Source organism: Erinaceus europaeus, unplaced genomic scaffold (assembly GCF_950295315.1).
Source record: "Erinaceus europaeus unplaced genomic scaffold, mEriEur2.1 scaffold_400, whole genome shotgun sequence".
Lineage (NCBI taxonomy): Eukaryota > Metazoa > Chordata > Mammalia > Eulipotyphla > Erinaceidae > Erinaceus > Erinaceus europaeus.
Window position 1 is genome coordinate 9,714 of NW_026647345.1, and position 69,105 is coordinate 78,818.

Consider the following 69,105-nt stretch of genomic DNA (forward strand, 5'->3'; position numbering starts at 1 on the left):
TGGGTTGGGGGCGGTCTCTTGAGCATGCTCTGTGCTGGCATTTCTGTTGCATCTCGAGCTGTAGGTGGCTTCATGACAGAGGACGGTCCCTGGAGTTTGGGGGTGTGGCTCAGGCTTCACAAGCTGCTCACCCACTGGGAGAAGCTTGCTCAGGGCAGGCCGGGCCCTCAGCCCAGTCAGCTTGGGTACAGACCCAGGGAGTGGCCTCCCCCCCCCCTCCCCGTCGCGGGTTCATGAGACCCAGGTCACCCAGAGAGTGGCAGGAGAGGGGACCTGGGACCACCTGCACAGCTGTTATGGGCCAGTCCGTATGTGGCCAAAACACATCTGTCCCTGCTTCATGGGTCAGTGGCCTCACAGCAACTGCCCCAGCATTTGGGGAAAGTCTCTTGGCATCTAAGCACAGCCCAGGGAGGGTTCAGCCGGTCCCGGGCTGGGGGTTTGAAGGGTGGCGGACAGCTTCAGGTCACCTTGCTCCCTCTGCTCTTCAGCCCTCTCCCTCCTCCTGGAAGGGTAGTCCCTGAGGCTTTGTGCCCAAGCAGACCTGCTACAGAGCTTCATGAGGGAGAGGCCAGCGCCCGGTGCCTCTGCCGGGTTCCAGAACATTCTGTCCCCTGTGCTGGGGGTGAGAGCAGGAGACTGCAGGAGGGTTGTGGGGTGCAGTTCTGGGAAGCAGATGTAGCCAAAGCCCCTGTCCAGAGATGCCGTGGGGTGCTGGGTGCCTTCCCCCAGCTTGTTCCCCGAGGGGGCACATGAGCTGGGAGCCATGGGGAGGGGGTGTCAGCACACAGAGCCCAGAGGTTCCTGCCTCAGAGAGACCCTTGCCTCTGGCCCCAGGGAGGCCCAGCTATTTTTAAATCTAGCTTGGGAAGCAGATTCCAAAATTTGCCTGGGTCTTCTCAGCAGGGGAGCCTCTCTGGTTCCCTAAATCCCCACCACCTCCCCCTATTGCTCATTTGCATTTTGTTTTGCATCAATTAGCATGCAAATGGTGGAGGGCCTTAGAGGGAGGGGTCTCTGTCCATCCTGGGTGCCAGTGGGAGCTCAGGGGGGTCCTCTGTGGGTCACCCTGTAGCTTCACCTTCTGGTGTTGGGGTCTAGGAGAGAGAAGGGGTCTGCAGGGAAGGTTAGGAGGGGCAGGAGTTGCAGGGGGCAGACAGACTCCCCCATGGTGAGGAGCCAGAGAGAGAGAGGGGAAGGAAACGGAGGCAGGGTGCAGCTGCAGTGGCCTTGGGTAGGTTCTCTGCAGGAAGCTGGGGTCTGTGTGGGGTGTCACCTAGAAGGACAGGTGGTAGAAGGTGACACGTGACAGCAGGATGTCAGTGTGTTTTTCCAGGACAAGCCACTATGAGACCAGGACATGGGGGTTCAGCAGCCCTGGGGCTGGGGGCCCCCCCATCAGATGCTGGGGACATATCCTGGTTCTAGCCCTGGGGGGTTGGGGTAAACTATTGAAGTCATCAGTGCCTCAGTTTCTCTTTCTGTAAAATGGAATAACTACCCCCTCCGTCCCCCCAGAGTTGTGGGCCAAAATCGAACAGGTCACCTGTCTAGGATTCCTAGAATAGTGACTGCAGACGGACAGACAGACAGACAGACAGAGGGACAGAGCCCTGCTAGGACTGGCTAGGACAGAGCCCCCGGGCGAGACACAGTGGGGAGACACAGAGCCTGGGGACGTGCGGTGTTCCCTGCACCCTGGCTCCCTGCCCGCTGTGGCAGCTGCTCAGACAGGGCTGAGGCCACCACACAGGGACGGGACAGGGAAGGGACACACGGACACCAAGTGTTGGGTGAGGAAAAAGCAGCTCTTCTTTCCTGGCTTGGCAGGAAGAGACCTCAGCACGGAAGGGTCTAGGACTCACTAGTGGCGTCTGTTCATGTCCTGGGTCCCCATCAGTCAGCTGGCAGGGGATGGGGACAGAATGCCACCGGCATGGGAGGGACCTCCACGGGTCACAGGGAAATGCAGAAACCCTGGCCCCTGGCCACCCGCCCCTCTCCCCCCAGCATCAGCCTTATCCCTGGAGGAGGGGCTGTGGCAGGTCAGATAGGCGGGCAGAAAGCTGGGCTACAGGCGTGAGGTCCTGAGTTTGATACCCAGCACTGCGTGTGCCAGAGTACTGCCCTGTTTCTCTCTCAAATCAATCTTTTCTTTTCTTTTTTTTAATTGGATAGAGACAGAAATCGAGGAGTGGGGGAAGACAGAAAGACAGACAGATAGCTGCATCCCTGCTTCCCTCTGTGAAGCTTCCCCCTTCAGATAGGGACCAGGGGTTTGAACACTGTCACATGTATGCTCAGCACGGTGGCCCCCATCAGTCTTTAAACTGAATAATAACCCCTCCCCTCCCTGCTCTTCTGTGGAGCCCCCCCCCTTGGATGTAGGCTCTCACCCGCCCGGACCCCCAGCTCTGCAGGCCCGACTCACCTCCCAGCCCCCCAATCCTCAGCACCTCTCTGTTGGCACAGCTGGGGTTCCAGGAGGACAGGGTTTGGGGAACCAGGCCCTGTGGTCTCTCCTGCCCTTCAGTGTCCTCAGCACCCAGCGTCTGGAGCCCGAGGGGAGGGGCTGGGATCCCCACTCCTGACTGGTCCCCGCCATTCAGAGTCGCTCACAGGGGCAAAGAAACCCCACACAGCCTGTCTCCGTGGCCCAGCCCGCCCCCTGTGTCCTCTGCCCCCACCTGTGTCTGGGGGTGCGGGGCAGGGCTTCATCTGGGGGCCTCCTCAGGTGAGCAAGGAGGTGAGGAGGCCCAGAACATTCCGAGATGGCTTCTTGCTTTGTTTGGGATGTCTTGGGCTCTGGGACCGGCAGGTATCTGGGGTGCGGTGGGGTGGCTGGGGGCAGGGGCACAGACACATTGTCTCTGGAGGCTGGGGACCCTGGGCCAGGTGGACAGAGGAGCCTGGCGTTGTGGCTCTGCCCCTCCCCCAGCTCCTGGAGAAGGGCCTGCCCTGGGCCCAGGAAGTGGCGGCCAGGATGGCACCGTGGCCAGCGCCTGCAGGAGGACTGGGAAAGTCCCTGTCCTCACCAGGCTCCCACTTCCTCCTCTGGAGAGTGTGCCTGAGATGGCACAGGGCCGCTCTGGGGAAGGTTCTAGAATTCCAGGTCCGCCATCAGCTGGGGCTCAACGGGCTGGAAGGGGCAAAGAGGAAGCAGCGTGAAGGTTCCAGCCCCCCTCCCCCACCCCGTGGGTTGTGTAAACTGGACAGAGGAGGGAGTGGCAGATGGGGGAGTCCCCGTGGGTGCCCCGGGGCTGTGGGGCTCACTGCCCTCATGCCCCTGAGCTCCGGCCCTGCCCGCCCCTCACCTCTGGACTGTAGGCCCATTTTCAGGAAAGCTCTCAGGGCTCAGGGGAGATGGACGGCATTTGGGCTCTCCCCTCTGCTGTGGCCTCACTGCCCCCCAGCCTCTTTCCGTCACACCCTCACTGCCTGCTCCAGCGCCCCCCACCCCAAGTCCTTCCCAGCCAGAGCCTTGTCATCTGTGAGTGTCCCCCAAGCTCTCCACAGCCAAAACTAGGGGACCAGGAGATGGCTCAGTAGACAGAGTCTGCAGCTTACCACGCGTGGGGCTCAGGGTTCAAGTCCACACACGGGGCAGCGTGGGTGGCGGAGCTATTTGTGGTGTTCTCCCTCCCCCGTCTAAGAATAGAGAGTGAGAAGGAAGCTCCTCCCAGTGTCCCCTGCAGGCAGTGCATGTGTGAGAGACAGAGCTCACCTTCTTGGTCTCTGGTGCCCTGTCTGCCACTCACAGGTGCCTGGCGATTAACTGACCTGCACTCCACCCCCGCCCTGCCCTGGGCTGACATTCACTGTCCCCAGAGGGGGTCCCACCCCCCACCCCAGGGACCAGCTGGGCCAGCAGTGGGCTCTTTACCCTCAGCCCCCAACACTGAAGAGGGTACCCGACGGGCCAGCCCCCTGCAGCACCAGGCTTGGCCACAAGGGGCGCCGCTGGGTGCTGTCACTGTCACTGCAGGGGGAGGGGGGACCCCCCACTATGGCGAGCACCTCCTCCTCTGTGTGAGCTGGGCATCTTTCTGGGAGCAGGGTGAACTGTGGAATCTGTCTCCCTGCCACCCTTCCTGGGGCGCCCCTGCCCCCGAAAGCCCCCCACCCACCAGCCTGGAGCAGAGGCATCTTTCAGGAGTGCGGGCTTCCAGTCCCCGCCCCTCACCCTCCAGCCAGCCTTACTCTCCCCCCTCCCCTTCCTCCCCAGAGCCGCTCTGCCTGGCACCCCCAGTTAATTGCCAGAGGAAGCATGTAGGACTTGTGTGTGGGAGGCCCTGGGTTCGATCCCCAGCACCAATAGCCCACCCCCACCCCCTCCTCAGGGAGGCCCACAGCCCTCCCTGTGCTCCCCAGCCCCTCCTCTGCACTGGAAGAGGCTCTTGACCCTGTCCCTCTGTCCATGGTGGCCATGTCTATCCCCTTCTGTGACAGGGAAGGGGCATACAGGGCCCAGGCCCTCCCTGCTCACAAGAGCTTCTGAAGAAGCCTCACCATGGTCCCTGTTGACTGTCCCCAGGTCCCTGCTGACTGTCCCCAGGCCCTGGTCGGTGGGATGGGAGCTTGTCATTGTCCTGCCATGAGCCCGGGGCAGGCTGGCCACACTCCCTCTGTGAGACTGGAGGCCTGGTTTTCTGAACGCCTGGAGAAAATTCCTGAAGTTTTGATGGTCTGTTGACCAGAAGCCAAGCTTTTCCTAGATCAGTGAGTTGGGGCACAGGGGGTGCCCTGTACTCTTACAGGGAGGGTCCGGGATTGGGGGTACCTGCTCTCACAGCAGTGGTGGCAGACGACTTGAGTGGGGGAGCTCTGAGTGGTCTAGAGGCTCTCAGGATAACTAAAGCCAACATCATGCCAACACCACCCCCCCCAAGTCCAAGCCCCACTGGGCTTCTCCCAGCCCTCCTGCCCTCCAGATGTAGTCAGCCTCACTCCTGGGAATGTCACCGGGAGCTGGGTCAGCCTCACTCCTGGGAATGTCACCGGGTGGTGGCTTGTGCTCTGCGTCCTGTCCAGATGGGGTCTTTCGGGGTGGGGGGGGCAGGGGGGCTGCTCTGGGCCTCCTGCCAGGCCCAGGTGAGACCTTCTCCTGGGCTGCTTCTGGCATTCCGCTGTGGAGTGATCTGTGCTGTAAACACACGCTTGGCTGCTCCCAGAACACGTGTTCCCAGTGGCAGCTTCTCCTCACAATCTCCCTGAAACAAGTGGCAGGGGTGGTGGCAGAGTGGTGGAGCACAGGACTTGTAGGCGTGAGGTCCCAAGTTCAAGCCCTGGCTCGCCTATGCCAGAGTGTTGACGGACATCAGTTAGAGAGCCCGGGCCTTCAGGACATGCCACTCAGTGCAGATAGGAGTGTGGCCCTCCGTGGCTCAGAGCTAGAACTCATTCTGCGTAAAGCCCAGGGGTCCTATCCTGTGCCCCCCACCCCGCCTCCGCAAGACAGAAAAGCTGACTAGGTGCCATCCATGACAGAGCCGTACACGCCGGCCTCGTGACTGTGAACAGAAGGTCTGAGAGGGCTTGTCTGGGTTCGAACTGCCCCATGGCTGCAGGGCCAGCCAGGACAGAATGGAGCCGTGTGACACGTGGGGTTGTGACGGCACTTCAGAGATGGAAGCCCACCCCCCTCCATCCCACCTCTTGCCAGGCCAGTCCCAGTCCCAGTCCCAGTCCCAGTGTTGACTGATTCCATGGAGAGACAACATAATGGTGATGCAAAAAGACTCTCATGTCTGCGTCTCCAAGGTCTCAGGTTCAATCCCCCAAATACCTTCAGCTAGCACTGAGCGGCACTCTGCTAAAATCAAAAACAGTATGTGTGCGTCCATGTATCAGTCTCTACATTTATGTGATGGCCTCCTCGTTTTGACTGGTTTCCTCAAACACGTGCGCCAGGCACCAGGAGACACCCTGTGCATCGGACTGGCTTCTGAACTGCTCTGAGCGTGGGGTTGCTTTTAAATGCCAATCACGGGGCCAGGGAGCTACCCCAGCAGGAGAGCACAGGACTTGCCTGCCTGGGGTCCTGGGTTCAGTCTCCAGTACCACACATGTCACAGGCAAGTAGGGCTCGGGTCTCTCACACAGGAAAGTAATCTTTAAAAAAAATAAACATTTCTGGGGCTGGGCAGTAGCGCAGCGGGTTAAGCGCACATGGTGCAAAGCGCAAGGACCGGCGTAAGATCCCAGTTCAAGCCCCCGGCTCCCCACCTGCAGGGGAGTCGTTTCACAAGCGATGAAGCAGGTCTGCAGGTGTCTGTCTCTCTCCCTGTCTTCCCCTCCTCTCGATTTCTCTCTGTCCTATCCAACAACAATGACAGCAATAACAACGATAAACAACAAGGGCAACAAAAGGGAAAAAATGGCCTCCAGGAGCAGTGGATTCATGTTGCAAGCACCGAGCTCCAGCAATAACCGTGGAGGCAAAAAACAAACAAACAAAACCAGCTCCAGGGCAGGAAATGAGAGTCCGTGGCCGTGTGACGGTGCCCTCCGCCCTCCACTGCTGACCCTGCTCTGCGCGCATTGTTCTGTATGTCCCAGCCCAGGGCGGGGCGGGATGGGGAGGGTGACATGCCAATGTTCTGCTGAGTGATTCGGGCAGTGAACAGTCTTGGCTACTCCCAGAGCGTGTGTGCTCCCGGTGTAGCTCTAGGCTGGAGCTGCTCAGTCTACTTTACCCCCTGCTCTGATGGAAGGAGACCACCCCCACCCTGCCCCAAATATCTCAGGACGGGGAGGCTGGTCCAACTCTGACTTTAACTCAGAGGTTAGAGCTTCTTCCCAGGCAGCCTCCAGCTCCCTGATTCCACCACGGCTCTGCACTAAGGCAGCATCCAACTAGAGCAGCCTCTGGACTGAGAGCAGATGTGGGGGTGAGGGCTTCCCAGTGTGGGCTTTGGGTGCCAGGGGGCTGCCTGGGTGGGCGCTGGGCATATGAGGCTGCCCAGAGTGGACACTGGGTGAGACTTCTGGGGTGGGCGCTGGGTGACTGGGGCTGCCTGGGGTGCTGGGTGACTGGGGCTCCCTGGGGTGGGCACTGGGTGACTGGGGCTCCCTGGGGTGGGCGCTGGGTGACTGGGGCTTCCTGGGGTGGGTGCTGGATGACTGGGGCTGCCCGGGATGGGTGCTGGGTAACTGGAGCTGCCTGGGATGGGTGCTGGGTGACTGGGGCTGCCTAGGGTGGATGCTGGGTGACTGGGGCTCCCTGGGGTGGATGCTGGGTGATTGGGGCCCCCTGGGGTGGGTGCTGGGGCTTTCAGGTTGTTCCTGGTGACATCACAGAGCCCACTGTGAGGTCTCCTGGGCACGGGGTCCCGACAGCATTCGGAGCCTCTCGGACGACACCTCTCTTTATTGGAGCCGCGTGAGGCGTGCCAGGCCGGGCGCGACCCCTCGGCCCTAGGACTCAGCTCCGACGGTCACTGCGGTCACCAGGCCCACTCCCGCAGCAGGTGCCGGGCCCCCGTCCTCCGGCCTCTTGAGGATGACCTCCATGCTGTGGCGTTGGGGCAGAGGGGGCAGGGGCTTCTCTGGCTCTGGCAGGGAGGCCGAGGTCCTGGCTGTGAGGCTGACCTTGATGGTCCGCAGGAAGGAGCTGACCCGGCTGAGCCGCTTGAAGGTGGAGCTGGAGCTGGAGGGGGACAGGCTTCTGCTGCTCTTGTGGGAGGGGCGGGAGTCCTTGCCGGTGGGCGCATGGCCCATGCCCTTGTGCGCCGGGCCCCGCCAACCGCCCCCCGCGCTGCCAAGGCCCCTGTCCCTCTTGTCCTCGCCCGAGGCCCTGCGGGGCCGGCCGCCGGGCACCTTGCGTGGGTTCTTGTCACTGCCCGCCTTGTGGCGGCTCTCGGGGGCCCTGCGGTGGTGGCGGGAGCCCCTGGGCCGTCTTTCCTTCTCCCTGCGCTCGCGCCGCTCCCTTCTGGCCTTGCGGCTGGCCCTCGCCGCCCAGGGCACCCTGGTCACCTCAGAGCTCTCCCTGGACTCGGGCAAGATGGAAATGAGGGTGTCCTCATCCGACCTTGAGGGCTCCTTGGCTGTCTTACCCCCAGCCCTGCGGGTAGCCCCTGCCCCAGCCTCGTCCACCACCTCGATGTCCTCAGGGCCCTGGTCAGCCAGCCCCACCAGGGCAGCTTCTGAGTGCTGGGAGCACGTGGCGGCCACCTGGGCGATGTCCGGGCCAGTCAGGCTGTCCCTCGGGGACCCCGCTTCTTCCCACAGCTTGTCTGTGCTCAGCCCCCAGGGGACGCTAGGGTGGGGGATGGCCAGGGCCACGTCCAAGGTGCCGGTCGCAGATTCTGCGTCAGAGGCGGCCTCCTGGGGCTCTGCAGGGGACCGGACGGAGTCTGGGGGGAAGGCCAGGTTCTCGCCCCCCGAGAAAGCAGCGGAGGTGGCCCCCCCCACCTCGGAGCCAGCGGCCAGGCTCCTGACGCTGACCCGGTCCTGATCGTCGGCCGGTGCGGGGCTGGTGCGCTCCTCCTGGCCCAGCAGTGGCAGGCACTCGGTGTCCCGGGCCGGCGTGGTGTAGGCGCCACTCAGGCTGTCCAGCGGCGGCCGCAGCAGGTGCACCAGCTTCTCCCAGTCCTGGAAGAGACCCTCGGCCTTGGCGTCGGGCGCCGGGCACAGCTGTAGGTAGCAGGAACGGCCGGTGGCGAACTTGAGCCGCAGCTGCTGCTTCTCGTGGTCGTGCACGGAGACGCGGACGAACTTGAGAGGCAGCAGGCGGGTGAGCTCCAGCGCCTTGGCCCGCCGGCCCCGGCCCCTGTCCCCCTCTCCCGCGGCCGGCCGGGCCAGCAGCATGACATCGGGCAGCGGCAGCAGGGGGCTGGTGCAGGCGACGCCCACCGTGACCATGCGCACGCGGTTGTGCACATCGATCACCTCCCCGCGCTTGGTGATCTGGATGAAGTCGCTCTCGAACACGGGCACGTGCCGGAACAGGTCGAACTCACCCCTGCGCAGCTGACGCTGCAGCTTGCCCGTGCCCGCCTGGAACAGCCCCATGCCCCGCGCTGGGGAGGAGGGCTGCGGAGCCTCACCGGCCATGGCAGGTGCCCCTCGGCCACGGAGCCCCTGGGCGGCAGGGCTGGGGTGCTGCTGCGGCCTTCCCGGTCCCCAGGCTGACCTTCCCACCAGCTGCGGACACGGGGTGCCCCGACTCTGCTCCCCAGAGGCTGTCAGCTGCAGTCCTGCCGAGAGGTCACCCCCTCTCCACCTACCCCACAGCCCTGCCTGGCCATCTCTATCCCCCCCACTAGCCTTTGTGACCTATGACTGTCACCCCTTTGTCCTGGCTCCCAGCCGCCCCCTGGGTTGGGCCGCCAGCCCCCAGCCCAGCCCCACCCTGCAGGGAGCACCCAAGTAAACATTTTCTTTGGATGCGAACAGGGTGTGAGCAGCTCTACCCACCCAGCCTCCTTGACCCCACTCAGGTGGTTTGACCTCTAGGTCAGCCTTCAGGGCGTGACATGAGGTGACTGGGCCAGCCCATGGGTGGCCAGATGTACTGGGGAGCCATGCAGTGTCTGTCACGTCAGGGGGGGTTGGGAGCACTGCCTTCCCCAGCTCCATTCTCCATGGGTTCATCACAGAGTCTGTTGAAAGAACTGCAAGAGGGGACCGGGCAGTGGTGCATCCAGTTAAATGCACGTATCACCATACGCAAGGACCCAGGTTCGAGCCCTCATTCCCCACCTGCAGGGGGGAACACTTCACAAGAGGTGAAGCAGGTCTGCAGGTGTCTGTCAGTCTGTCAGTCTGTCTCTCCTGTCTTCCCCTCACCTCTCAATTTCTGTCCTGTCCAACAACAGCAGCAGCAACGATGGGAAGCAAAGATGGCTGCTGGGAGCAGTGGCTTCATAGTGCAGGCACTAAGCCCCAGTGACAGCCCTGGAGGGGAGAAGAGAAGAGAAGAGAAGAGAAGAGAAGAGAAGAGAAGAGAAGAGAAGAGAAGAGAAGAGAAAAGGGAAAAGACAACAGATTTCAAGGGGTCTGGTGGTGGTACATCTGGTTAAGTGCACATGTTACAGTGCACAAGGACCTGGGTTCAAGCCCCTGGTCCCCACCTGCAGGGGAGTCGCTTCACAAGTGGTGACGCCGCAGGTCTGCAGGTGTTTTTCTCTCCCCGTCTTCCCCTCCTCTCTTGATTTCTCTCTGCCTTATCCAACAACAGCAATGGCAACAACAAGGGCAACAAAATGGGAAAAATGGCCTCCAGGAGCACTGGATTCATGGTGCAGGTACCGAGCTCCAGTGATAATCCTGGAGGCAAAAGGAGGGAAGGAAGGAAGGAAGGAAGGAAGGAAGGAAGGAAGGAAGGAAGGAAGGAAGGACTTCAGCTTTGGAAACATCCCTAGCTGGGCCTTGAGCCCTTGCCCTCTGTGAAATGAGGACAAGCCTGGCTTTGCAAGACAGCTCGAGGTGACACGTGAATGCTGCCTCTCGTCACAGGCTTCCGCCCTCTGGGCCCCTTCAGGTCACCCCCAGTGAAGCGCTTTATCTTGAACATCCTGAGGCTGCTGCAGGGTCTCTCACGGCAGGTCCCCGGGGAGACTTGTCAGCCAGATGCAGCAGGCAAAGAGCACGTGTGTGCGTGTGGAGGGGTGGTCGCAGGGCTTCCTCCAAGCCCCAGGAGCAGTGGGGATATTGATGGAGTAGGCAGCCGGGCAGCTCCGACCCAGTTCCAGAGCCTGTACCAGTGAGGGCAGAGCCCTTCCGAGCATCTCTCCGGAACAGGCGTGAGCCAGATCTCAGGGCCGAGGCAAAGGACAGTGGCAGGAGAGGGGTCGGTGGCTTTCACAACCCTGCCCGAGTGACGTCACCGCCACAGCTGAAACACAGACCCCACAGGCCAGGCGTGTGGCCCGAGAGGACGCCCGGCCGCCGGTCCCAGTTCAGGCCCCAGCCTCCCCCACGGCAGCTGTGGATGACGAGACGCACGGAACACTCGGCGGGCAACTCACATTCTCTTTTTTTATTAAAGTATCAAAACATAAACTTAGCTACAGACAACAGAACGACTCTGAGCACACCGGTTCAAAGGACTCACAGCTTCCCCACCAGGGCAGTGCCAGCCCGGCTTAACCCTTCTTCCTTTCTGACCCACTGTTGTCCCCAGCAGCTTAAAAAACTGGAGTTTGATAAAGGAGGGGAGTGTGAAAAGCAAGAGCCCCAGCATAGCAGCATGTGGTGGTGCCAGGGATGGAGCCCACGGCCTCAGGCTTGCAAGTCTCGTGCTCTGCCCACAGAAAACTCTCCTTGGCCTGCAAGGGATTCTCCCCCCCCCTCCTCTACCAAGATAAGGAAAACAGATGATGTCTTAGAGGAAACGGGGACTGAGGCCACCACCAGCTGCTGCTTACACACAAGGAACCGCCCTGGTGGGCAGAGCTGGGACGGCAGGGTCACAGGTGACAGGCTGCAGGGCCAAAGCTGGAACCTGAGGAGGGACCCATCCAGGGAAGGTGGGCACCTCTCTCTCTGAGCCTGTGAGCACCACAAGTGTCTGGGCAGAGAGCGAGTGGGCAGGGAGCCCCTGAGATTCCAGGAAACTCTGTGAACGCCTCTTTTTGCAGGATCGCAACTGTCCCATCTAAGACGGTCCCCTCTGCTGCCTGATAGTTCACACACTCATTCACCACGTGCAGTGCCTGTGGACAGTGTGACCTGTCAGCCACGTGACCACTCAGGAGTTCAGGGACAGGAAGTCAGGTGCCCGTGACTCAAGTTCAACAGCATTCTGGGCACATCCAGAGAAGCTGATGGGTTTTGTCCACGCACAGCAGCGAGTCCATGAGAAACGGAAGCCAGGCCACAGCAGGACTGGGATGGAAAGCCAGCTCCCTTCCCAGAGACCCCCAGAGATGGTGAACACCAGAAGCCAAAGGCGCCCTCCCCAGCAGCAGCGGTAGCAGTGGAGGGAGGGGATGGGCGGGTTTGAGAGGGTCGAGGGGTGGCTAGACCTTGCCCCTCCCTTCCAGGGATGGAAAAGAAAGACCAGCACCACACCAAGGCTCCTGCACCTACTTCCAATGTTTATTATCGGCAGGTTAGCAATGCTGGAATAAATAAGGCAAAGCCGACTGGGACTCAACACTCCGCGGCCATCACAGAGACATGGGAGCAGAACCAGCCGGCAGGGGCCTAGTGGCCGGCTGCCATGAAGACACCGTCAACCCCGGCAGCGCTATGTGATGCCTGGGCGCCCCCCAGACCCCCACTAGGTCCACTGCACGGCTCCCACCACAAGCAGAGGTGAAGGTCCTCAGGCTGCTCCCGGGCTGAGTAACAGAGAGGGACGTCCCCACCCTCGGGAAGCTCGATGTCCTTTCTGTGACATTTTCACGGAGCTGGGGTCAGAGGACCTGCTGGGGTCCCACAGATTTGCATTAACATCTGGGGCCCCAATCCGCTCTGGGGCAGGGGCGGTGCTGTCAGACGCCAGGCTGGGGAGCTCGCTCACTCTCAGAAACCAGATCTGAGCCAAGTCTCGCCAACGCGGATGCGTGAGGCCCGGGCCCGGAGCCCGGCACACGGTCCATTCCTGCACACGCCAGCTTGTGGGCTACAAAGCACACACCGGGCCACTGTCCTCACCCTCGTCCATTGTGGGGTGGCTCCATCCGCCCACCCTAGCTGCGGGGACTCCTTCAGAGAGAATGCAGCTGGCGGGCGGCCCCGGGCTTTGCTGAGTCCGACCGGAAAGGGGGCAGACACTGGCAAGACCAGGCCACAGAGGCCTGACCCAAAGTTTCTCTGGGTCATGGGGGAGGCCCTGCTGGGTGCTCCAGGTGCCCCACCACACACACACCTGGGTCCTTGGCTGCAGAAAGTCTCAGGCCTGGAGGACAGTCAGTGAGGACTCAGCTCTGCAGCGCCCCCTCCTTTACGTGCTGGATGAAGAGGTTCCGTTCGTCCTCAGGAGTCCGCCCGTGCTGGGCCCGCACAATGCAGGTGGGCCGGTGCAGGTTGAGCATGTAGATAAGGTGCTGCTTCTCGTTCTTGAGTTCCTCGATCTGGGCCTTCAGCTCGGCGTTCACGCTCTCCAGCTTCTCCGACTCCTGGGGACAAGCGACAGGGAGAGTGGCTGCTTTGTGGAGGCTGGGGTGGGGGGGTCTAGGGCGGGCTTGGGAGACGCTGCTTCTGGAGGCCCTGGGCCTTGTCCTGTTCGGGGTGTGTAGGGGACAGTCACTGAGGGGACTGAACCCCAGCTGCCCACCACACGGTCGGCCCCCCCGAACCTGGCCAGGGGTCCAGACTGGGGGAGGGGCCGGGAGGAAGTGTGGACTGACCAGGTGCAGGCATGTCACCCTACATGCCAGGGAAGGTGCTTTTTAATTTTTCTTTTCCATTTTATTCAATAATACAGAGAGAAATTGAGAGGGGAGGAGGATATCGAGTAGTCTGGGAGGTGGCACAGTGGATCATGGATTAGAATCTCAAGCATGAGGTCCTGAGTTCAGGCCCTGGCAGCACATGTACCAGTGTGATGTCTGGTTCTTTCTCTCCCCCTCTATCTTTCCCATAAATAAAACCTTTAAAAAAAAAAAGACAACAGGGAGTCGGGCTGTAGCGCAGCGGGTTAAGCGCAGGTGGCGCAAAGCACAAGGACCGGCATAAGGATCCCGGTTCGAATCCCAGCTCCCCACCTGCAGGGGAGTCGCTTCACAGGCGGTGAAGCAGGTCTGCAGGTGTCTATCTTTCTCTCCCCCTCTCTGTCTTCCCCTCCTCTCTCCATTTCTCTCTGTCCTATCCAACAACGATGACAACAATAATAACTACAACAATAAAACAACAAGGGCAACAAAAGGGAATAAATAAATAAAATAAATATTAAAAAAATTTTTTAAAAAAGACAACAAAAGGGAAAATGATAGCCTCCAGGAGCAGTGGATCCGTAGTGCAGGAACCAAGCCCCAGTGATAACCCTGGAGACAAAAAATAAAATAAAAAAATATATGCATATGTGGTCCGGGAGATGGCACAGTGGATAAAGTGCTTGACTCTCAAGCACGAGGTCCTGAGTTCAAGCCCCGGCAGCACATGTACCAAAGTGATGTCTGGTTCTTTCTCTCTCTCCTCCTATCTTTCTCATCAATCAATAAATAAAATCTTTTTAAAGTTATAAAAATATACATGCATTTAAAGAAAGACACCCGAAGCCCTGCTTCACCACTTATGAAGCATCCCCACTGCAGGTGGGGAACAGAGGCATGAACCTGGGTCCTTGTGCTTAGTATTATGTGCACTTAACCACGTGTGCCACCACTCTGCCCCCGTTGTTTTCTCTCTTAGCTTTATTTATTATTGGATAGAGACAGAAAACAGAGAGGAAGGGAGATGAGAGACACAGACACCTGCAGCCCTGCTTCACCACTTGTGAAGTTTTCCCCCTGCAAGTGGGGACCGGGAGCTTGAAAGTGGGTCCTTGCACACTGTAGCGTGTTGCTCAACCAGGTGCGCCACCACCTGGCCCCTAGAAAGCACTGGTTTGGAGCTACTGATTCCATGCCTGCTTCCCACCTCCCTGCCGCTGGCCATTGCTGCCACAGGTGACAACAGTCCACTTGGGAAAATGTGGGGGAGCAGCAGCCCCTAAACGCCCCTGCTGGCATGGGGTGGGCCCCACCTTCTGTAGGCACTCCGTCTTCTCCTTCTTCTTGTTCCGACACTTGGCCGCTGCGATCTTATTCCGTTCCCGGCGTCTCTTCCTCCTCTCATCTTCCTCAGGGGCGATCTGCAGGAGGCCAGGGGCACAGGCTTCATGAGGGGCAGGGGCCCGGCACAGACACGTGCCAGATACACAGGCTCGGGCAGAGCAGTTCTGAGGCTGAAGGAGCAAGACGCAGCCCGGGAGTGGTGCCCTGCAGAGAGCTGGCTTCTCGGGCTCGAGGTCCCAAGTATGAAACTGGGCATCGTGTGTGCCTGAGCGATCCTGCGTTCTCTCTTCCGCTGCCTTTTTAAACTTTTTATTGGATAGGACAGAGAAATTGATAGAGGAGGGGGGAGATAGAGAGGATGAGAAAAAGACAGAACCTGCAGGGAGTCGGGCGGTGGCGCAGCGGGTTAAGCGCAGGTGGCACAAAGCGCAAGGACCGGCGTAAGGATCCCGGTTCAAGCCCCCGGCTCCCCACCTGCAGGGGAGTCGCTTCACAGGCGGTGAAGCAGGTCTGCAGGTGTCTGTCTTTCTCCCCACCACTGCCTTCCCCTCCTCTCTCCATTTCTCTCTGTCCTATCCAACAATGATGACAACAACAATAACTACAACAATAAAAAACAAGGGCAACAAAAGGGAAAATAAATAAATATAAAAAAGACACCTACAGCCCTGCTTCACTGCTCATGAAGCTTCCCTCCTGCAGGTGGGGACCAGGGGCTTAAACCAGGGTCCTTGTGAGTGGTGCTGTGTGTGCTCTACAGGTGCACTACCTCCTGGTTCCTCTCCCCTCCCTATTTTTTTGTTATTTTTGAGAGATTTATTGATAGATAAATAACTAGACAGCCACACTGAAGCTTCCTTCAATGTGCTGGGGACAGGTTCTGATCTAAATCATGCACAACATAAATAAAGCAACACACTATCCAAGTGAGATATCTCTCTTTCTCAATTAACCAGAGAATAAAGCTTTAAAAACGTACTAGATAGGGGAAAGTCAGGCGGTAGCACAGCTGGTTAAGCGCAGGTGGTGCAAAGCACAAGGACCAGTGTAAGGATCCTGGTTCAAGCCCCCAGATCCCCACCTACAGGTGGTGAAGCAGGTCTGCAGGTGTCTGTCTTTCTCTCCCCCTCTCTGTCTTCCCCTCCTCTCTCCATTTCTCTCTGTCCTATCCAACAACGACATCAATAACAACAATAACCACAACAACGATAAAACAACAAGGGCAACAAAAGGGAAAAAAAGGCCTCCAGGAGCAGTGGGTTCGTGGTGCAGGCACTGAGCCCCAGCAATAACTCTGGAGGCAAAAAAAAAAATCTTTATTTCATATAAAATAGTTTCCCGTGAGAGAAAGAGAGAGGCCAGAACACCTCTCTGGTCCATGTAGCCCTGGGAGCCAAACAAGGAGTCAGTGCCGGTTCCTCTGGACCCGGCAATGCTCCCTTCCCTCCTTCCTCAGTTCTGGGCCCGGCCTCTCCACCTGCACCACAGCCTGGAGCACCTCCTTCCGGACTCAGGCGAGGCCACGTCCCGTCCCAGAGTAGCACTGGCAGCTCACGGCTTGCCGGCACCTGTGGGTGCTGAGCTATGAACAGCCGACAAGCAAACACCATTGAAAGCACCGCTGAAGGGGCTGGGTGGTGGCGCACCTGGTTGAGTGCACATGTTCCATGCTCAAGGACCAGGGTTCAATCCCCCAGTTCCCACCTGCAGGGGGGGAACTTCATGAACGGTGAAGAAGGGCTGCAGGTGTCTCTCTGTCTCTCTCCTTCTCTATCTTCCCCCTCCCTCTAGACTTGTCTCTGTGTCCATCCAATAAATAAATGAATAGAATATTTTTTTAAAAGGATAGAAAGCAGGGGGCTGGGGAGACAGCATAATGGTTATGCAAAAGCTTTTCAAGCCTGAGGCTCTGAGGTCCCAGGTTCAATCCCCAGTCCCACCATAAGCCATAACTGAGCATGATCTGGTGTCTCTGTCTCTCTCTCTGTATCTTTCCCTCTGTATCTACTCTGTCTCATTAAAATAAACAAAATAAAATACTTTTTAAAAAGAATAGAAAGCAGGACCAGGTGGTGATGCACCTGGTTAATGAACACATTACAGTGTGCAAGGACCCAGGTTCAAGCCCCCGGTCCCCACTTGCAGGGGAAAAACTTCACAAGTGGTGAAGCAGGTCTGCAGGTGTCTGTCTGTCTGTCTCCCTCCCAACCTCCCCCTCTCAATGTCTCTTTGTTTTATCAAACAAAGTTTAAAAAATAAAATAAGGGATCTGTATGGAATTATACCTGTTATCTTACAATCTTATTAATCATTATTAATTTTAAAAAGAGGAAAGAAACGAAAGCATGGCTGGAAAAACGCTCCTCTCCCTGAGCCAGGCTGGGGACCCTCAGAGGACAAATCCCCTGAGTGAGGCCTTGGTCCTCCCTCCGTGGCCTCTGCTCCCTGAGGAGATGTGGGCCTGGCAGAATCCGGCCCTGGACTTGGCCTTGAGGTCAGAGTCTAGCTGGGGTGTGGCAGCCTCAGCTGCTGATGGGCCTGCCGTCTGGCCCCCGTCCTCAGGTGACACTGTGGCCACCTCCGGTCTGGTTCTGGTCTTTAGGATGAAACACACTGAGCAAGAGGAGTGTGTCACGGAGGGGAAGGAAGGCCCTCAACTTCAGTTGGATCCCACTGGTGCTCCCTAGCCAGCCACTAGCATCCCTGGAGAGAGTCCCTGCTCTCCTGTCGGCTCTGGCCAGCCCCACGCCCACAGGCTCCCAGGCAGCCCCATCGACAGCCTGGCTGCTGGAAGGAGAGGTCACATGTGGGGCTTGGACCTGAACTCGCGCCCTCCACACCCGGGGGCCCTGCTCTGTCCCCGGCAGTCAGTGGGCAGAAAGAGACCACACTGGGTGGGCGTGCTGTGGCCTCTGTGTCTCGTCACGGGAAGAGGGAGCCCAGTAGCCCTTGGTGCTGTGCCCAGTACTCCTCTGATGGCCTTGGTTCTCCTGGGTAAACAGCCTCCTCTCAGCAGTCACTGAGCTATGCTGCCCCCTGCTACCCGCTCCCTGCTGCTCTTCACCTCACCACCCACACCCCCTCCCTCACCCCGCTCTTACCAGATGCCGCTCTGACTTCTTTTTTTTAATTTTTAAAAGATTTTTTAAAATATTTATTTATTCCCCTTTTTGTTAACCTTGTTTTTTATTGTTGCAGTTATTATTGTTGTTGTCATTGTTGGATAGGACAGAGAGAAATGGAGAGAGGAGGGAAAGACAGAGAGGGGGAGAGAAAGACAGACACCTGCAGACCTGCTTCACCGCCTGTGAAGCGACGCCCCTGCAGGTGGGGAGCCGGGGGCTTGAACTGGGATCCTTACGCCGGTCCTTGCACTTGGTGCCACGTGCACTTAACCTGCTGCGCCACCACCCCACTGCCACTTTCTGACTTCTTGCTTCAAACCGCAAGCCCCAGGAGCCAGTCCCCAGTACCACCAAAGGCCAGAGCTGAGCAGGGCTCTGGTAAAAGCAAACAGCAGCCCATCCTCTCCCGGGCAACTCTGCGCTGGGGGTTCTGGGCGGACCAGAAGCGGTCAGCATCAACGCTTTATTCCTTAGCCCAGCTGTACATGCCTGCGTGCTCTCCACACCCCTGCACACCCCCTGCACACCCCTGCAGCGGGAGCCAGGCTACCCAGCCCCAGGGTGGGGGGAGGGACCCACCTCATCCTTGGTGGCGGGCAGCCCCAGGGGCCTGCTGCTGACGGTCACCGAGTCCAGCATGGAGGGCAGGCGGTGGCACAAGTGCTTGTTCTGGATGGTGAGCCTCAGTTCTTCCTTGACAAAAGGTGTCAGGTTGGCAAAGTCCTCAAACACCAGGGACCCGGGAGGGGACAGGCAGGGGACAATGGCGGAGGCGCTGACTTCAGAGGCTGAGGCCTGGCCTGGGTGCTGAAGCATCATTTTGCTGAAAGACACAGAAAGCCACAGACTTCAGGGTCTGGGGGCGTCAGAGCCTCACCTACAGGGGAGAGCTCAAGTCCTGCCAGCAGCTCCTGCAGCCTCACAGCCCCAGGAGCAGGCTGCCCAGACTGTGTGCGTCAGACAGGCACCACTTCACCTCCCCGCAGGGGCTTGGCGAGGGGCTGGGGTTCGGTCACAGGGAACCCTGTAACCCTTGCAGTTTGGAACAGCAGCAGACCCCTGGGGGAAGAGCAGGGTTGAGGTAGGAGTTTGGAGCTCTGAGGAGTGGGGTTCAGCTCCGTGGGGAGCTTCGTTCTTGCTAAGTGGCGGAGCAGGTCTGCAGGACTCTCTGACTCTGACTCTCCCTTCCTCTCAACTTCTCTTTGTGTTATCCAATAAGAGTAAAAGAAAAAAAGAAAAATGGCTACCAGGTGGATTCATAGTGCTGACAGAGACCCAGCAATAACTAGTGGCAATAGAATGAATGAATGAATGAATGAATGAATGAATGAATGGGAAGAAGAGCAGTTGTTCCACGGTTACAATTCAAAACAGACCCCCCCACCCCATGCCCCGCGGTCACAGACAAAAGTCTCTACTGGCTCTGTTCAGAAATGCTGTGGACAGTCCTCTGATCTCAGCGGCAGGCTGTGTCTGCTCTGACCTCTCGCCTGCTGCTGTCACAGGTGCACAGAGAGGCAGTGCGCCTCAGCCCGGCCATTCTCCGGAAGGGGGGTGCCTGCGGCGGGGTTGGGGGGGTGGGAGCCCCGAGCTTCACTGTCCGCCTGGAGACCCGTGGTCCTTGGTCCAGCTCAGTCAGATGGGCCGGCCTCTGTCATCTCTGACACCCAGAGCCCTGCAGGCAGCGGGATCTGGAATTCAGTCTGACTCCAGAGCTCCTGCCCTTCATTCAGAGACATAGGGTGTTGTTCTACTTTGAGAAAAACAAGCCACAGCACCTAAGCTCACTTTTCTTGGGTGTGTGTGTGGGGGCGGGGGGGGGGCTCAGCAGAGAACCACAGGACTCCCAGGGGATCCAGCTGCAGGCCCACTCCCTGGGCCTCCCGCAGCACAGGAGCGAGGACAGGCAGAGTTGTGCAAGGAGGTCATGCACAAATAAGCCCAGGAAAACAGATCGGCCAGGAGGCCAAGGGAGGGCAGTGGGGGGCCTCCCAGGGACCTGCTCTGCGGGCTGGCGCACTGGGGGGTCCTGCTTGGTGGGTGCTGCACAGTCTCTTTGATCTCAAACAACTCAAACAAGGGAACGCCTTGCCCTCTGCCTCCCCAGAAGGTCTGGGACTCACGGAGGGAGGTCTGCTGACCGCCCACAGCAGCCCAGGAAAAGGCCTGTGCTCGGCTCCCTCCCCAGGCTGCGGGGATACTTCCGGTGGTGAGGGGTCCTGGGTGTCTGCGGGGGAAGCCAGCCTTCCAGTGCCCAGCCAGAAGGCTCCCCTGGCACTCCGGAGGCCCCCCTCCTCCAACTTCACTAAAACCCCAGCCCTGGGTCAGGGTTGAATCTGAGCTGCCTATGGGGGCTGGCCTTTGTCCACAGACAGAGACAGAATTCGCGGCAGGGGGGCTAGCTCTCCACCCAGACAGGCCAGTCCACCAGCTCTCCTCGCTGGGGGTGAGCTCCCTCCTCGGGACTGTGGAGTCAGCTGTCTGACGGAGGAATGTCCCTGGGACGGAATGTTTTTAGGAAAAGCAGGGAGAGCCTTCCAGAAGGGAAAGTCCCGTTTCCCTAGATTTGTGTCTGCCCTAAAGTTTCTTTCTTTTTTAAATTGGTTACTCTTTATGAGAGACGAACCCTGCCCTGCTCTGGAATGTGCCCTGCTGGGGACTGAACCTGGGACCTCAGTCATACTAGTCCTGTGCTTCCCTGAACTATCTCTGTTCATCAGAAAAAAAAATTATTTTTTCCCAGAGCACAGCTCTGGCTGAGGGTGTTGGGGGGGGGGGGGATTGAACCTAGCTGTCGTTCCTGGAGCCTCAGGAATGACAGCCTCTTTGCATAATTATATACTATCTCCCCCACTCTTCATCTAATTTTATTTTATTTTACTTGGTGAACATTCCTTTAAAGGTTGATTACGAACACACCTGAGAGAGCATCCCTCTGGCATATGTCCTGCACAGGACCAAACTCAGTCCAAAGCTCTAACCACTGTGTGTCTCCCTAGGTGCCTGAAGGCTTCTTCTGAGATGTTTAGTTAGTCCTTTCTACTTTGGGAGTCTGCAGGAAGGGTTCAGCCCAAATTCAGGCTGTGCTCCTACTGGTAAAACACAGTTAGAGCTCCAAAGGGTTTTTGTTGTTGCTGCTGTTTAAAGCAAAAGCAGGTTTGGGGGTTTTCTGGTCTGATGTTTTTTGACCAGAGCATTGCTCAGTCCTGGCTGTTGTTGCCAGGGATTCAATCGGGGGCCTCTGGCATGTCCTGTACTCTACCCTGCGTCTCACAGTCTCCCCAGTCTGCTTTCAGAACTGCCCCACTCCCTGCAGGAAGCCCCAGCTCCGCTCCCAGCCCATCTGTTATTAGATCCACCAGGAGTCAGGCCAGGCGGGGCGTCACCACGTTCAAGAAAGTGAAACTTTCCCGGCGTCTTTCTCTGACTGGAAGTGCAGCTCCCGGCTCTGGCCCGGGGGGAGTTTCGGCTCTGGCCCCGGGGGGAGTTCGGCTCTTCCCCCGAAGCTGCTCACCCCACCTCTGGGGGGCTGGGCTGGCCCTTCCTACCTTCCTACCTGGGTCGTGCTCCCACCCACCCAGCGGCCAAGGCTGGAGGCGGAGGGCTTGTAGACAGAGACCACCCCTCCGGGCTTCTCTCTACCCCCACCCCCACCCGGCACTCGGCTTCCAGCTCAGGCTGCCCAGTGTGTGAGGTGGGAGACTGGTGTGAGTGCAGCTGGCACCCACAGTGGGCAGAGAGCCTGGGGTCATGCAGCTTGGCCCTCGCTCTTCAGGAATGACGGAGACACTCGGCCAGCCACCCCGCTTGGTGCCAGGCTCTGACACTGACCCTGTCTATGCCTGCCCCGCCGTGGGTCAGCACCCATCCTGGGAGAGAAGCAGCGGCGCTCACAGCGCGCTCTCTCCCCCACACCCATGCAAATGTGCAAATCCATTTCTCCTTTGGCCGTTTCCGTGGTGCCCTGACCGTACTTCCTCCTCCTGCCCCGGTCCCCTGTCCCTGGCCGGTGCCCGGCCCTGAACAAGGGGTGACACCCTGGGCCTGGGTGTGGGAGCGGGTGGGCTCCAGACCTCACGGGCCACCAGCCCAGGGAGCTCGGGGAAGGCCACCCACTGCTCCTCTCAGGGAAGGGAGTGGGGGTGGGTGCGGCCGTCCTGGGGGGGGGGGCCTGACCACAGAGGAGGGGACGGGGCAGTAGGCAGGGAAGGGCAGCAGGGCAGGGTGGGCAGGGACAGGCGGGACCTGGCTGCCAGCAACGCCACAGGTGCCCAGGCTCCAGCGTGTCCAGTGGCACCCCTCTGGTGACAGCTGCACGCCCCACCTGCAACCTGGTCTCTGTCCAAGGGGGGAAGCTGGGGAGGGAGACCCCCAGCCCAGAAAGTCCCCTGGACCCCCGTCCAAGGCCCCCCACCCCACCCCCGCACGGACCTTAGTGGCCACCGAGGCTCTTCCCGGGGCGCCGGTCCGAGCGAGGCGAGGGAGCAGCTCCACGCCCGGTGCTCCCGGCGCCCCGAAGCCGCCCCCATTCATCCGTCCGGGACGCGGCTGGACTCCCGCACCTCGGGGTCGCGGCGCCTGCGGGGAGGGGGGCGGGGAGGCGAGTGCGAGCCGGGGCGCAGGGAGAGTGGCTGCGGGTGGGGGCGGGACCCGCTCACCTCGCGTCCGCTCTCGGGGCGGCCAGGGTCCGGGGGTCGGGGGTGGGGGTGTGCGCTGAGGTCCCGGGTCCGGGGGGACGCACTGGGGTCCGGGGGTCTGTAGTCTGGGGTCACTGGCCAAGGGTGCGCCGGTCCTGGGTCCGAGGGTCTGCAGTCCGGGGTCCCTGGCCGGGGAGTCCCTGGCTGGGGGTGCGCGCCGGGTCCCGGCTCCGAGGGTCTGCAGTCCGGGGTCGCTGGCCGGGGTGCTCCGGGTCCCGGCTCCGAGGGTCCCTGGCTGGGGGTGCGCGCCGGGTCCCGGGTCCGAGGGTCTGCAGTCCGGGGTCCCGGGTCCGAGGGTCTGCAGTCCGGGTCCCGGGTCCGAGGGTCTGCAGTCCGGGTCCCGGCTCCGAGGGTCTGCAGCCCGGGTCCCGGTCCGCGCGCGGGGAGCGGCACCCGCGACTGAGGCGGCGGCTTGCATCACCCCCTTTTATAGCCGGGCTGCGGGCTCGGGCCGGGCTGACGTCATGCTATTAATAGCCGCCCCGGGAACCGGCCCGACGGGGGTGATGCAAGCGGGCGGGCGGGCCGCCTCCCTCGCTCCTTATCGGGCTGCCCGGCCCGGCCCGCGCCCGCCGCCCGCCGCCCTGAGCGCCCCGCGCTGGCATCGCTCCCGGGAGGGGCGGGACCGGCCCTGAGCGCGTGGCCGCTGTGGAAGCTTCGGGAAGATGCCCCTCCCGGCCGCCCGCGCTTGGGGAGGGGTGGAGGGCCTGGGGGGAAGGGGACTTTGAGGTGGGGCCTGGGGCTTTGGGGGGCAGGGTCCTTGGAGTGGGACAGGGGGCGGGGGCTTTCAGGTGGGGGCGGTGGCCTTGGGGGGACGGGGAGGGGCTTTGAGGTGGGGGGCGGGGCCCTGGCGGGGCAGGGCCCTTGGGGGTGCGAAGGGCCTTGGGGTGGGGGGCGTATGGCTGGGGTGAGGCGGGGGCTTTAGGCTCCGGGGCGGGACGGGGAGGGCCTCAGGGTGGGGCCTGACTGCTCCGCTCGCCGGTGTCCCCGCAGCTGCCTCGCTGAGCCCCGGAGGGGGGTTGGGGACCCGGCGGCGGCGGCGGGGGGGGGGTGGGGTGGGGGGGGCAGCACCCTGGGGACCTCGGCCGGCTCCGGACCTTGAATCAGACGGGATGGGGGCGGGCACAGGAGGTGTTGGGGAGGTGAGAGCCGTAATAGGGGGGTCTGTGCCTCGTCCCTGGGGACCCCCACTTTCTCCTGGCCGAGCCCCTAGAGTCCAGGCGGTGGGAAGGAGGGGTCCCCACGGCCCGGGTAGGAGCCCAGGTGTCTTTATTTCCTTTATTTATTTTTATTTATTTTAAAGAGTGTGTGAGAGAGATCAGAGCCCTGCGCAGCTCTGGCTAACGGGGGTACTGGGGCTCGAACCTGGGACCTCCGCGCCTCAGGCAGGAGGGTCTTTGGCGCCAGGAGTCCAGGTTTCAGCCGAACCGGGTTTGCGCCTTAGAAACGTGTTTCTGGGCTCCGACCCGGGCCTCGGCGGCCTTCTCAGCTCCCGGGGAGGGAGGGAGGGTGAGGACCGAGGGTGTCCGCGGCGCTCGCTCCGAGCGGGAGGAGGGGCCTTGGGGTGCGGCTGGGGGCGGGCGAGGGGCGCTGGGCGGAAGGGACCCCCTGGCACACACACACCGCGGAGGCCCCGCAGCCTGGCACGGAGACCTTGGGAGCTACAGAAAAAGGGGGCCGGGCTGCCGGTTCCTCTCCTTGCTGCCCAGAACCTCCCCAGCCCCAAACATCGGACCCGGGGCCCTGCCCGGCTCCCCTCAGGCCACGGGGCGCAGTGTGTGCTGCCTCTCGCCCTGGTAATGGCCTCGGGGTGCCCTGCGTCCTGCGTGCTCGGCCCGCACCCCAATCCCCGCGTCCCGCGCCCTCGATCCGCGCCCGCATCCCAAGCTCCGTGTCCTGCGCCCCCGGACCCGCGCCCCAAACCCCGCGTCCTGCGCCCCCGCGCCCCCACCCCAAACCCCGCGTCCTGCGCCCTCGATCCGCGCCCGCACCCCAAGCTCCGTGTTCTGCGCCCCCGGACCCGCGCCCCAAACCCCGCGTCCTGCGCCCCCGCGCCCCCACCCCAAACCCCGCGTCCTGCGCCCTCGATCCGCGCCCGCACCCCAAGCTCCGTGTTCTGCGCCCCCGGACCCGCGCCCCAAACCCCGCGTCCTGCGCCCCCGCGCCCCCACCCCAAACCCCGCGTCCTGCGCCCTCGATCCGCGCCCGCATCCCAAGCTCCGTGTTCTGCGCCCCCGGACCCGCACCCCAAACCCCGCGCCCGGGACCCGCGCCCCAAACTCCGCGTCCTGCGCCCCCCGCGCCCTGCTTCGGCCATGCGCGGGTGAGCCCGGGGGTAGGTCGGGGGCGTCGGTGCGGACACGCGCTATTCGGGGCCTTTCCCTGCTCATCCGGATCATCTCCCCCGAGGAGGGACAGCAGCGGGACTCGCCCCCTCCCCGTCGGCGACCCGCCCAGATAACCTTTAACCTTAAACAAGGCGACCTCCGCGACCCCTGCTCAGAACTGCGGCGGAGCAAACTCCCTTGGGGGGAGGTCCCCACCCGGGACGCTTATCTCCGGGACCCTCAGTTCGGTTCTAGTAACCCTGGGTCCTGAGTCCCGGGGCCCACTGGGCAGACACCCAGACACCCCAGCCGCCAGGCCGGGTGCGACCTGAAACTGCAGAAGGCCATGAGGAGGGTTCACCCCCTACAGATAGGTCTCGCCTCCAAGGAGAACCAACCACCAGCGGAGGGCTCCCCACCTGGCCGCCTGGCCACCCCCGCCCCGCTGCGGGTTTGCAGGAGTGGGGGCCCCAGGCCTGTGCCTTGCGGGTGGGCGCTGTCCACCCGCGTCCCCTGTCCATCTGGCGCTTAGTTCTTGCCGCCAGGGTCCAGCCAGAACCTTCTAGCTGCAGAAATACGGCCTTCCGACCTAGGACACACAGCCAGCGGGCCTGCACCCCGGGAGCCCTTCCCCCGACTGCTGGGGGTCAGGGGCCAGGACGGCCGCAGGGTCCCCCCACCCGGCTCAAGCCTGGGCCTGTGCCGGGAAAACAGTTTGTAGGGGAAGGAGGGACAGCCCCCTCGTGGCACCCGCTCCAAACACCAAACTTTGCCGCCAGCCAAGCACAGAGGGAAAAACAAACAAAACAGAAATGTTAGAGGGATAAAGAGAGCCGCTCTCTCACAATCGCTTGTCTGCGGGGGCTGCTCTCCCACCCCCAAGCCTGTGTGCTCACCTAGTCCTACAAACACACCAGCCCTGGCTGAGCGGTCCCAGGGCTCAGCCCACCCTTTGCCTGGCAGGGAGGGCGTGGGGGAGGGTGTGCTTCCTCCCCTGTTTTTTCTTTCTTTTTCTTTTACACCTGAGCTATTCCCAGGGCTCTGTGCCCCGCACCCCCAGCAGAACAAAGGCACTGCTCCTAGTGGTCACGTTTCCTTTATGATTGTCGTCTCTATTTTATAGGACAGGACAGAGAGAAACTGAGAGTAGAGGGGGAGACAGAGAGATACCTGCAGACCTGCTTCGATGCTGGTGAAGCCTCCCCCCTGGGCCCCCGCAGGTGGGGGCGGGAGCTTGGACCTGGGTCCTTGCCCATGGCCATGTGTGCGCTCAGCCAGGGGAACCACCGAGCCTTCTGTTTTCTGGAGTGGGTGTGGGTGACAGGTGCTGTGCCCCTCTGGGGACCACCCACCCCACCTGCATCAGGCTCTGCACGTGACGGGGACCCTGGCTCAGCACTCAGCGCTGGGTCACCTTGGGTTGCCTTGGCTTTGACATTTCAGCCTTGGGTCTCAGTGTCCTGGGCTGGAAATGGCCGAGGTGGGGACGCTTCACATACTAGGCGGAGAGGCCCCCCCTCCAGAGGCGAACAGAGGTCCCTGGGCGGTGAGTTGTGAATGGGGAGGGAGGAGCCTGTGAAGTGATGATTACCAGGAACCACTTTCCTCACCTGAGAGCCCCTGTCCTGACATCCTGATGTCCTGACGTCCTGATGTCCTGATGGGATGGACGAGACACCCTCCACCCAGCATGGTGGCATCTCCCCAATGGGGGGGCCCTGGCTGGCCCTGCCTTTGGTATGCACCCCATTGCAAATGGGGGCCTGTGGGTGGGGGGCAGTCCTGGCTGAGCTCTGGGGGACTTGGACGGAGCCCCCACTGGGCCGTCCTGCAGGAGCCTCGCCCCTCCCCCCCAGCAGGGGCAGTGAGGGTGGCAGGACTTGTATGTCCCCTCAGCTCCCGGTCTCCCACGAGGAGAGAGGTGCCCACCAGGCTCTCACCATCACCTGCTATTCTCTTTGATGTGAGCATCCATCTGTCTGTCCATCAGTGCATCCACCCACCTCAGCTTTTCCATGAACCCGTCCGATGGGGGCACTGACTGTGGCTCCTTCCACACTTGGCACGGAGGGTGGCATGGGGACCCCCCTGTAGGTGGCCCCAGAGAAGGCTCCTGGAGTCAGGAGGTGATGCCCCTTGGAGCAGCTCAAGCCAGAAGGAGCCTCCAAGTCTCCATGTCCCTCCAGGCCAGTCCCGGGCATGACACTCTCCCCAGCAGGAGGCACATGGGTGCCCGTGCCCCGACGACGCCCTCAGTAGACAAGCGTGGGTGTGTGGGGTCCAAGCGTTAAGTGCTGGAGGGGCCGGGCAGCGGGCACACCTGGTAGAGCGTATACACTTGCCGTGCACAAGGACCTGAGTTCAAGCCCCCAGCCCCCACTTGCAGGGCTACAGGTGTCTCTCTGTGTGTCTTTCTCTACCTCTCTCTTTCCTTTCACTTTCTCTCCATCTCTATGAAAAATAAATCCATATAAATTTTTTAAATGTGAATCCTGGGAGTTTTTTCATTTTTAAAATTTTATTTATTTATAAAATAAAAAAATAGAAAATAATGGACAAAACCATCCGATAAGAGGGTTTGGGTGTTGGGCGGTGGCGCAGCGGGTTAAGCGCAGGTGGCACAAAGCACAAGGACCGGCATAAGGATCCCGGTTCGAGCCCCCGGCTCCCCACCTGCAGGGGAGTCGCTTCACAGGCGGTGAAGCAGGTGTGCAGGTGTCTGTCTTTCTCTCCCCCTCTCTGTCTTCCCCTCCTCTCTCCATTTCTCTCTGTCCTATCCAACAACCAGCGTCATCAATAACAACAATAATAGCTACAACATTAAAAAGACAACAAGGGCAACAAAAGGCAAAATAAATAAATAAAATTTAAAAAAAGAGGGGTTCCACTTCACACAGTTCCCACCACCAGAGCTCCATGTCCCATCCCCTCCATGGGAAGCTTCCCTGTTCTTTATCCCTCTGGGAACATGGACCCAGGGTCATTATGGGGAGCAGAAGGTGGGAGGTCTGGCTTCTGTAATTGCTTCTCCACTGGACATAGGCATTGACAGGTGGATCCACACCCCCAGCCTGTCTCTCTCTTTCCCTAGTGGAGATCCTGAGTAGTTTTAAGGCAAGAGAGACAGAGAGACCTATTATCAGATGCGTGTGGGTTCAGTGAAGGTTGTGCTCCTCGAACCCGGGGCCAGGGGGCTGCTCTCCTCTGCCAGTGAGTGTGAAAGACCAGGAAGGGCTGTTCTGAAGCCCTGTGGGATCCGATCCTGACTGAGCTGGTCCCTGGGTGCAGCTCATGCTCCCCTCCCAGGTTACACTTCCACTGTACAGAAGGGGAAACTGAGGCACAGAGGGCACACTCAGTGAGGGGGTGGGGTAGGCTGTCTTTCCCTGGACCTCCCGAGAAAATCTGGGGGACCCTCAGAGGGGGGGGTCAGGGCTCTCATTTTGGGGGGCATGAGCTCAGAGAGGACAAGCCACTCTCCCCAGAGGCCCCAGGCAGCACCCAACACCCAGTGAGCCCCTCTCTGCCCATCCACCACAATGGGGGGCAGCAAGGAAAAGCTGGCTGGGGAGAGCAACAGGTTGCATTTTAGGGCTGTGTTCTGGGGGGCTGGAGTGGGGCTGGTTGACAGTCACTTCCCGCCTGGCTGGGGGGGGGGGGTGTCCCAAACTCCAGCTTCTGAGGCTGGCTGTCAGGCACATGGAGACAGACCCCCAGAGAAAGTTCTGTCTCTGACACTGACTGAGCACTGCCTCATCCATCGGGGGTCTAACCCCAGCGCCACAGGCTGTGCCACGGTGCCAGGGGGAACTCCCGTGCTCTGTGGTCTCCCCCTCTCTCTGTCTGAAGTCAACAGAAGGGAAAGGCTGCTTTGGGAGCACGGAGACCAGGTGTCTCACATGGGGGGGGGCAAGGGGAAGAAGAGGGGGAGGAAGAGAGGGAGGGGGAAGTTGAGGAGAAGATGGAGGAGGAGGAGGAGGAGGAGGGAGCCAGCAAATGGAAGCCCAGCATGGCAGCACTAACTGTTCACTGAGCGCCTGCTTGGTGCCAGGAAGGTGCTGGGCACTTGTCTGTGAGGTGTGTGCATAGCCAGAGCTTTGCAGACCAGGAAGCCCAGGCTGGGAATGTCTGAGGTGCACTGCTCCCGGGTGACAGTCACACCAAGGTCTCACGTGTGAAGAAGCCCTCTCCCCAGCCGGCAGACTCAAGGGCTCCTCTGCCCCTGTTGCCAGTGGGCACCCCGCCCTGCCCCGTCGAGTTCTCGGTGAATGCGTGGAGCCTTCTAGGCTGCCCTTCGCTGCCCCTGGTTCTCCTGCAGTCCTGGCAGGCTGCCAGCTGCCAAGGCCGGGTCCCGTGCCCGCTGTGGCTCCTGCCTGCCAGGAGTGCTCTTACCGTGGGCTGGCTGCAGGGCCTTTTAGACATCTATTCGCTTTCCCAAAATACGGCAGGCTGAAATCATCTGATGAGGAACTTGTTTTTGAAACCAGAGTGGCCGAGGACTGTGAGTCACTCCGGTGAGTTATGCCCACCTGCCAGCTCTCCCGGGTGATGCTGCCCTGGGCACTGAATGTGGACACTGGGAGGGCAGCTCCTGACCTTGGGGTGTTTGGTGGCAAATGAACATCATGGAGTGGTCCCCACGTGCCACAGGCACTTTCTGCCTGGTCGGCATGGAACTGTTGTGGGGGGGAATGTGGGGGGGGCACAGATGCTGTCCTGGCTTGGAAGGGGTGACAGGCAGTGACTTCTGAGCAGTGGGTCTGTGTTCACCCCAAGAACAGGTGGCCACTTGTGGTGGGACTACAGACATGGGACAGAGTCCGTGGGAACCCAGAGCGTGTGGGGAGTGTGTGAAAGCCTTTGTGAGCAGGGCTGTGGGGAGGGTGGAGAAGGAGGAGGAGGAGGAGAAGGAAGGAGAGGAGGAGGAGAAGGAAAAGAAGAGAGAGGAAGAGGAAAAAGGAGAGGAGGAGGAGGAGAAGGAAAAGGAGGAGGAGGAGGAGGAGGATGGGGATAAGGAGAAGGAGGAAAATAAAAATAAGAAGAAAGGGGAGGAAGAGAAACAGCTTCCCCTCAGGGACGGCTGTGCTCCCACTTGCACCCAGAGGTGCCCTTCAGTGGCCAGGGGTGGTCTGGGTCCCATCCACCGGGACCATCCAGCACAGTGGACAGGGAGCCACTCTGGAAGGGGGCCGTGTACCCTCTGAGCCCACACCGCCACACCCCGCCTGCACCCCAGCTGGACTCAGCGCGCCTAGCATTGTCCCCCGTCCCGGGTCTGGAGACTGGGGTGCAAGGAAGACACACTGGCTCCCAGGGTGGGACGGAGCGGCTCCGAGCCTGCGGGGACCCCACGGTTCTGCCAGCGGGTGAGAAGCTCAGCGTCCCGTGGGGCTGCCCTGAGCCCCTGGCCGGGTGCTCTCCTGGGGGTCCGAGGCGGGAAGAGTCCCAGCTCTGCCCCTGCTGGCCGGGGCAGTGGACGAGGAGCCAGTGGGACCACCTGAGGGTTGAGGAGAGCACGCCGTAGCTCATATGTAGGACGCACACGCCACACAGGTGCACACAAGTGCACACGTGTGCTCAGTAGGCCTTGCAGGCAAACGTGATACATGGCACACGTAGTACATTGCCGCACAGACGTGGCATCACACAGCCCGTAGACACGGAGCCTGCTGGCTGCACCGTCCGGCATGAGGAGCCTCACTGCACAGACCGGGGTCCCCGGTGATCAGGCAGGGAGCTCGCTCTGTGCCTCTGTGTTACTGGCTCAGCCGGCTGCACCCCACGAGACGAGCCCCCAGCACAATGGCCCCGGCCCTTCCCCACAGCCACTCACAGCCGCCAGCTGCACGGGCTGCCTTCTTGTCTGCTTAAAGAGAGCACATTTTGTCTCGCTTGTCAGCGAGGTCGGCTAGCAGACCCGGCTAGCTGGTGGCAGGGGATTCACTGGCCAGGGTCATGCTGAGGACTTTGAGCAGAGAGTCTCCCGGCTACGCCGAGGGAACTGGGCGGGTTGCCTGCAGCTGTGTTCTTACTCGGCTTGAGAAGTGAACTTGCCTCTAGGTCACAATAGACACAGATATTGGGGGCTGGGCGGTGGCGCTCCCAGCTAAGTTCACACCATACAAAGCGCAAGGATCCCGGTTTGAGCCCCTGGCCTTCCCACCTGCAGGGGGTCGCTTCACAGGCGGTGAAGCAGGTCTGTAGGTGTCTGTCTTTCTCTCCCCCTCTCTGTCTACCCCTCCTCTCTCCATTTCTTTCTGTCCTATCTTTCCTATTTCTTTTTTTTTCTTTTTTGCCTCCAGGGTTATTGCTGGGGCTCGGTACCTGCACCACGAATCCACTGCTCCTGGAGGCCATTTTCCCCCCTTTTGTTGCCCTGGTTGTTTTTTTATCGTTGTTGTAGTTATTATTATCACCGCCATTGATGTCATTGTTGTTGGATAGGACAGAGAGAGGAGGGGAAGACAGAGAGGAGAGAAGGACAGACACCTGCAGACCTGCTTCACCACCTGTGAAGTGACTCCCCTGCAGGTGGGGAGCCGGGGGCTGGAACCGGGATCCTTACGCCGGTCCTTGCACTTTGCGTCACATGTGCTTAACCTGCTGCACTACCACCTGACCCCCCCTTTCCTATTTATTTCTAATAAAATGGAAAAAAAGGCTTCCAGGAGCAATGGATTTGGAGTGTTGGGACCGAGCCCCAGCGATGACCCAGGAGGCAAAACAAAAACAACAATAAAAACAAAACAGCAGACGCTGATAGATGCCCTGGTGTTCAGGATAGATGTGTGCTGGTGCATATTAGTAACAGGACTTCGGTGTCCTCTGGTGCTGGTTCCATCAACTGTGATGGGGACAGTCCCTGGGCCATAGACCCCCCCCCCCCGCTCCTGGGGGCACACACCTGACACTGTCATCACTCCTGAGGAGGCCGCAGGGACTGTCAGGCTCAAAAACCCCACCCAGACTCTCCCCTCACTTCCCAACACCTGGTTTTAGTTTCTGTTTCCCGATCCGCCCCCAGCACGTAGGACCCATGCTCCCTGGGTGTCCCCACTGGCCAGGGCTCGGCACGGTGCCAGGGACACCAGGCGGGCAGGGCCCGATGGGGAGGCTGCTCGCCTGTGCAGGGCTTGGCCAGCACTGACTGTGCAGTGGTCTCCTAGCTTCGACGGTCTCTGCACTTTTCTCTTTGAGAGAGAAAGGCGGGGGCCCTGCTCAGCTCCGGCATGGATGTCACGGGACGGAACCTGAAGCTCATATGTGCAGCCTCTGGGCTCTGATGCCAAGCTGCCTCCCCATCATTTGGATTGACTACTGTTAAAATTGTTTTTTTTTTAATTTATTGGATAGAGACAGAAATCAAGAGGAAAGGGAAGGGAGTGTGTGTGTGTGTGTGTGTGTGTGTGTGTGTGTGTGTGTGTGGGGGCAGGTGGTGGTGCACCTGGTTAAGTGTACACATTATAGTGTGCAAGAAACCAGGTTCAAGCCCCTGGTCCCCACCTGCAGGGGGAAAGCTTCACGAGTGGTGAAGCAGGGCTGCAGGTGTCTCTCTGTCTCTCTCCCTCTCTATCTGCCCCTCCCCTCTCAATTTCTCTGTCTCTAGCCAGTAATAAATAAATAAATATTAGGGGGTCAGGTGGTAGTGCGGTGGGTTAAGTGCACACGGCATGAAGTACAAGGACTGGTGTAAGGATCCCGGTTCGAGCCCCCGGCTCCCCACCTGCAGGGAAGTCGCTTCACAGTTGGTGAAGCAGGTCTGCAGGTGTCTGTCTTTCTCTCCCCCTCTCTGTCTTCCCCTCCTCTCTCCATTTCTCTCTGTCCTATACAACAACAATGACATCAATATAACAACAACAACAATAATAAGCACAACAATGATAAAACAACAAAGGGGGGGGGGAATGGCTTCCAGGAGCAGTAGATTCGTGGTGTAGGCATCGAGCCCCAGCGATAACCCTGGGACAAAAAAAAAAAAAAGATTAAAAAGAGAGAGGAAGAGAGACACCTTGAGCACTGCTCATGAAGCTTTCCCCCTGCAGGTGGGGACGGGGGCTTGAACCTGGGTCCCTGTGCGCTGTGACATGTGCGCTCAGCCAGGTGCGCTACCACCCGGCCCTTAGTCCTTCCTTCCAGTTGGAAACGGGCTGTGCTGGGAACACAGACTCTGTGTTGTTAATGCCCCTTTGGAGAATCTGGGCGGTCAGTGCACCTGCTGGCGTGGCGCTGCCCCTTCTGCTCCCGTCACGCTGGCCCCAGGCAGGGCAGGGGGCACTTGCTGGGGGGACCGAGCGTTGCCTCCCAGCCACACGCCGGGCTTCTCCCTCTCACCTCTGCAGGCAGGTGACATGCCCCGGCGTGCCCACTGGAGGAGGCACAAAGTGAAAACGAAACGTGCTCGCCTGAATCACCGTCTGTTTCTCTTTATCACCAAGGCGAGGAAATCCCACACAATGGGGGCCTGTTCTGTTTAGGGCCTGGAGACGTCACCGGGCTCACGGGGCGCTGTGATCGTTGCAAAGTAAACAGTCAGGAAAACACCGGTTCTTAGAAACATCTCTGTGAGTCACACATACTTGCCTGGTGAGGTCATGGCAGAGGAATGTGGGCCAGGCCAGTGCAGGGGTGGCACCGTGTGGGCCAGGCCAGTGCAGGGGTGGCACCGTGTGGGCCAGGCCAGTGCAGGGGTGGCACCGTGTGGGCCAGGCCAGTGCAGGGGTGGCACCGTGTGGGCCAGGCCAGTGCAGGGGTGGCACCGTGTGGGCCAGGCCAGTGCAGGGGTGGCACCGTGTGGGCCAGGCCAGTGCAGGGGTGGCACCGTGTGGACCAGGCCAGTGCAGGGGTGGCACCAAGTGTGGGCATGGTGTCAGTGCAGGGGTGGCACCGTGCGTGGAGTGCCCCCGAGCCAGGCTCCTGCGGGGTTGGCAAGGACAGCTGTCTCCGCCTGCTTCTCCAGCCAGGACACTGATGGAGTGCGTTCGAGCCTCCGGGGCTCAGCAGGAATCGGGGCGCCTGTCCTCCAGCTCTGCCAGGTGCCCCGCCTGCACCACCACCCCCAAGAGTTGCTCTGGGCTCCAGCTTCTCAGTCAGCCTGGCCAAGCAAGCCACCTTCGCAGCTTCCTGGCCTGGAATTTCCTCCTCCTCCTCCTCCCTGTCCTCCTCTCTCTCTCTCCTCTCCTCCCTCTCTCTCTCTCCTCTCTCTCCTCCTCTCTCTCTCCTCTCTCTCCTCTCTCTCCTCTCTCTCCTCCTCTCTCTCCTCTCTCTCCTCTCTCTCCTCTCTCTCCTCCTCTCTCTCCTCTCTCTTCCTCTCTCTCCTCTCCTCTCTCCTCCTCTCTCTCTCCTCTCTCCTCCTCTCTCTCTCTCTCCTCCTCTCTCTCCTCTCTCTCCTCCTCTCTCTCCCTCTCTCTCCTCCTCCTCTCCTCCTCTCTCTCCTCTCTCTCCTCCTCTCTCTCCTCCTCTCTCCTCTCTCTCCTCCTCTCTCTCCTCTCTCTCCTCCTCTCTCTCCTCCTCTCTCTTCTCCTCTCTCTCCTCCTCTCTCTCCTCTCTCTCCTCCTCTCTCCTCCTCTCTCTCCTCCTCTCTCTCCTCTCTCTCTCTCTCTCCTCTCTCTCCTCTCTCTCCTCCTCTCTCTCCTCCTCTCTCTCCTCTCTCTCTCTCTCTCTCTCTCTCTCTCTCCTCTCTCTTTCCTCCTCTCTCTCCTCTCTCTCCTCCTCTCTCTCCTCCTCTCTCTCCTCCTTTCTCCTCCTCTCCTCCCCCCCCAGACCCAGGAGGGACAGTGGCTGTATCCTTTGTGACTTAAAGGAATATGTGGTCCTCTGGCTAAAAAGACAAGCATTCCAAGGGGCCAGAAATAGCTCATCCCCATGGTCCGGGAGGCGGCGCAGTGGATAATGGATTCGACTCTCAGGCATGAGGTCCTGAGTTCAATCCCCGGCAGCCCATGCACCAGAGTGATGTCTGGTTCTTTCTCTCTCTCCTCCTTTCTCATGAATAAATAAATAAAATATTTAAAAAGAAAGAAATAGCTTATCTGATAGAGGGCTTGCATTCCTGTGCATGAGGCCCTGGGTTCGAGCCTCAGCACAGAGGGTTGCTGTGAGTAGCACCAGGAAGTGTTGTGGGTTGTGTGAATGCCTGTTTCCGTCTGCCTCTGAAAAAAAGAATGAGTGAAAACTAGGACCAAGTGGGGCTGGGGTCCTTTGTGGGGGCCCTGGGGTGGGGGGGCTTCTCCCTGTGTGACCCTAGAGGGTGAGGGTCTGTTAATGGCCTGTCTTTCCTCCCTGTCCTTCCACTGAGGGTTAGCACACCTGCCCAATGAGGGGAGACGTGGGGAGGGGTGTGGTGGGCAGGGGCAGTGAGCAAGTGAGTCGGGGTGGGGTCGGCCAGGGGCCAGGAGCAGGGGTGAGGTGGGCAGAGGTGAGGTGAGCAGGGGTGAGTGGGCAGAGGTGAGGTGGGCAGAGGTGAGGTGGGTAGGGGTGAGGTGAGTTGGGGTGGGGTCAGCCAGGGGCCAGGAGCAGGCAGGGAAGGCAGCTGTGCTCCCCAAGCTCCGAGGGCAGGTCCCCCCCCCGTCCCTTCTAGAACCTTCTGGGGGGCCTCCTCACCCCTTCCTCTGCTGAGAAGCCGGGCCGGCAGTGGGGGCAGTGACTGTCCACAGGCTGATGGCTCCTGGTGCCCCCACTGCCAGGACAGGCCCCCCCCCATCTTCCACAACGGCCTTGTCCTTGTATGCTGATTTTTCTTCTTTTTTTTTTTTTAAAGAATTTATTTATTTATTTATCTATTCATTCATGAGAGAGACAGGAGAGAGAAAGAACCAGGCATCACTCTGGTACACGTGCTGCCGGGGACCGGACTCGGGACCTCATGGTTGAGAATCCAGTGCTTTATCCACTGAGCCACTTCCCGGACCACGCTGATTTTTCTTTTAATTCCTGTTAACATGCAAGCTTCCCCTGGTGCCCGGGACAGCGCCACGTGGCGCCAGGGTCTGAGGTCGACCCGAGCCCAGGGCCTTCAGGCCCCCGCACAGTGTTTTAGATGTGGTGTCTTGCTCGCTGCAGAACCACCGCTTCTAACATCAACCAGTTTTCTCCTGTGATAGGACGCCCCCCCCCACACACACACCCAGAGAGAAGAAAGCAGAGCTCCTGTCAGAGGCGGTGAGCACACTCGTTTGTCAGACAGAAACTTCCCGTGATGGATGAGCCCCTGCAGACCCTCTGCCCCCAGCCCCAGGAGGAAGGCTCTCCGTCATCTGTCTCAGACTGTGCTGCCTTTTGTGTGTGTGTGTGATTTTTTAAATATTTATTTATCTGTCCCCTTTTGTTGCCCTTGTTGGGTGCCTCTTCTTCTAAGGAGAGAGGAGAGTGGGGGTTGTACTGTTATGGGGAAGACTGGGAAATGTGACGCGTGTGCAAACTACTGTGTTTACTGTCGAATGAAAAACATTAACCCCCCAATAAAGAAATTTAAAGAAATAAAAATATAAAATTTTTTTAAAAGGAGAGAGGAGGAGAGAGGAAGGGGAGGAGGGGGAGGAGGAAAGAAAGGGGGAGGGGATGGGGTGTGGGGAGGGGGACATCACTCTGGTACATGGGAGGCCAGGGACCAGACTCAGGACCTGACTGTCCAAAGCCAGCACTCTAGCCACTGGGCCACCGCAGGGGCTGCAGCCTTGGGGTTTCCCAAGCCCCAGGCCTTGGTGTGAGCACTCAGGCCTCACTTTACCAGCCCTTGCTGGGTTTTTTGCATTCCTGTAAGACTCAAAGGTGATGGAACCAGTGTGTGTGTGTGAGTGTGTGTGTGTGTGTGTGTGTGTGTGTGTGTGTGTGTGAGTGTGTGTGTGTGAGTGTGAGTGAGTGTGTGTGTGTGTGTGTGAGTGAGTGTGTGTGAGTGTGAGTGTGTGTGTGAGTGTGTGTGTGTGAGTGAGTGAGTGTGTGAGTGAGTGTGTGTGTGAGTGTGTGTGAGTGTATGTGTGAGTGTGAGTGTGAGTGAGTGTGTGTGAGTGTGTGTGTGAGTGTGTGTGTGAGTGTGTGTGTGTGTGTGAGTGTGTGTGAGAGTATATGTGAGTGTGAGTGTGTGTGTGAGTGTATGTGAGTGTGTGTGTGTGTGAGTGTGTGAATGTGAGTTTGTGAGTGTGTGTCTGAGTGTGTGTGAACGTGAGTGTGTGAGTATGTGTCTGTGTGTGAGAGAGTGTGAGTGTGTGTGTGGGAGAGAGTGTGATTGTGTGTTTGTGTGTGGAGAGTGTGAGTGTGTGGTCATAGCCCTTCTCAGTTGTTTCTTTGCTCACTGCTGTCCGTCCCTCAGGAGGAGGCCAGCACTCTGCAGGGGCCACGTGGCCCCTCCCTGAGGGACTTTCTCTGCCCCTTGCTCTAAGGTGGTTCTGGGCTGGGGACGGAGGTCTGGGGCAGCTGGGTGCTCACAGCTGCTCTGGTCAGTGAGGTGTGACCCACCCTCCACACCCTGGGCTCTCCAGACCAGCCCACAGCCTGGCGTTCTCCCCAAGGGAGGAGGCTGAGGGCACAGAGACGGGCGGGCATCTGGCTTTGGATCCAGGCCGCAGACTGGCCAGGTGACCCCAAACAGGGTCTTGGAGTTCTCCGAGCCCAGTTCCTGGTCTGGAAAGGAGACGGGGGTCATTCCAAGGTGGGTGGGGTGACAAGGAGACACGTCGGAGTTGGGAGTCTGAGGCCATGGGCCCCGTCCACTCTGCCCAGGTCCTGAGTCCCTGCCTGAAATGGCTCCGTCTCTGCCGCCTGTGACAGCACAGCTCAGTCTCTGCAGGGACTGGCTGCTGGGAAGGTGGGCACACTTCAGGAGGAAGCACCCAGAGTCCCCAGCTTGGAGCAGGAGCTTTCTCCTAGGCCTGCGGGTCAACTGGCTCTCTGGTGACACAGGGACGCTCCTGGCTTTCTCGAACACTAATGACAGTGGCGGTAGCAGGGCTTCTGGGGGTGCACCCGCCCCATCCTTGGGGAAGCCAAAAAGGCCAAGCAAGCTGCAGAACAGTGACAGAAATAGTAACACGGGAGTCAGTTGGTAGCGCAGCAGGTTAAGCACATGTGGCGCAAAGCACAAGAACTGGCAGAAGGATCCTGGTTCCAGCCCCGGCTCCCCAGCTGCAGGGGAGTCGCTTCACAGGCGGTGAAGCAGGTCTGCAGGTGTCTGTCTTTCTCTCCCCCTCTCTGTCTTCCCTCCTCTCTCCATTTCTCTCTGTCCTATCCAACAACAACGACATCAATAACAACAGCAATAATAGCTACAACAATAAAACAACAAGGGCAACAAAAGGGAATAAATATTTAAAAATATATATTTAAAAAAAAGAAAGAAAGAGTAACACACACCAGGCACCCGGGAAACATGTCATGGGGCTCATGCACTCTCTCAGGGCCCTGGGGAACTTGCTAGGGCTATCCATGAAGACTGACGTTTGCAGTCTCGCCTCTTGGGTCTTTTCCTTCTAGCTGCCGGCACCATTGCCATACAGGAGGCCAGGTCTCTGAGCTCTTAGGCCTGTGCCCACCCCGCATGCCCCCAGAGGTATGAGCCAGGCTCTGCACTGAACTGACTGACCACTTTCTGGGGGCCTCCGAGTAAGCAGAGCTCCGGGCCATCCATCCATCTGTCTGTCCATCTGTCCGTCCTCCCATTTGTCCATCTGTCCATCCACCCAGCTGGCTCCTCGTCAGCACTCTGTAGTGCTGGGTGTGCAGTGGTGTCAGAGTCCGTACGGCCCTCTCCGTGTGACTGTCTGGTGGCGGGCTGGGCACGTGGCGCTGGCTCCCAGGCTCATGGCAGGCGGCAGGTGGCTCCAGCCATTTCCCAGGGTCCCACGTGCAGAGCCACAGGCCCGGAAGGCAGGGACACACCTGGTTTGCTGACGCAGAAGGAGATGGCGGCCGCTCCGCCATGTCCCCATGGTCACTGAGCAGTGGTGACTCCGAGCGGCTCTGGTTCTGGCTGGGGAGCAGGGCGGACAGTGGAGGGGAGACACAGCAGAGGTGGAGGAGCCTGAGGGGTGGCGGCAGAGTGACAGACGGGACCAGAAGAGAACCAGCACCACACCGGTCCCAGCGCAGTGAGCCTGCAAGCCCCAAGGACTTGAGATGTCCGTCCTCTGCCGAGAAAGACAGGGTCCAGCTCCTCCCTGCTCTGCAGGCACTGCGTGGGGCTTGAGCTGCGCTCTCTCATATGAATTAAATGCAAAGACATCTATTATTATTATCAGTGATTTAATATTGACTTACAGAATTATAAGCTAGCGGGTATAATCCCACACCATTCCCTCCACCAGAGTTCCGTGTCCTCATCCCCTCCACTGGAAACTGCAGGAGTTCTCCCTCCCAAGGCCACAGATGTTGGTTGACAATGACTTCTATAACTAGCTATATTTATATATATCTGCCCATTTTCTCTATGGACCTGCCTTGTCTTCCTTTCTAAGTCACACCTGCTACTTCTGAGTGTCCTTCTCTTTTCCGTCCTTCCTTCCTTCCTTCCTTCCTTCCGTCCTTCCTTCCTTCCTTCCTTCCGTCCTTCCTTCCTTCCTTCCGTCCTTCCTTCCTTCCTTCCTTCCTTCCGTCCTTCCTTCCTTCCTTCCATCCTTCCTTCCTTCCTTCCTTCCGTCCTTCCTTCCTTCCTTCCGTCCTTCCTTCCGTCCTTCCTTCCTTCCGTCCTTCCTTCCTTCCTTCCATCCTTCCTTCCTTCCGTCCTTCCTTCCGTCCTTCCTTCCGTCCTTCCTTCCTTCCATCCGTCCTTCCTTCCGTCCTTCCGTCCGTCCTTCCTTCCTTCCTTCCTTCCGTCCTTCCTTCCGTCCTTCCTTCCTTCCTTCCTTCCTTTCTTTCTTTTTTCTTCTTTCTCTTTTTTTCCTCTTCTCTCTCCAGGTCCTGATGGAATTGGAGTTCAGAGCCCTCTGGTCATCTTCCCCTAACACTTACCCCTCTGAGAGTATGGACCCAAATACAAAGACATCTTTTTTAAAGGTTAAAAAAAGTCAGCAAAGAAACTTACTAGGAGAGGATTCTGCTCCACACAGAGGCAAACATCACAGACCTGAGCCTTTAAAAGACTGGAGAGTAAGGACAGTGGACACGTCAAAAGAGAGAGAACAGAAATTCTCACATGTGATCAGACGAACTAGATAAAAGCAATACCAGATTACTTTTTAACAGAGCCAACTAGACTTTAACTATTTCTTTAATTAAAAATAAAAAGCTCCAACAACAACAAAAATCTCAGAAATGATTAACAAAGTCCTTGAAATTTGAAAATGCCCAGAGAAGAGACTGAATCAGTTTGTAGACTGCAGACAACAGGAAGTGAGGAAGACGGTGGGGGGGGGGGGGGTGTGTGTGGCCACATGCAAGACTCAGTGAGAGGAATCATCACTGAGGATAGTTCAGAATCCAGACTTCAAATCACAAGTGCACTAACTTTACTCATAGTGAGAGAAATCATCACTGAGGATAATTCACAATCAAGACCTCAAATCACAAGTGCACTTAATTTTATTCACCTTTAAAAGATTTATGAGACAGAGGACCGGTGAGACAGCATAATGGTTATGCAAAATACCTTTCATGCCTGAGGCACCAAAAGTCCCAGGTTCAATCTCCAACACCACCATAAACCAGAGCTGAGCAGGGCTCTGGTGGAAAAATAAATAAAATGTTGTAACTAAATACTTTTCAAAAGATTTATGAAACAGAAAATTTTAAGATGCAGTTATTTCTTTTTTTTAAGTATTAACCATTGTTCTTATTTTTAAAAATTATCTTTATTTATTTATTGGATAGAGACAGTCAGAAATCGAGAAGGAAGGGGAGATAGGGAGAGAGACAGAGAGACGCCTGCAGCCCTGCTTCACCACTCAGGAAGTTTTCCCCTGCAGGTGGGGACTGGGGGGCTTGAACCCAGGTCCATGTGCGCTCAACCAGGTGCACCACCACATGGCCCCAATATTCAGTTATTTCTTAATGAGTGAGGTGGGGGGAGGGAGAGGGAGAGAGAAAAAGGGAGAGGAGGGGGAGTCGGTGGCACCAAGCACAAAGACCAGTGTCAGGATCCCGGTTCGAGCCCCCGGCTCCCCACCTGCAGGGGAGTCGCTTCACAGGCGGTGAAGCAGGTCTGCAGGTGTCTGTCTTTCTCTCCCCCTCTCTGTCTTCCCCTCCTCTCTCCATTTCTCTCTGTCCTATCCAACAACAACAACAATAATAACTACAACCATAAAATAACAAGGGCAACAAAAGGGAATAAATAAATAAATTTTTTTTAAAAAAAAAAAAGAAGAAGAAAAGAAAGGGGGGAGAAGAGTAAGCTAGGGGACCACTCTGGCATATCCGGTGCCGGGGACTGCACCAAACCTGGCAGTCAGAACAGTTTCACACTAGACACAGTATGTAGCAAAATTGCAGAACATTACAAATAAAAGAGATCATCAAATGTTAACAGAGGACAAAAGGAATGGGAACTAGGATGATAGCCACCTAGTCAAAACTAGACTCTAGAAGGCGGCAATATGTCACAGGGACAGAGGAGAGCGGTGAAGTCCGCCCACCTGGAGTCTTCATCTTGACAAATCACAACATTCCTGGCATACAAACATCAGAAGAGCTTACAAACCGTAGTTTCCCTAAAGAGATCAGTGATGGAGAGTGTATCTTGATAAACACAAGTAGCACCGGATTATATGAATATGGCCATTTATCCTCGTTATAAAAGGCAAAACTACAGTTCTTTGGACTTGAGATGTAAAACTGAGTTCAATAGGCCACTAAAAAGTGCTGGGTGCTCGTTGTAGTTGAAAACAAAGATTAGCCTGAGACACATGCCCTTTAAAAACAGAACAGTCAATATACAAGACAACTGGCTTTAGAAGCTAAGAAAACAGAGAAGCTGAAAAGAGAGAGAAAGAATAAATGTAGCAGAAGGATATTAAAAAGCTAAAGCTTAGGGTGATGAGCGAAATCTTCCAAACAACTCAGAGAAAGATAAAAAAAAAAAGGCCTGAGAAGAAAGGAAAGTCACAGACAGAAAGGTAGGAAAAGGTTAGCAGCACAGACAGTGAAGAAACAAGAATACATAAAGATCCTACCCACAGTTGCATGCCCGTAAGTTCTGAAACAGAGAAGAAATGGAGAGTTCTTAAGAAGAAATAAAGTTTGGTAGCATGTTCAGATGAGACCAGCATAAAACCTTAGTCAAGAAAGTCAACTGTTATTGAAAACCCTCCAGCCCCAAATGTTTCCATTAGTCCTTTAAAAAATAGAAAAATGTTGTTTTTAAAATATTTCAGAGCACAAGATAATAGAGGTAGGTTACCCAACTTGTTTTTGAGGTACTGAAGTCAAGCAAGGAGCAAGAGTGAAATTATGACTTAACCTCAGTTTTCCTGTAGACAGAATGTCACAGAGAAAATAGCATGCCCACCTAGGGTTTACCTCCAGAATAAAAGTATAATTCAAAACTAGAAAACCTGTTAGTGGTCTGGGAGGTGGCGCAGTGGATAAAGCATTGGAACCTCAAGCATGAGGTCCTGAGTTCAACCCTGGCAGCACACGTACCAGAGTGATGCCTGGTTCTTTCTCTCCTCCTGTCTTTCTCATTAGTAAATAAATAAAATCTTTAAAAAAGAAAAAAAAAACCTGTTAAAGTTAATATTCAAGAGAAACACTAGTTAGTTCAAAAATCTTTTCACTATGTTGATCTAAGCAGAAAAAAAAACCCGTGAGAGAATGCAGCCAAGATTCAATTGTGGTTTCGAAAAAGCCTTGCAAGACTCAAGATACATGGTGACTTTCTCCACCAACAGAACCATCTATCCAAATTCTACCAGCACATGCTCTGCTGACTGGTGACATTTTAGAAGTGTTACCATTAAAATTAGAAACAGCAGGAGAATACCAGCTGTGGCGAAGGTCTCAGCTGAAGCACTGGGAAAGAAAAGCGATCAGAAAGAAAAGAGACTGTTTGTGTCGATAGAAAATAAGGTTCTCGGGCTGGGGAGACAGCACAATGGTTATGCAAAGAGACTTTCATGCCCAAGACTGAGGCTCCAAGGCTCCAGGTTCAATCCCCAGCACCACTATAAGCCAGAGCTGAGCAGTGCTCTGGTCTCTCTCCCTCTCTCTGTATCTCTCATTAAAATAAATAAAATACTTAAAAAGAAAAGAAAAGAAGGCTCTCTGTGTTTTTAAAAAAAAAATCAAGAAAATTCACAGAGAAACTCTTGGAACTAAATAGGACTCTGCAAGAAAATAAATACAAAACAAAAAAATCACAGAAAAGTGGCTGTTATTTCTAACAGCAAGAACTGATCAGACAGCCAAAGAGAAGAAGGTCCTGCTAGTAAGAAGTAGCACAGCACCTGGGCTGAATCTGTGCGAAGATGCACCAAATAGCAGTGGAGAAAACCAGAAGTCGTACTGATGATGCAGAGCCCTGCACGAAGAGAGAACAACAGAGAGGAGGACAGAAAACCCCGGCCAGTCATGAGAGCACTCTCCTCACTGACGCAAAAGGTGACCACTGTGTTCACGTTGACCTACACACCTGATGCAGTTCTAATTTCCAAGATCCCTGTACGTGTGAGGCTCTTACTCAGCTGATTCTGAGAGGAACTGGAGGTGAAATCAGTAAAAAGACAAAAGGCAACTAACTACCAGATGGTTTCACTCCTATGTGGCATCTAGAGATCTGATACACAGGAATTTGCCAAAGAAGAAGAAAAAAACCAGACAAAACAGAAGCAAGCAAACTGTAAGACTCGTGAGAACTGCGGTGACGATCTTTGGGGAGGTGGGAGGGTGGGGACACAGACGCTGGTGGTGGGTGTGGTGGGAAACCAGACACTGTCACCTTACAATCTTGTAACAAACCATTAGTAACAAATCCAAAAATTACAAGATAAAATAAAAGCCCTGTGAAGAAACCACGAAGAAACAAGACAATTTTGAAGAACAGGCAGCTTACTTGAAGGAAGATATTTCAAAGACGGCAGTGGCACTGGCACAGGGGTCGACACCAAAACGGGTGAAGTGGAACAGAGCCCCGGAAGGATCCACACACGAGGAGATGGTCCATGGGGACTGACTGGCGTCACACAGCAACGGGGAGACGGCGGCTGGGACCAGAACTCTGAGCAGAGAAATTGGTCACACTAGCCAGGGACAGGGGAGGCACAAGCGTCAACAGCCAAAGGTCACTGCTTTTAAATGGACATAAACTTATTCCCCACCACCCGGGAAAGACTTCTTCTGTGGGACACAAACAGGCAGACAGATCAGATGACCGAACAAAATGGAAAGAAAGTACAGACAGCCAGCCAGAGTGGGAAATAGTTTCAAATACAGAGATGATACAAGTTTAATTCTTCAGTGACAGAGTAATAAAACTCCCGGTGATAGACATTAAAGCAGAGCAGCAAAGGGCACAGCAAAGTAAGCAAACAAAAAGAAACTGGTGCAAAGAAATAGAAGAAAATCTAAAATAAAAACATGCTATACTGAAAGTTGTGTATTGAAGCTTAGTGAAAGGTGAAATTGCAGTTTTCTGTTTTAATCATTTTCAAGGAAAGGAAAAATCAAAGTACTTTACCTAGAACAGCAACAATAAAATCCTTGAGCTACCAAGAGAGAGGAAATTAAGGACAAAACTAAACAGAAATTCACTAGACTGTAGAAAAACTCAGAAATAATTCAAGAGCTGCCTAAATAGAACCCAGCAAAACAGCTCAACCTTTGGAGAAACTAAAGAAGGAAAAAAAAAATAACAGTAGACACTCGATTAGAAATAAGATATGAGGGACTCCAATATCAGTTAAGGACATGTTTCAAACTGGGTTATTCTAAAATATATTTAAACATGACACAATAGTTCGCAAAATTGTGAGCTATACACTTGAAAACCTAGATTAAACAGTTTTCTGGAAATATGTACAGAACCATAATTAAAAGTATAAGACTTACACACATTAACTAAAGTTGAGCAAACTAGAAAGAAAAAAGAACTCCCTCCAGAAAAAAATTATAGAGGCCTAGAAACATTTTAGGGAAAACATCTTCTAACTCTTGGAGAAGTTATTACTAAACTTCCATAGTCATGGAAGCACGTTGACAAATATGGACAGTGGATCTAATTTAATGTAAAAAGACAACCCTGACAACAAAACCTGAAAAAAATAAATTATTAACATAGAGAGGAAGATGCAAACACAGATAACAGAACATCCAAAGAATAATTTTAGAGGAGTTTCACCTAAAATGAAAAGGTCTTATAAAATCTAAATGAAAATCCGGATACAGAAAGGACATTAAAACCCAAACAGCCAGTTTTTACTAAAAAAATTATTACTAACCAAAGAACTCCTCTTAACATAAAAAATTCTCATGAATGAAATATTAAGTCTGTAATATTAAATCAAGAACAAAACAGGGTTATAGTTTATTGCTATTTTGATACAACTATGACCTAGAAGTTCTCATCAGTAAACAAGTAAACAGGCAGCCAGACAGACGTGAGATAGAGAAATACCTGCAGGTAAAGATCTGTAGAGGAGGTGATTATCCTCCTAGAAGAGTTAGAATGAGTCAGCTGAAAATTAGTAGAGATGATAGGAGAGCTCAAGAAAATTGCTAAAAACACAGAGAAGATAAAAATCAGACAAAACCAGTAACCTTTGTATACAGAACTACTATCTAGTTAGAAAGTAGAATGAAAAAAAAAGTAAACAAAAAGAAAGTAGAATGAACAAATAAAATTGTCACAGTAAAAATAAACAACGATGAAGACACCCAATTCCTTGGACTCGTTAAATGAGAAAGTGAAGGATTCATGTAATAACAATAAATAAATAAACCCCAAAATGTTACTAAAACAACATCGAAGAAGATAGTCAAGTCTATGGCTTTAAGATAGTAAAGTGTGCTCATACTTTTCAAATGAGTTTATGTGCTAAGTACACTTTCAGTAAAAAATCCCATAAGCTTCTTTTCAAAACTTGACGCCATCGTTCTGTTTACTGAAGGGGATCGGGCCTGAACAGCAAAGAAAACATTGAAGAACAGAGTGATGAAACCGTGGCCCTGCCAGAAATCAGACCACTGTAAAAAGCAAATAGCAATAAAGTGTTGTTCAAATTCGGAGGCTCCAGCTGGCCGGGCTAGCTTCACGGGCGAGTAACAGAGATGACCAGAGACGTACGGCTGGGCAGGGAAGCTGTATTTCTTTATTCAGGAACAACGATTCATAAACTAAACCAAACTAATCACTAAACAGAACTCTGCTGTCTCTTTGCGGCGGTGCCAAGCACTCTCTCGAACTCTGCCACTCTGGAACCCTGTCGGGGTTCCTAGGGGCCAAGCGGCCGAGAAACTAACTGGACTGATCCAATTTTCTTGGCGGGGGAGAGCTAGAACAACCCAATGTAAAGCATACAACAATAAAGCACCATGAGAGTGATAGAAAATAAATCAACGAAGCATCCTACTAATGAATGAATCAACTGCACAGAATAGACATTTTGAAACAGCCATCTATGGCAAAGAAAGCATCACGAGTCAGCAGGAACACCATCTGGGTTAACCGGTTATGTAGAAAAATGTAGTTCAGAGACTTTCGTGACATCATAAGTCATAGTAATTTTGGAAAGAAGATGTAATTAGATATAAAAGTACAAGCCGTCATGCCAAAAAATAATTTTATTGGTTAAAATAAATAAAAACACAAAATAAACTAAAGCACATAAAAAAAAAAAAAACCCTCAAGAACTCTGCTCACTAAAGAGATGCAAATCAAGCTATGGTTAGCTACCACTGCATACCCAGCTTTATGACCGAAATTTAACAAAGAAACAAAAGCCTGGGTGCGTCAGGCGTTGGCTGGGAAGCGGAGCATCTGGAACTCTCGCGAACTGTTGGTGGGAGTCTGAAACTGAACAACCCCTTTGGGATAAAGTCCTGGAGTTCCTTGTAACAGTGACCAGCCATCTATTCTGAGTTGGCAGTGCCACCCCATCATCTCTCCCAGAGGAACAAAAGCCCCGTGTCCATGACAGTGGCTCTGCCAGCCGCTGGGGGGCCCACCAGTCATGCGGAGGGTACACACTGAGTCACAGTCGTGACCACACACTGCTCAGGGATGAAAGCGATGTGAGGAAGTCACCAACACAGGTGAATTTTTTTTTTTTTCTGCTTCCAGGGTTATCACTGGGGCTCGGTGCCTGCGCTATGAATCTACTGCTCCTGGAAGCCATTTTTTTTTTTTTCGTTTTGTTGTCCTTGTTTATCACTGTTATTGTCGTTGGGTAGGACAGAGAGAAATGGAGAGAGGAGGGGAAGATAGAGAGCAAGAGAGAAAGACAGACACCTGTGAAGCGACCCCCCTGCAGGTTGGGTGCCTGGGACTGAAACCAGGATCCTTACACCAGTCCTTGCGCTTTGCGCCATGTGCACTTAACCCGCTGCGCTACCGCCCAACTCCCAATCGGTGATTTTTCAACCCATGTTATACAAAGGAATTAACTAAAGAAACTGTAAATCGTGGTCTGGGAGGTGGCGCAGTGGTGAAGCTTTGGACTCTCAAGCATGAGGTCTTGAGTTCGATCCCCAGCAGCACATGTGTCAGAGTGATGTCTGGCCCTTTCTCTCTCCTATCTTTCTCATAAATAGATAAAACCTTTTAAAAAAAAAAAAAAGAAAGAAACTGTAAATAGTAATAGCTCACTTGACACTTAACTGCAGAAGTGAGGCAACAAAAGGAGACTGGGGTGGCGCTTGGAGGGTGGCGGGGTTCAGTGAGCTTCAGTGGAGGGTGAGGTGTGATATGTATGGGATGCCGTCAAGTTCTATTTCTGCATCATTGAAATATCATCATCATAAAAAGAGAAGGGGCAAAAACTAATGCTTCAGGATTCAAAGCTGTGTTTGCCACAATAAGTGAATGAATGAATAAATACGTAAGTAAACATCACTGCTGCCTTGGAGGAGAAATTAAGAGGCCGCACTTGGAGGAGCACCAGGGGCTCTCTGGTTGTGTGCGCGCGCCGTGCCGAGTGGTGGCTTGTCGGTTGAATACACACATTACCATGTGCAGGGACCTGGGTTCAAGCCCCAGTCACTAGCTTCAGGGGTAGACACTTTTTCTCTTTCCCTCCCTGTCTCTCCCTCCCCTTCGATTTCTCTCTGTCCTAATAAAACAGAAAGAAAAAAACATGATAATTTGTATTTAAAAACATGATATATGTAACTGCTGGAGGGTGTAGAGCTATGCTTTAAATGCTTCAGATTTTATTTTAAACATATTTAAAATTCCACTAATTTAACCTGTCTCTCCTATTCTAATAAAATAAAATAAATCCTTAAAAATCACATGGTGCTAGTTTAAATCGCTTTATTGAATTTACATCTTCTGTGATGACCTATTACAACCCATAGCTGCTAAAATATGCAGATGTGGGGCCAGGTGGTGGCGCACCTGGCTGAGTGCACACGTTACAGTGCGCAAGGACCCAGGTTCGAGTCCCCGGTCCCCACCTGCAGGGGGAGAGCTTCAAAAGGGGTGAAGCAGGGATGCAGAAGTCTCTCTGTCTCTCACCCTCTTTATCCCCCCCTTCCCTCTCGATTTCTGGCTGTCTGTATCCAATCAATAAATGAAGATAATAATAAAAAATACGCAGCTGTGTTTCATGGCTGTCCGTGAACATTTTCTGTAGCACACGGTCAATTCGCCCACTGGGGGTACACGAGGCCCCCGCTGCTTCACTAATAAAAAACATCAATGCGTCTTTAAAATAAAGTGCATGGGAGTCGAGCGGTAGCACAGATGGTTAAGTGCAGGTGGCGCAAAGCACAAGGACCCGCATAAGGATCCCGGTTCGAGCCCCCGGCTCCCCACCTGCAGGGGAGTCGCTTCACAGGTGGTGAAGCAGGTCTGCAGGTGTCTGTCTTTCTCTCCCCCACTCTGTCTTCCCCTCCTCTCTCCATTTCTCTCTGTCCTGTCCAACGATGACGATATCAATAACAACAATAATAACTACAGCAACAATAAAAAACAACAAGAGGAACAAAAGGGAAAATAAATAAGTAAATAAAAATTTTAAAAATAAAAAAAAGTGCACAAGCCAATGATTTTAGTGTATTTGTCTATATGGACAAGCAGAGCCCCAGAAAGAAAGTCCCTCCTTCCGAATTCCTAGTCTTGTGTGTGTGCTTATCACCTATCAAAGCTCGCAGGGTGACCCACTGAAGAGCCACACATTGCACTGAGAGCATGTGAACACATGGGCTTCACCTCTTTATTAGAACTAAACAGGAAGTCATTTTCAAAATTCTGTCTGAGGAAAGTCAGTCTCCAGAAAGGAAAGTGTCAGCAGACTTGATTACTTTACATCAGAAAACCCCTGTTAAAAAGTACAGACACGGGAGTCGGGTGGTAGGGCAGCGGGTTAAGCACAGGTGGCATGAAGCGCAAGGACCCACATAAGGATCCCGATTCGAGCCCCCGGCTCCCCACCTGCAGGGGAGTCGCTTCACAGGTGGTGAAGTAGGTCTGCAGGTGTCTGTCTTTCTCTCTCCCTCTCTGCCTTCCCCTCCTCTCTCCATTTCTCTCTGTCATATCCAACAACAATGACATCAGTAACAACAACAATAATAACTACAACAACAACAACAAAAAAACAACAAAAGGGCAACAACAGGGAAAATAAATAAAGTTGTAAAAAAATTTTAAACTACAGACGTGTAACCACAGTAAACTACAACATCCAGACAGAGAATGATTACTACTTAAACAGACATACTAGACAGGGAGCCTTTCTCTAGAAATTAGATGCAGGTGAAAAATTCTAAATCATTGCAGAGAAGCAGCTGTGAAAAGTAGTTCTCAGACGGGCTAAAACTGGCTAGCTGTGTGAAGGCTGTCTCTGCATGTTCACACGCACCCTCACTAAGAGTCCCCCAGGGCTGGCATCTACTTCTGCACTCTGGGATGTGCCCTTTACCTGGGAGATATTTATTATGCTTGCAGAAGGACCTTTTTAAAATAAAAAGGGTGGCAATGCACAAAGATTTAGCTATTGGATTGAAAATATATATTATTTATTTATTTATTGGACAGAGGCAGAGAGAAATTAAAAGGGGAGGAGAGAGAGAGAGAGGGAGAGAGAGACCTGCAGCTCTGCTTCACTGCTCCTGAAGATACCCCCCCCCATAGGTGCAGACCAGGGGCTTGAACTCGGGTCCCTATTCATGGTAACATATACACTCAACTATTTGTAATACTGAGAAACCAGAAACTACCCAGAGGCTTAGCATAAAGCATGAACACAGTAAAGGTCAGTACAGAGACTTTAACTCACTCATACAACCACTAAAAAATGTTGTACAGACAATGGGATGGTTGGAAAGATGGTTATATATTTAGTGAAAGAAAGAAAGAAAGAAAGAAAGAAAGAAAGAAAGAAAGAAAGAAAGAAAGGCAGAAAAAAGCCCCAAACTGGAGCTGATCCTCTCCCCACCTCCCCGCTGTGGACACAGGCTTCAGCCTCCATCAGCCTCCTCCCTGCTCCGTGCTGTCCGGTCCTCTCCCCACTGGACGCTGTTGCTGTCTCTCACTACTGGGGGGAGGAAGCGGGTTGACAGAACTGAGGGAAACACTGAAGAAATGGAGGGGGGGATATGTGAAACACTGTCTCACTTCTTAATATTTTTAATTGGGAAAAACTGTATGTATGCATGATTAAAAATCCAAACAGGTTTAAATGCTCATGAGCCATCTCTAGCTAATTCTCAGCTCTCTTAATCAGCTTTTTTAATCCTCTTCCAGATAAAGTTTTTTTTTAAATATTTATTTTTCCCTCTTGTTGCCCTTGTTGTTTTATTGTTGTAGTTATTGTTGTTGTTATTGATGTCATCGTTGTTGGCTAGGACAGAGAGAAATGGAGAGAGGAGGGGAAGACAGAGAGGGGGAGAGAAAGACAGACACCTGCAGACCTGCTTCACCGCCTGGGAAGTGACCTCCCTGCAGGTGGGGAGCCGGGGGCTCCAACTGGGATCCTCACGCTACTGCCAGACTCCCCAGAGAGAGTTTGTGACAGATGTCTACCAAAGGTAGCGAACAAAACACAAGAAAATAAAGAGAGAGAAAAGGGGGACAAGAGGGAACGGAAGGTGGAGCAGGAAAGAAGAAAAAGAAGGGAGGGAGAAAGGGAGGGAGGGAGGAAGGGAGGGAGGAAGGGAGGGAGGAAGGGAGGGAGGAAGGGAGGGACTTAAAGGAGACCCTGGGGGAAAGCAAATGGGTTTGTCCTGTGGCGGTTAAAGTTTATTTGGAATGTACTGTAAGGATTTGGCTCTCGAATATTGAACAGCCTGCTGTCCCCTTTGCTGGGCGTTTACCCGTTTACTGTGTGTGACTCCACGCTGACACTAGGGCTACTCTGCCCCACAGACGCTGTCCCACCCCCCCACGCTGTCCCGTCCCCCCCCCCCAGCTCAAGTGGGCTCAGTCCTCCCAGCTCCCACAGGGACTGGGGACAGGGACAGACAGCTGGACAGGGCTGGAGCCCAGCTGTGGTCTGCACAGCCCAAACCCCTGGTGCGTGCGCTGGGGACCTTGCTCCCGGCACCCGGCACCCGCAGCAGGTCACGGCCCCACCCCTGGGGGCTTCTCCCCGTCTTCAGCACCTGCATTTCTCCACACACCCCCAGGCGATGGCGGCCAGCAGCTGGCTCTGGGACAGGCCTGTTACCCCGCCCCTGTGGTCAGTGAGGGGAGACCCAGACCCAGAGACCCAGAGAGAAGGTTCTTCAGAGAAAACCATCAGGGCAGCCGGGTGCAGGTCAGAATGTGGCTGGCGGAGACCTCTTGTGCCCAGGGAGCTGAGTCCCCCTGCCTTCCAGACCTCTGCGATCCCCCCAGGCCTTGGCAAAGGTGGGCTTCCCCAGGCGTGTCCCCACCCCACCCCCCAGCTGCAGGCTTTGCAAACCACCAGGGACTGGAGCCAGTGGTGTGGGTCACAGGAATCAGTAGGGGGTGGGGACCCCCCCCCCCGTGAGGGCTTCACATCTGGGCAGGAACCCCTCTGCCAGGGGGGAGCCCCCAGACTCCTGGCACAGGGCACCCCTTCAGTTCCAGGTGCCTGGGGCTGTGACTCTGGGGCTCCCGGGGAGGCTGGTCCCTGCCCTGGAGCTGTAGCCCAGCTTGGGGTGCACCCAGTAGGGTGATTCCCCTGGGGCGTCCTGGGGGAGGGACACCCCTCCCTGCAGCCTCTCTGCCTTGAGCCCAGGAGGGTGGGGGCTGGTCCAGCAAGTGACTTGCAGTGCTGTCCTTGGTGTCAGGTGTCATTTACAATCCATCTGACTTCACTTACCCTCAAGCATCACTTACAATCAATCAATCACACACACACACACACACACACACACACACACACCACACTGCTGGGAAAGGACAGAGCTGGGGTGCTCAGAGCAGGCAGACCGGCCACACACCCCCACCCCATTCCCCAGGCTGTTCCAGAACACTGACAGTTGAGGCACCCTTGTCTCCCACCCCTCGCCCCCCACCCCATCACCACGGCCCCTCGAGCAAGGTCACGCAGAGCTGTAAGCACCCCAGGCCACACAGTTGTGGAGACAGTAACGGGTTCTCTCCAGGGCGATGGCAGTGACTGGCCCAAGGTCACGCAGCTGCTGGAGGGGAGCTGCCAGGCCGGGTGTCCCTCCTCTCTGCTTCCATGTTCTGGACCAAACCCCAGAGACACCAGTAGCCCCCCGCAGCCCCCCATCTGTTCTCTCACAGCCAATTCCAAGCAGGTATCCCAGAGCACAGCCCTGGGAATATTCCAGAAGGGGAAGCCACGTCCAAGGGAGACCAGGGGGTTAACCATTCCAGATCTTCGTCCATAGCGATTACATCTGTGTGCCCAGCTCCCCCTCTCCCATGCCACACCCCAGCCAAGCGGCAGCTCCCCTCCTACCCCCCAGCCCCCCCCGACCACACTGCCTTGAGAGGCACCACTGCGGCTGCCCAGTGTTGTCACTACTGCAGCTAATTTAACAACCCTCTCCTTCCCGCCCTCTTGGGGTGCCGAGAGCCTCACTTTCTCACTGTGTTTCCGGGGATTTGCCACGGTGGGTGCCCCCACCTCCCCTGTCACTTCTCATGCAAGCCCCCCCACAACCCCCCCCAAAAGACAGAGAAGTTCAGGCTCACCTTGACAGAGATCACCGGGAAGCCGCTGGAGCGAGCTGCTTAGAGGAGTCCCTCTCCTGTGGGCCCTGCACGTCTGGCCCCCAACAATTTATCCCCCCGGCAAGGCCGGGCACCCAGGCTGACCCCGCCCCGGCCCCCCAAGGCCACCGGCAGCTGCTGCTATATTGAGTGGAAATATGATGTCACATCGTAGGTGACTAACCCAACGTGGTGGCCATACGAGCCATCGGCTAAATATGACAGCCTTCCCTCATCTTGACCTTTGGGGGGCGGGCTGAGAAGGGGCTCGACCCAGGCTCCCCGCCACCCCTGGCCTGACTGTCCAAACCCCACAGGGCAGGTGAGGACACAAGTGACCTCAAGACCCCCAGGTGCCCTCCCCGGCAGGTGAGTCCCACCCAAGACAATGTCCACCCCCCCCCCCAGGCCTTGGGAGCAGGGGCATCTAGGTACTTGAGTCTTTGTCTCCCATGAAGGCAGAGAGTGGAACAGACCACAGCTTCAAGTGTCCTTCAACTGCTGGGGCCTGAGCCGCATCACACAGAGGGCACTAACCGAGGGAGCTTTTTCACCGGCCCAAGATGTCTTATAGAAAAGCTGTGCTGTGTGTGTGTTTGCAAGGGAGAGAGAGAGCAGGGCACCACTCTGGCACACTCTATGCCAGGAATAGAGCACAGGACCTCCTTCATTTCAAAGCTCTGGCCATGACACCACCTCCCAGGCCACAAGACGTCCTTATTCTCACAGAGAATCAGGCGGGGAGACCAGAGGGGTGCTCAGATCTGGCAGGTGAAGTTACCGGGGATTGAACCTGAGGCTTCTGAGGCCTCAGCACACAAGTATGGTGTTCTTCCTCTGTACAATTCCCTGGGTCCCCATTTTTTGCTTTTCTTGAACAATTGTGTTATTTAACTCATGTACAGAGAGGGCGGCCGGGGGGGGGGGGGGAGACCCCAGAGCAGTGCTCTCGAATGTGTGACTCCAGGAATATTCCAGGCCTTGGGCTCACAAGTCCTGCGCTCTACCAGCTGAGTCATTTCCCCAGCCTCTGTATTGATTTATTGATTTTATTGATGTATTAGTGAGAGGGAGGCAGACATAGCCAGAGCCTTACTCTGACACGCTTGCCGTGGGGGAGCGAGTTGGGACCACACGTTAAATTAGTGCTCTGTGTGCTGACCGACCACGCCACCCCCGGGCTCTTCTCAAAAAGAGATTTTATTTTGTAGGGCGGTTAACTATTCACAGCAAAACTGAGCCAGAGACGAAGGCACAGGGAACCCCTGCGCCCAGCCCTGCACCCCACCTGACGTACCCGAGGTGACAGTGTCCAGCTGATGCTACACTGTGACTGGAAGCCTGCAGCTGGCATTAGGACGCGTTCCTGGTCAGGGACTTGGACACACGGACGATGCCACCTCTCCACGCGGTGTGCAGGCCAGCTGTGGCCCATCCACGATGCCAGCCCCCGGCCTCTGTGCCGTGCCCGTCTCCTTCCTGCAGGTTGACCCGTGTCTGGGCCACTCGGCTGGCTCCTCCCCCCAGCCCCAGGTCTCCCGGGCTCCGTTTCTCAGCACCACAGCTTAGGGTTTCCCGGTGTTGATTCTATTTCTCTGTCCACACACGGGCTTCTGACCTTCGTTCTGGTGGGGCTGATGCTAAAAGTGGAGGTGGCCGCAGGGCTGGTCCTTCTGTGCTGGGCCCCGAGTTCCCTGCTCACCTGCTCAGGTAGCCTGCACAGCGGGTGTGTGTGTGTGTCTGTGCGCACACGTCTTTGGTGTCTGGCAGAGTTCACATGTTCACATGTGCAGCACCGAACAGGAGCAGCTAACACAGCACCCCAGATACCACCTGGGGACTTACTGCTACCTATACTCACCCACCACTCATTCACCCGTCTATCCATCCACCATCCATTCACCTTCTCACTCATCCATCCATCTTCCCATCCATACATAACATCCATCTTCCCATCCATCCATCCATCCATCTTCCCATCCATCCTCCCATCCATCTTCCCATCCATACATCCATCCATCTTCCCATCCATCCATCCATCTTCCCATCCATCCATCCATCCATCCATCTTCCTACCCATCCATCTATCTTCCTATCCCTCCATCTTCCCATCCATCCATCCATCCATCCACCCATCCATCCATCTTTGCATCCATCCATCCATCTTCCCATCCATCCATCCATCCATCCATCCATCCATCCATCCATCCATCTTCCTATCCATCCATCCATCCACCCATCCATCCATCTTCCCATCCATCCATCCATCCATCCACCCACCCATCCATCCATCTTTGCATCCATCTTTGCATCCATCCATCCATCCATCCATCCATCCAAACCCCCACTGAGCACCTGCTGTGAGTGTGTCCTGGCTGGGAAGAGGTCAGAGGACCCTGCTGGCATTTCAGCTCGAGCACCTGTGGCCTCGCCAGCAGCCTCTCTCCATTAATGAGGTCAACTCCTAGACGGGAAAGGTGTGCCTGGTAGACGGGGGACACCGAGCACACCTGGCGGCAAGCGTCTACCTGAACGAGGACCCCGTTCTCTAATGACCACACTCCCATCACGTGGCCTGGCCCCTCTCAGCACCCCGTGCTTGGGAACCTGGGCACTTGGACTGAAGAGGGAGTGGCAGCCACGCAGCAATGGATGCAGGGAGAGATTAAAGGGGCTCCAACCAGATTCCTGGGGGGGGGCAGAGCTTGGTTTGAGGAGTCCTCGGCGAGGAGTCAGCCTGCATTCCTGCACCAGCAGGGGAAGAGCCCTGTGGCCCCCAGCCCTAGCCAGGCGGGTTCCCGGGACCCTGTGCCTGCTCCCAGCCCCCCACCCCGGGTCAGCAGCCTTGCCATCCCTGCCCCCACCCCCACGTGGGCTTTGCCTATGTCACTGCTGAGTCACCTGCCCACTCGGGAAGCCGCCTGGTGCCCCTGCCCCTGCCCTGCCCTGCCGGGGAGCCTCCTTCCACATTAGCACCAGCTGGGGGGGGGGGGGGGGGCTGGGGCCCATGGCGGGGGCGGGGGCGGGCAGAGAAGGCCCAGTCCTGAAATGACACGAGAGAGCTGGCTTACCCAAGGTTTAAAAATGGCAAGCTGACTCAGCGTGCTCTTCACTCCTGCGACCCCGACCCGAGCTGGCCAGCAGGTCCCCCCAAGCTGTCCCCGTGTCTGTGTGTCCGGCCCTCCAGACAGACTGGATGAAGCCCCCTGCGGGCTCCCCTCCCCGGCAGGCAGGAGTGGCCACAGGCCCCGGGGGCTGGCGGGGCAGGAGGTGGGCACTGCGCCCACGCGTGGGTGGGAGCTGGGGACACAGGACAGAGCTTTGGGTGCTGGGCCCGGGTCCCGAGGCTGAGCTGGGCCAGGGAGGGTGCCAGTCGGGCTGCCCGGGGCCTGGGCACACAGGGACAGTCAGGCTGGGCCGGTGCTGACGGCCGGGCTGTCTCCAGAGCACAGAGACGCCACTGGGCTCAGCGTCTGTGCAAGGCCCTGGGGTCTCTCACTTGCTCGCGTGCTTCCAGCACTTTCTGTGGCCATGGAGCAGCGCGCCGGGCAGCCAGGAGGTTGTCCTGCATGGGGCCAGGCCCTGGAGGGCAAGACGGGGCAGCCTGGCAGGGGCATGGGGGGGGGGGAGTCCCAGCCCACCCGGCCATCATCTCAGCCGGGGAGCCCCCTCCCCTGCCTGGCCTCCTTCTGTGGCTCTGTCCCAACAGGGATGGGCAGGGAGGCCGTGCCGGCCGTGCCAGGGGAGGGCCCCAGAGGCCCAGCCTTCAGATGGCACCGGGGTCCTCCTCCTGGAAGCCGCCCCGGGCGCAGGGGCCCAACAGGGAGGCTTGGAGGCCAGATCGTGACATGCCACAGCCAGCGCGGGCCACCGTGCAACACCTGGAAGGGCCCAGAGGTTTATGTGAAGACATGCTGGCCCGGTCTCTGGCATCTCATCTGAGACACACACACAGAGGCCCAGGCTGTCGGCCAGCTATAGGGCTCATTGTCCCTGGTCGGGGAAAACCTGGCAGACTCTATAGGTAATAAAGGAGAGCTTCCAGGAAGAGGCGGTAGGCTGCTCGGAGCCTCCAAAGAAGCACTTTTGTCCTCACCGTTTCAACGGCCCACGCTTCTGAGGACAGAAGGACGCGCCAGGGTGCGGGCCTGCGGGCGAGGGAGCAACCGCAGCTCCCCGAGCTCGGGTCCAGTACGAGGCACGGCCCCTTTAAGGATCGAAACTCCGGGAAACTTCCCAGGAGAGGCGCGCGGCCTCCCGGGCCGGCGCGCTGACGTCACCTTTCGGGGAAGCGGCTGACGTCAGCGCGCGGGGGCGTGACCGTGACTCATCGGGCCGCGCCCCCGCCCCTCCCGGCCGCGCACCTGCGCGCCAAGCCGACGTCTAATTTTAGCGCCGCGGCCGCCAGGTCGCTGGGGGTGAGGAGGGCGGCCGGGGGGCGGCGAGCGGCGCTCCTGGAACCTTCTCCGAGGCCGCGGGGCTGCAGGGCGGGCCGCAGAGGGGCTGTCACCCCCAGTGTCCCCGGGGCAGGTCACCGCAGAGGGGCTGTCACCCCCAGTGTCCCCGGGGCAGGTCACCGCAGAGGGGCTGTCACCCCACTGTCCCCGGGGCAGGTCATCGCAGAGGGACTGTCACCCCCAGTGTCCGCTGTCACCCCACTGTCCCCGGGGCAGGTCACCGCAGAGGGACTGTCACCCCACTGTCCCCGGGGCAGGTCACCGCCGAGGGGCTGTCACCCCCAGTGTCCCCGGGGCAGGTCACCGCAGAGGGGCTGTCACCCCCAGTGTCCCCGGGGCAGGTCACTGCAGAGGGACTGTCACCCCCACTGTCCCCGGGACAGGTAACCGCAGAGGGACTGTCACCCCCAGTGTCCCCGGGGCAGGTCACCGCAGAGGGTCTGTCACCCCCAGTTTCCCCTGGGCAGGTCACCGCAGAGGGGCTGTCTCCCCCAGTGTCCCCGGGGCAGGTCACCGCAGAGGGGCTGTCTCCCCCAGTGTGCCCGGGGCAGGTCACCGCAGAGGGGCTGTCACCCCCACTGTCCCCGGGGCAGGTCATCGCAGAGGTGCTGTCACCCCCACTGTCCCTGGGGCAGGTCACCGCCGAGGGACTGTCACCCCACTGTCCCCGGGGCAGGTCACCGCAGAGGGTCTGTCACCCCCACTGTCCCCAGGGCAGGTCACCCCAGTGGGACTGTCACCCCCACTGTCCCCGGGGCAGGTCACCGCAGAGGGGCTGTCACCCCCAGTGTCCCCGGGGCAGGTCACCGCCGAGGGACTGTCACCCCCAGTGTCCCCGGGGCAGGTCACCGAAGAGGGACTGCCACCCCCAGTGTCCCCGGGGCAGGTCACCGCCGAGGGACTGTCTCCCCCAGTGTCCCCGGGGCAGGTCATCGCAGAGGGACTGTCACCCCCAGTGTCCCCGGGGCAGGTCTCCCCCGTGTCAGAGGGGCTGGAGTCCCTAGGGGACAGGTCTCAGGTTGTGGTCATCTTGCACCACCACCTCTGGAAAGTTAGCTCTTTTGATGGAAACTGGGTTTCTGCCTTAAAATCCAGGTCCGTAGAAATTACAGAAATCTTCTGCACCCCATAAAGAATCTGGGTCCACACTCCCAGACGGGGAGAAACATTAGGGAAGATGACCAGAGGGCTCTGAACCCCAATTGCATCAGGACCCAGAAAGAGACGAGGAAAGAAGGAAGGACACTCGGAAATGGTAGCAGGTGCAGGTGTGACTCTGAAGGAAGAAAAGGCAGGATCATAGAAAAATGGGCAAGTTGTGGTCCGGGAGGTGGCGCAGTGGATAAAGCACTGGACTCTCCAAGCACGAGGTCCTGAGTCCAGTCCCCGGCAGCACATGTACCAGAGTGATGTCTGGTTTTTTCTTTCTCTCTCTTCCTATTTTTCTCATAAATAAATAAAATTTTTTTAAAAAAGGAAGAAAAATGGGCAAATATATATAAATATAGACAGTTATAGAAGTAATAGTCAACCCAATTCTGTGACCTTGGGAGAACCATTGCAGTTTCCAGTGGAGGGATTGGGGACACGGAACTCTGGTGGTGGGAACAGTGTGGAATTATACCCCTGCCATCTCATAATTTTGTTATTAATAAAATTTTAAAATATTAAATCACTATAAAAATTAAAAAATAAACCCGTTTCTGCAGCCACCTGGGCGCGGCAGGCAGCAGTACCTGCAGGAGGAATCCACCACTCCTGGAAGCTATTTTTCATAGACACACACACACACACACACAATAGGACAGAGAGAGATTGGGGGAGAGGGAGATAAACTTGCTGCCCTGCATGTGAAGCTTCTTGTTGGTCAGTACGCCAGGTCCTCTCCATTGCGTGATGCTGTGGTCTATGCACAGAATCACTGTTTTGCCTGAGACCTGCCCTGCCTGCAGGCTATTGGTTTAATCCCCACTGGTTAGAACCTTCACGACAGCTGCTATGGAAGCTTGTTATCTTCTCTCCACCCCCTCTTCTAGCCATTTCCTTTTTTGACCTGCCACTTCCATTTCCTCACTGTCCTGTTGGACTCCACCTGCTCTGCTCCCAGCTGTCCCTGCGAGCTGGCTTCCGGTGGTGTGAGTGCCCAGCCCAGAGATTTCCTTCACGATGACCCAGACCCGAGAACCCGCACACGTGCCACTTGGTAACCGCGTGTGCTTGTCTACAGGCTGGGAAGGAGCGGGCGCTGCTCTGCCTGGCTGGCTCCACTCTGTTCCGTCCTGGGGCCCCTGCAGAGACACAGGGCGGCGTGACTCCGGCGTGGCTGACTGCCTGAGGCGTGTCCTCAGCAAGCTGGCTTCCTTTCATAGTGACAATAGTTATTCCCAGCCGAGTGAAGCTTTGAACACTGTCCTCTTGGGTTGGCTGTGGCACTGCCATCACTGGATGTCAGTGATTATAAGAGGTGGTACAGAGCACTAAGCCATGTTCAGTAGGCAGTGAGCAATATTAGCAATATTATTATTAGCCATATTCAGTAGGCAGTGAGCAATGTTAGCAATATTATTATTAGCCATATTCAGTAGGCAGTGAGCAATATTAGCAATATTATTATTAGCCATATTCAGTAGGCAGTGAGCAATATTAGCAATATTATTATTAGCCATATTCAGTAGGCAGTGAGCACCAAGGAATCTGGTGTTTGGAGACAGACCCAGAGTGTCTGTCCGGCAGCTGTGGTGCAGGGATCGGACTCGGAGCCCCGTGTGGCCTCTGAGGTCCTTTGACGGTGCCACCTCTCGGGCTGCTGAAGTCTGACTTGAAGATGGACAGTCGCCTCTGGGTCCTGAGAGGTGGGCTTATGGGGGAGGGGTGCGGATAGATGCCATGGAGTGAGCTATCAGAAGTCTTTCACAAGTTTACTGAGCATGACACAAGTCAAGTGGTTTCACAACCGTGAATTAATAAAAACACATATTAGAAAAATCAGGTCTGTATGTGTTACGAGCAACAAGGCCACAATCAGACGGTTGTGTCCAGGTGGGAGGATGCTTCCTGCCATCCAGCACGTATGCGTCAGGCTTTTGGACTTCGCATCACACCACCTGTCTTGAGGGAGGCCGGCTTGGTGGGCCTGGGTGTGTCAGGGTGGGAGGGGTCTGGAATGTGCCCTGCGCAGGAGTGTGTGGTTGAGGCCCTGGGCTTGATCCCAGGCACCAAATGCATGTGTGTGTTTGCGTACATGTATGCAAAGGTGTGCGTTCTTAAAAATAGAGATTACAGTAGGTATCATAGAGCTCTGTGTGAGGAACCTCAGTGCTGTCCCTCTGGTATTGTCTCTACAAGCCAGCTTCCACTGGGGGCAGGTGACGTGGTGACACTGGTCTCTAGAACAATTATGAAACCATGTCCTTTGTAAATGGTAGCGTGCACACCTCCCCCCCATACACACACACACACACATTAAAATTTAAAAACAGTAATGTTTGAAATTAAACTGGAAAATGCCCTGATGGGGCTGGGGATGCAAAAAAGACTTTCATGCCTGAGGCTCCCGGGCCCCAGGGGCCTCAGAACCTCAGAACCACCACAAGCCAGAGCTACACAGTGCTCTAGTCTTTCTCTCTCTCTGTAACTTACCCTCTGTGTCTCTCTCATTAAAAGAAAATAAATAAAATATATGTTTAAAATGCCATGGTAGGGGGTCAGGCGGTAGCGCAGCGGGTTAAGCGCACGTGGCACAAAAGTGCAGGACCGGCGTCAGGATCCCGGTTCGAGCCCCCGGCTCCCCATCTGCAGGGGGGGGGGGTCACTTCACAGTCAGTGAAGCAGGTCTGCAGGTGTCTGTCTGTCTCTCCTCTTGGGTTGGTTGTGGTACTGCCACAACCAACCCAAGAGGACAGTGTTCAAAGCTTCACTCGGCTGGGAATAACTATTGTCACCATGAAAGGAAGCCAGCTTGTTGAGGACACGCCTCAGGCAGTCAGCCACGCCGGAGTCATGCCGCCCTGTGTCTCTGCAGGGGCCCCAGGACGGAACAGAGTGGAGCCAGCCAGGCAGAGCAGCGTCCACTCTTTCCCAGCCTGTCTTCCCCTCCTCTCTTGATCTCTCTGTCCTATCCAACAACAATGACAACAATTCTAATAACAACGATAAACAACAAGGGCAACAAAGGGGGAAGTATAGCCTCCAGGAGCAGTGGATTCATAGTGCAGGCACTGAGCCCCAACAATAACCCTGGAGGAAAAAAAAAAAAAAAAAAAGAAAAGCCCTGGTAGCCCACCCATGATAGCATTGTTATTCTGTCTCAGGTAGGCTACAGCGTGATAAATGATTTCATAGGGGAAAAAAAAAGATTTTTTCACAGTTAAAGATACATTTAGCATTCCTGTAAAAAATCACCAATTATATTGTTTTTCACAAGTCCTGTTACCTTTCTGGTTCTCTGTAAACAGAGGATTGTTTTTCCCTCATGTGATCTCCGTGGGCCCTGACCATGACTTCCTGCGATGATAAATAGAGCTGTCTTGGCAGTGTGGACACACCTCAGATGTCTAAGAATGACCTACTTGTAGCACCCCAACTCGGCAGACCGCTTTGACTGTACACTAGCAAGTTATCCGAGAAGATCATGCAGTTTCGGAGTGAAGTCATCATGACGGCAACAGGGGGAGCCCGGAGCCCCCTTGACTGCGGGGCAAGAGCCTCCAGGCGGCCTCTGTGTTCCCATAAAGGGTCTGTCCCTGAAAGCTCCAGGTCAATGTGTCTGCGGGGCAGGCAAACTAGAACCCAGGCTCCCCAAGGCCAGTGGCGAGGCTCGGCACCCCCTTTGCCAGAGCTCCTTCTCCAGCACAGCGGTACCCACCCCACCCCCTCAAAGCTTCTCTGCGCAGCGGGGCTGCTGTCCCCTGCTCCAGACTGGGAGGACTTGGGACTCTGACGGCTTTGTATGCTCTGACAACCCGGGAGACAATGGAGATGGTGAGCTGGACAGAAATTATCCCCCAGCCCTGCTCGGCACAGGGGGCAGATGAATATGCCAGCTTCCAGGGAGTCGGGCGGTAGCGCAGCGGGTTAAGCGCGTGTGGCATGAAGCGCAAGGACCGGCATAAGGATCCCGGTTCGAGCCCCCAGCTCCCCACCTGCAGGGGAGTCACTTTACAGGCGGTTAAGCAGGTCTGCAGGTGTCTGTCTTTCTCTCCCCCTCTGTCTTCCCCTCCTCTCTCCATTTCTCTCTGTCCTATCCAACAATGACGCTATCAATAACAACAATAGTAACTACAACAACAATAAAAAAACAAGGGCAACAAAAGGGAAAATAAATAAATAAATAAATATAAAAATTTTTAAAGAGCCTAGGGGGGCAGGCAGTGGTGCCCCCAGTTAAGCACATAGTACTAAGCACAAGGACCCGTGAAAGGATCTGGGTTTGAGCCCCCGGCTCCCCACATGCAGGAGGGAAGCTTCACAAGTGGTGAAATACGTCTGCAGGTGTCTCTCTTTCTATCTCCTATCTCCTGTTTCTATCTGCCTCTCTATCTCCCCCTCCTCTTGCAGTTTCTCTCTGTTCTATCCAAGAAAATGGAAACAATGGCCGTCAGGAGCCGTCGGAAAGAAAGAAAAAAGGGAAGGAAGGGAAGAAGGAAGGAAGGAAGGAAAGAAAGAAAGAAAGAAAGAAAGAAAGAAAGAAAGGAAAGGAAAAAGGCCTGTCGTCATCCCCAAGAGAATGGAGGAGCTGAGTAGGATGGGCTGAGGGCTGCTAACGGCAGCTTAAGTGAGAGGACAGCTCTAGAGGCCACTGTCCCTGCCTGTGGTCAGCAGTGGTGAGTCCTGGAAATTTTAAGAGCCTGCATCTCTTGTCAAATGTTCTTACTGTGATCGAATAGATGCAAACACTTTGTAAAGTGTGCTTTTGTTGTTTTCATCTTGTATGTCCTCCATGCGGAAGTCAGGAGACTCTATACAATGCCAGAATGACCAGCAGGTAGCTCCAAAAGATAAATCACTATTGCCAGTGTTTTGAATGAGCCCAGTTAGATTCTGACACTTGGGGGTCAGGCGCTGGTGCACCTGGCTGAGCACACACAGTACAGTGCAGAAGGACCCAGGTTCAAGCCTCCAGTCCCACCTGCAGGGGAGAAGCTTCCCGAGTGGTGAAACAGGTCTTCAGGTCTGTCCATCTAGCTCCCCTCATCCTCCTAATTTTTCTGACACTTGGGGGTCAGGCGCTAGTGCACCTGGCTGAGCACACACAGTACAGTGCAGAAGGACCCAGGTTCAAGCCTCCAGTCCCACCTGCAGGGGAGAAGCTTCCCGAGTGGTGAAACAGGTCTTCAGGTCTGTCCATCTAGCTCCCCTCATCCTCCTAATTTTTCTGTTTCTATCCAAAATAAATAAAAATATATTTTATTTATTTATTCCCTTTTTGTTGCCCTTGTTGCTTTGTTGTTGTAGCTATTGCTGTTGTTACTGAAGTCATCGTTGTTAGGATAGGACAGAGAGAAATGCAGAGAGGAGGGGAAAACAGAGAGGGGGAGAGAAAGACAGACACCTGCAGACCTGCTTCACCGCCTGTGAAGCGACTCCCCTGCAGGTGGGGAGCCGGGGGCTCGAACCGAGATCCTTTTGCCAGTCCTTGCGCTTTGCACCACATGCGCTTAACCTGCTGCACTACCGCCTGACTCCCAAAAAATGTATTTTAAAAGAGATTCTCTTACTCATTCTTCCTCTTACAAGCTCTGTTTCATGTCCTTGAACAGACAGAATCTGTGTGTGTGTGTGTGTGCATGTGTGTGCGTGCGCATGTGTGTCCGTGTCCGTGTGTGTGTGTGTGTGTCCGTGTCCATGTGTGTGCGCACACGTGCACCTCATTGGCTCATACACCTGCCTCACCTGCCTTGTCTTCCACCTTGATGTTTTGGGACTAGAAGGACCTAAGGGTCAGTTAGAGCTTTCCCACTCCTTCCACGAGGCAAGTGTCTCTACACCGTGTAGATGTTCACTAAACATTTCCTCAAGCAAACAGAGGCAGTTTCTCTGTGCCAGATGTCATCTCGTATCTCTGAGCGCAGGTAATAGTAAGCACGAAGTCACTTACGCACGGACGCACCTGACCACAGACGTGGCCATCCTGTACCATCATTGATTCAGGGCCCCGGGTCTGTACCTACCTTAGTGCCCTCGGCTGGGCCGTCCTGTTTGCTTCCTCCTGCGGAAAACAAGGGGTGCGGTGACCTTTAAGATTGCTCCCAATTCTGTGTTTTTAATAACTTTGGAGCAACAGAGTACTGGAATTGCCTAAACTGAAGTCCTGTTCTCTGTTTTCCCCCTTTGTTCTGTTGGGCCTTGCTTCATCACTGTGATGTAAACACGAGTTTTTCAGAATTTCCATGTTTCAGAGGGGAGTCAGGGGTGACTCTGGGCATGTGACAGCCGGCCTGACCTCACTGAAGCGGCTTCCAGGGACAGTCACCGTCTGGGACAAAAGAACTTATTCTATCCCAGGGCCAGGCCAGCCTCCGGTCCTGTTTTCAGCCAGACAAATGAAGCAATTCCACTTTCGGATCTCTCCCGTCTCTCTGTCTTCGGCACAAACCGATACGTCTTTGTTGGTTTGCTTGTTTGCTTTTCCCAGAACAGCTACAAGGTGGACATCGCTGTCTGTGGTTTGTGATGTAAGCTCCTTTCTCCACCCCGTTTTGCCCCCTTGACAACATGAGAGAGCTCTCTCCTGGGGGTGCACAGACCTCCGCCTACCAGGAGCACTGTGTCCACTCCTTGAAACTGCATGTTAAAGAGCTCCCCCACACACAGCTTTTCAAACCGGAAAATGAATGAATATTCCCCGGCAAATACAGAAAGTTAGAGGATTAAGCCTTTCTGCCCTCAAGGCCTGTGCACTCCCCAGAAATGTCAATTTTAAGTTCTTCACCATAATTTATGTTTCAAGTAAACTATATTTGCTTTGGGCTCTTATCTCTTCAAAAAAATTACTGCTAATAGTTTCTATCTTTGGAGCAATTTGCAGAAGCTGATTTATTACTACTGTTCAGTGGCATGATATACTCTTCTTTCCAGAGCCCTGCTCAGCTCTGTTTATGGTGGTGCTGGGTATTGAGATTTGGGACCTCATGCTTGAAAATCCAGAGTGTCAGCCACTGAGTCACCTTCCAGCTTAGTGTTTGTCTTGTTAGTTGTTTTATTAATTCTTTTAGAACCAAGTCTGGGGTTACTAGCTTCTCAGAAACAAAAGCTAGTTCCCTTCCACTAACAAGACGACAAACACTAAGCTGAAAGGTGACTCAGTGGCTTATTTCTTGTAGGCTGAAGTAGAAATCTCTTTAAGATAAATCCTTCTGTTAAAAAAAAAGGAAAACTAGGGAGCTGGGCGGTAGCGCAGCGGGTTAAGCGCAGGTGGCGAAAAGCGCAGGGACCGATGTAAGGATCCTGCTTTGAGCCCCCAGCTCCCCACCTGCAGGGGAGTCACTTTACAGGCGGTTAAGCAGGTCTGCAGGTGTCTGTCTTTCTCTCCCCCTCTCTGTCTTCCCCTCTTCTCTCCATTGCTCTCTGTCCTATCCAACAACGACGACATCAGTAACAACGACAATAATAACTACAACAGTAAAACAACAAGGGCAACAAAAGGGAATAAATAAATAAAAATAAATAAAAAATAAATATTATAAAAAAGGAAAACGAGAGATGGACATCCATGGCATGTCAGCGGTGGGTTTTTATTAAAGACTTTAAGTAGGTCGCTCTCTCTGCCCAGCAGACTTCTAGGACCCTCAGAAGGACTTATTACTGGTAGTTAGCTGAGGCACGTTGCCAGGGGTCCGGAGTAAAGATGTTTGCTTTTAGTTTGTAATTTGTACATTTGTTCTTTAGCCACAGGCAGGTATTAACCCAGTCCTTTTAATTTAATTTTTTTCGTTTGTGGTGCATAGTGGGTTACAAGATTGCAAGCTGCCAGGGTCTAGCTCCACACCACAGCCAACACCAGGGCTGTGTCCTCACCTCCCACCTCCCAGAGATAACCACCAGAGTGCTCACGTCTTCCAAATAGTTTGTTTGCTTCTGTTTTTTCTTTTTTTTTACTTTCATTTTATTTTATTTTTTTAATTTCTTTATTGGGGAATTAATGTTTCACATTCGACAGTAAGTACAATAGTTTGTACATGCATAACATTCCCCAGTTTTGCTTCTGTTTTTTTACTTTACAAGTCCATGTCTATCAGTTCTCCAGATTCCATATAGGAGTGAAACCATCTGGTCGTTGCCTTTCATCTCTTACTTCACTAAGCATCATCACTTCCAGACCCATTCATTTTGTCCCAAAGGACACAGTATCATCTTTTTGATGGCAGAGTAGTATTCCACGGAGTATCTGTCCCCTGACGTCTCTAGCCAGTCATCTGCTGACGGGCATCTAGGCTGCGTCCACTCCCTGGCTGTTGTGAAAATGCGGCCGTGAGCACAGGCTGCACGCGTCCCTTCTGATGAGTGTTTGCGCGTCCACTGGAGAAATGCCTGAGTGGGCTTGCTGGGCCGTTAAGTGACTCCGTGTTTACTTGTCTCGGGCTGTCCACACTGTCTCCCAGAGGGGCTGCCCGGTCTGCGTTCCCCCAGCCGTGGAGCAGGGTCCCTCTTCTCCACAGCCTCTCCCACGCCTGTGGCTTCCTGGCGTGTTGGTGGGAGCCCTTCTCTCAGGTGTGAGGTGGGATCTCAGTGTGGCTGCAACTTGCGCTTCTCTAGTGCTGAGTGACGTGGAGCATTTCCTCGTGTGTCTGTGGTCCATGTGCGTCTCTCCTTTAGAAGACTATCTAGTTGTTTGGCCTGCTTTTATTTGGTTATCTTGCTTCTTTTGTAGATCTCTGCCAATTCTTGTCTAGACGTTTGCTCTCAGTCGCTTGTCTGATGTGTGATGTGCAAATACTTTCTCCCATTTTCTTGGTTGCCTGATTAACCAAGGTCCTTGTATCGCCTGTTGGAGGAAGCAAATAAGAGGAGACTTCAAAGAGATAAGAGAATCAGTCGCACAACTTGAGTGATTTTCCATGAAAACCTAAGTGAAGATGACTCCACAAGCCAGCCTGCCTGCCTGCCTTCCCCTCCTTTCTTTCTTTCATTCTTTTAAAAAGGGAGGGGTAAGGGGTGATATACACTGACCCCGCTCTGCCTGTGTTTGCCTCCAGAGCTAAGGGCAAACACAGTTCAAAGGTCAAAGGGCTCCGGTGGAGCAAAGCTGCATTTGGGGTGTGAGAGTGATTCTGCTCTCCCGCACAGTGTGAGTTTCACTCCTCTCTTTATCCTCCAGTAGTTTACAGTATAGACCTTGCCTTGTGCATTTGCACGAGATGCCCTCAAGCATCAGGAAAAAAGCTCTGACCCTTGACATGGCACTCATATAACCCAAGGCAACGCTAAAACACAGAGACCATCAAACATGCAGAGGCCGGAAGGTGAAGTGTGTTGTGTTTCTGCCGTGGGCCCTGGACTCTGGTCCCCATCGGGCCCTGCTCAACACACACACACACACACACACACACACACACACACACACACACACACACGGCACTCGACACTGACACCCAGCCAGCCATCACCCTACACTCGGTCCCAGTGACTAGCGACTCAGAGCCCAACAGAACCCTCGCCACATCTCTTGCTCTGAAGTTTCGTGCCTTGCTTTGGCACCAGAGTCAGTAGAGTCACCAGTCAGAGTCACTAGAAGAGTCTGACAGATGCCGCTTTGGACACAGAGAGGGCTTGGGTAAGAGAAAGAACAAATCCACAGCGGGACAGCGGGAATGACGGCTTGCTTGCCGGCCGGGCGCACTGTGCACTTCCCCCATGCCCCATGCGTGTGCCACAGGTGCTTGGGCCCAGCAGTTCCTCAGCAGCCTGTCCTGTTTCCGGCCCCACACGCGCGTCAGAGACCGTGCTGTGTGGCCACGTCGGCGAGTAACTCAGAGTCTGCACTCATCGTGAGGCTCCTGGGACACAGGCTAGAAAAAGGTCCTTTTCCTCAGCCAGACTGAACAAGACTTAGTTAACGGGACAGACGCGGCAGAGACGACCCTGACTGCTTCTGAGCGGTCTTTGTGTTAAATCAGGCGAACAGCCCAGAGTGTTATATATGTATCTATCTCCCTCCAGGTCCCTTGATTCTGTTTCGAGTCAGCGTCCAAACCCTCCCTCCCTTCTACTCTCCTTGCTGTTACTGTGGCTTTTCTTTCTTCTTTTACCAGAGCTCTGCTCAGCTCTGTTGATGGTGGTGTCGGGGATTGAACCTGGGACCTTGGAGTCTCGGGCAGGAAAGTCTTTTTGCAGAACCACTATATTACTTCTCCAGCCCTATTTGTTCTTTATTTAAAAACAAACAAACAAAAAGCAGCAGCCAGGGGAGTGACTTTCTGGTAGGGCACAGGACTTGCAGACGTGCGCTCAGACCTGGCTCCTGGCACACTGCATGTGCCACAGTGATGCCCGTGTTCCCTGTCTATCACCTATCAATCATCTGTCATCTATCATCTATCTATCACCTACCAATCATCTATCACCTATCAATCATCTATCACCTATCAGTCATCTATCAATCATCTATCAC

At 55.6% G+C, this 69,105-nt stretch overlaps 2 protein-coding genes and 1 long non-coding RNA gene across 4 annotated transcripts; all 3 read right to left on the minus strand.

Moving 5' to 3' along the window:
• Positions 1-7,354: 7,354 nt before the first annotated feature.
• GARIN4 (golgi associated RAB2 interactor family member 4) lies at positions 7,355-9,227 on the minus strand. Its single transcript, XM_007534401.2, has one exon. The coding sequence runs from the start codon at positions 9,052-9,054 to the stop codon at positions 7,417-7,419; it is 1,638 nt and encodes a 545-aa protein (XP_007534463.1). The 5' UTR covers positions 9,055-9,227; the 3' UTR covers positions 7,355-7,416.
• Positions 9,228-10,966: 1,739 nt separating this feature from the next.
• Positions 10,967-22,768, minus strand: ATF3 (activating transcription factor 3). Of its 2 annotated transcripts, XM_007534395.3 has the most exons (5): positions 22,714-22,768; positions 22,450-22,522; positions 18,371-18,614; positions 14,636-14,743; positions 10,967-13,067 (listed from the first exon to the last, which is right to left on the minus strand). In XM_007534395.3, exons 3-5 carry the CDS (start codon positions 18,608-18,610, stop codon positions 12,870-12,872), a joined length of 546 nt encoding a protein of 181 aa, XP_007534457.1. In that variant the 5' UTR covers positions 18,611-18,614; positions 22,450-22,522; positions 22,714-22,768; the 3' UTR covers positions 10,967-12,869. The 2 variants fall into 2 exon arrangements, with proteins under 2 accessions (XP_007534457.1, XP_060039921.1); XM_060183938.1 differs by lacking the exons at positions 22,450-22,522; positions 22,714-22,768 and adding an exon at positions 22,223-22,378.
• A 31,449-nt stretch (positions 22,769-54,217) lies between these two features.
• Positions 54,218-55,970, minus strand: LOC132536311 (uncharacterized). Its single transcript, XR_009547941.1, has 2 exons — positions 55,396-55,970; positions 54,218-54,755 (listed from the first exon to the last, which is right to left on the minus strand). It is a non-coding gene; the product is annotated as an uncharacterized LOC132536311 (long non-coding RNA).
• Between the last annotated feature and the right edge of the window lie 13,135 nt (positions 55,971-69,105).

Bases quoted from the DNA above. Each gene is read 5' to 3' on its own strand.
- GARIN4 (XM_007534401.2), bottom strand. From the start codon at position 9,054: ATGGCCGGTGAGGCTCCGCAGCCCTCCTCCCCAGCGCGGGGCATGGGG.
- ATF3 (XM_060183938.1), bottom strand. From the start codon at position 22,320: ATGGGGGCGGCTTCGGGGCGCCGGGAGCACCGGGCGTGGAGCTGCTCC. The intron at 14,744-18,370 runs GTGGGTCCCTCC...GGCCTCCTGCAG, and splicing joins TGCCCGCCACCAAGGATGAG to ATCGCCCCTGAGGAAGATGA. The intron at 13,068-14,635 runs GTGGGGCCCACC...GCTTGTCCCCAG, and splicing joins AGACGGAGTGCCTACAGAAG to GAGTCGGAGAAGCTGGAGAG.